The sequence below is a fragment of the Aulonocara sp. 'chitande type north' Nkhata Bay genome, linkage group LG12 (assembly GCF_057382095.1).
Source record: "Aulonocara sp. 'chitande type north' Nkhata Bay isolate Kocher_YH1m ecotype deep benthic linkage group LG12, A_spYH_male_GT1.1, whole genome shotgun sequence".
Classification (NCBI taxonomy): domain Eukaryota; kingdom Metazoa; phylum Chordata; class Actinopteri; order Cichliformes; family Cichlidae; genus Aulonocara; species Aulonocara sp. 'chitande type north' Nkhata Bay.
Window position 1 is genome coordinate 6,009,520 of NC_141355.1, and position 72,089 is coordinate 6,081,608.

General features: G+C 43.2%; 2 protein-coding genes, 2 long non-coding RNA genes and 1 pseudogene across 5 annotated transcripts; 3 read left to right on the plus strand and 2 right to left on the minus strand.

The window, feature by feature from the left end:
* Positions 1-13,411: 13,411 nt before the first annotated feature.
* On the plus strand, positions 13,412-15,937 carry LOC147316807 (uncharacterized). 2 transcript variants are annotated; one of them, XR_015131651.1, is made up of 4 exons: positions 13,412-13,578; positions 14,947-15,066; positions 15,351-15,409; positions 15,589-15,937. It is a non-coding gene; the product is annotated as an uncharacterized LOC147316807 (long non-coding RNA). The 2 variants fall into 2 exon arrangements; XR_015131650.1 differs by lacking the exon at positions 13,412-13,578 and adding an exon at positions 14,472-14,547.
* A 6,934-nt stretch (positions 15,938-22,871) lies between these two features.
* On the plus strand, positions 22,872-25,236 carry LOC147316808 (uncharacterized). The gene is made up of 2 exons (XR_015131739.1): positions 22,872-23,538; positions 24,911-25,236. It is a non-coding gene; the product is annotated as an uncharacterized LOC147316808 (long non-coding RNA).
* A 1,025-nt stretch (positions 25,237-26,261) lies between these two features.
* LOC147316809 (fatty acid synthase-like) lies at positions 26,262-28,910 on the minus strand. Its single transcript, XM_086313357.1, has 4 exons — positions 28,567-28,910; positions 28,337-28,435; positions 27,645-27,896; positions 26,262-27,517 (listed from the first exon to the last, which is right to left on the minus strand). The coding sequence occupies exons 1-4, from the start codon at positions 28,654-28,656 to the stop codon at positions 27,380-27,382; spliced, it is 579 nt and encodes a 192-aa protein (XP_086169483.1). The 5' UTR covers positions 28,657-28,910; the 3' UTR covers positions 26,262-27,379.
* Positions 28,911-39,512: 10,602 nt separating this feature from the next.
* Positions 39,513-42,682, minus strand: LOC147316810 (ribosomal biogenesis protein LAS1L-like). The gene has a single exon (XM_086313348.1). The coding sequence runs from the start codon at positions 42,572-42,574 to the stop codon at positions 40,937-40,939; it is 1,638 nt and encodes a 545-aa protein (XP_086169474.1). The 5' UTR covers positions 42,575-42,682; the 3' UTR covers positions 39,513-40,936.
* Positions 42,683-71,333: 28,651 nt separating this feature from the next.
* The window catches only part of LOC147316811 (ribosomal biogenesis protein LAS1L-like), a 2,235-nt pseudogene continuing 1,479 nt past the window's right edge, over positions 71,334-72,089 (plus strand).

Consider the following 72,089-nt stretch of genomic DNA (forward strand, 5'->3'; position numbering starts at 1 on the left):
CCGTTTTAAGGTTCTTTAATTCTGTTATTATCGATTGCATTAAGTTGTCATTTACGAAAATGAGAGGTGTATGGTCACTAGTGTTGATTAAGTTGTTTTATAATATTAATGCAAAATGTGTTCACTGCCCTGTGCAGGTTGGTCTTTTTGTTGGAGTGTGAAATTGTGCGAGTGAGACCAGTAAATTCACCTGCAGCGAGCCAGGATTCAGGATCCCAGCTGCGATGGAGGAAGGTTTGCAGCCTACTTAGAAGTGACAGACGCGTTACTTCCTGACAGATAAGCTTATGAGATCTCAAAACAATACACTGCCTGGGTAGTACTACTAACATTAACACTATCCACACACACTTCACACACCTGAACAGAAAAGACTGAAAAGAACTCTGAACTGAGTACACAGGCTGACAAACATGGACTATTGGAATTTTCTCATTGTGAATTGTTGAATGACTATTTATGCTTTTGTTTAAATAAATGTTAACTGTTCTTTTAGCTGTGTGTCACGTGCTCCTTAGTCGATTTCTAGAGAACATAAACCCAAGATCCTAACTTCCTCTACGTTCTGTAGTGGTAAAGTATCATGTGTTACAACTAGGTTTTTAGCGTCACGTTGAGACAGGATATTCCTCATTTCAGAGATATTGCACAAATGGAAGAAAGCAGTCCTACATATTTGTTTAATATGTGCATTGAAGGACATATCCTGGTCAAAAATTACTCCAAAATTACTTTCCTGCAACCAGGAAAGAAATTACTAGCCAGGGAGACGTGGCTAGTCGTTGCTCCATTATTTATTCCAATTCAAGCTCATGCAGTCTTTTGTTACTTTATAGTAGTACAACTGTGTATTTACTTTTTCCAAAAATAGCTCACATTATGATGATGATGATGAAGCTTTATTTGTCACTTGCAGTTGCCTGCAGCAAAATTGGACCCCTTCTGACCATACATACATTACACAAACATCACATTGGGGAGACAGGTCAGAACAGGGAGCTTACAGAAAAACAGTGAAATGTACAACACAATAGGGGAGTGGAGGAGGAAAAAAGAGAACTCTACTCAGACTGAGCTCCTGGTAGGGGATCAGTATGAGAACAGAAAACAAAAATTCCTCAGCACAAAAAGCACATGAATCTTCACACTGTAACACCATGAAAACACATGACAAGCAACAGGGATGGGTAAATGGGGTGAGAGGTTGCCAGTGTAGACAGCAGCATGATTCCACGCTGGCCCGGTCAATCGCCGTCTGCATCGGGTGGGTGCAACCATTGGAGGCGTTTGGAGGGGGGAGAGGGGTGAGTGTACATCTGCGTCAGTGTACGTGTGTGTGTCCTGTTCAACTTGAGAGAGAGTGTCCTTTTACCTGGTTAAGCAAAGTCAACAGTCCTGATCCGACGCAGGTGTCCTTGAAGGATACGATCAGAGAGAATTTCTTGTTCAGGAGCCAAATGAGTGAAGGAGATGATTGTTTGGGTTAATGTGAACAACTGCATGCAATTTCACAGTTGGTCTAATGTCCATCACTGGTCACTTGATCTGTCAATTTCCCATTGCAGAGCCGTGAGCTTCTCTAAGATCTTATCCATATTGCGTTCAATAAACACAGTGTGAGTACTCAGAGATTGCCCATCGTCAATCACGTCGGCCAGCCTTGTGGGACCGCTTTCTTTGTTTTCGATAAGCCAGGTTCAAGCCAGCTCCGATCAGCCAGAACTCTGTTATCATGGTTCCAAATGGGTAGATCTCGTTCAACGTCCTCTATTGAGAGTGTCGCCAGACACACGACGCAACCGACCATCAAGTATCCGGCAGCAAGGGGCTCTGCAGGACAATCAGGCTCTCCCGAGCCCAGGCTTCTCATCAAAAATAGGGTGTCAATTTCGTTAAGGGACCAGTTGATCAAATTCATAATTCTTTAGGTCTTAGAGAACAAGACTGAGAGACTCTCTGAGGGTTAGAAAGTTACACGAGAATACACAAGGACATGAGAAGCCAAGCAGGAAAGATAAGGGAAGGGAGAGGGAAAAGATGCAACTGCTTCCGTCAAGAGCGAGATAGGATTTCACATATTCTCAATACGTGTTCCGTTATCAGATAGACAAAGAGAATGAACATATTCCACTGTCATAGACAAAGCCGATTTTCTTATGAAACTCGCTTCAAAATGAATGCTAAAAAGATAATCCATGAATTTCGAAAGATTCCGAAAGAATGGTGTAATCACTACCATCTTGATATGTGCACTGAATTTAAGTAAATACTTTATGGCAGAAAACAAACAACTAAAACAACACACTATAAAGGTGGAGCCGATCAGTAACATTACAGAACGTTGAATTTACTAGACTAAACAATGTTTCTGTGCTTTCAGTTTCTGACCTTAATAACTAATCTATGCAATATATCGGGTGTGACTGCTTTTATTTTCTATTTCTGGTACAATACTAGCCTGCAAGCAGGAAAGAAATGATAAGGCAGGGAGTACATGTAACATTATGAGAAAACAGTGCTGAGCATGCTTCCGACTACTAACAACAGGCCAAACCATGGTCTCACACTGCCACCTACTGGTACAAAAATGGAGCATCAGCTACAAATATCCCAGACTAGTTACCAGGTCTATAGTTAAAACTAGTTAATTTAGAGGATTTTCAAAAGAAAATATCACTTACATTTAAAGTAAAATAGCTGAAATATAAGTTAATTCACATAAATGTGATTAGACGTTAGTGGCTATCACACACACACACGTTCATACTGTTGCTCTTTGATTAGATAACTCTATGGCTGCTGTCAATATACAGGCGAAGCTTACGGGTTATGCAGCCAACTTTGTAAGTTGGATCATTAAGTCTATGAATCACCCTGTTAAGCACAAAAAGGTGCTTACACAACTGAAAAAATCTGCTATGTCTTTTCCACAGGGGACTCACCTTTGTATAGCAGACCGATATAGATTGAAGACTGGTTGGGTTGGCCAACTAGTCCATTCCAACTTTAACTCTAAGACAGAGGGGTGGCCATCCTTATGGGTAAAAACGTCCCATTTCCTGTATCAACCATTTTATCTGATCCTATGGGTCCTTATTATGGGTCCGTATTACTGTGGTTGGCCAACATTATGGACTTTATGGACAACTTTATGAACTGATTTAAGCCAACATTTACGCCCCCAAATGGGATGATGAAACCTTAATTGTCTATTAATTCTCGTGAATTCTGGATATGACAACACACAATCTCATTTTAGCTGGAGGTACAAGCTGTGTGATCTCTAACCTAGAAAGAAGCTCTAATAAGGATACTCATCCAGGATATGCTCCGACTATATTCCTGTCCACAAAATGTTCTATTGGATAAATTCATTTGTCACTGATAAATGTCCTCTTCCACTTATTGAAACTTGCAATTATCAATCTATTGTTATTTCAGATCATACCCCCCTATTGATGAGATGGGGGTTGGATGCCTCACTGCCCTCCGCCTCTGGCAGTGGCCCTTTCTACTAAGGAGGCAAGAGTTCTGCATGTCCTGGTGACCCTCCACCTGTTTCACAGGTGGGTGCAGCCTGATCTATCTAGTGAAAGTCTAGACAGACCAGACCAGCTCAACCACACAGACACTTCCTACCCGATTTGAGGACAAAAGCAGAGTATGCAATATGTGGGACAAACAAACACACACACACACAAATGGCAAATGTGAGATCATGGGAATCTAAGCAGCTTGAACCGAAAGTGACTAAAAATTGTCAAGGCTGAGCAGGACTCAAGCGCAGACTACGAATCACAATAAACATTTTTTTTATTTACATGACACAGAGTGCACTATATACAAGTGGGGAGAAGGGGTCCAGCGAATCCAGAGGTCCATGGAGGGTGGGGGGCTCCAAAGGCTCACTGCAACTGCCACACTCACGAACAGGGTCTCAAGGCGGGGCACGGAAAATCTATATACAAGGACAAAATGTTAAATGCCAAGCAAAGCACAAAGAGAAATCAAAATATTTCCAAAGCTAGAATTGCACTAACGAATGTTACACAGTAGTCCAGCGACAAAGGGCTCCAAGCAACTGCCTTCAGAAGTGGCTGGTAAACAGGATGATGAACCTCAGGTGAGAAATTGCTTGCAGGTGTGAGGACAGCAACCGGGAGCCCATGATTAGGTCCACCCAGGCATCGCGTTGTGAGCAGGGAAGCAAGAAAGAAAGTGAGAGAAACAAAAACAAATACATATACATGTAGCGTAACTGGACCATGACAGTAATATTTCAGTTTGATCAACCATCTCAACAAGTTCAATTACTTTCTTTTCAAGCTGCTTACACTACATTGACTTTTGTTTTTACACAATCTCAGAAGAGGAGAGCCACTGAGGGAACGCCTTCCGCCCTCCAACGCCTCCACCGTGACCTCCACTTCTGAGAGGAATTGCCCACAGATCAAGCATGGAGTGTGCCTGAATGGACATACAGAACTCCAAGGTTCGGCCCAGTGTTGAGGGTTTTCCCAAAGGAGAGGGCCCGGCGGGCGGTGCCTCACAGCCCTCTGCCTCTGGGAGTGGCCCCTTTCTACTAAGGAGGCAAGAGGTGGCCAGGAGTCTGTCAGCGAGTTCTGCATGTCCTGGTGACCCTCCACCTGTTTCACAGGTAGGTGCAGCCTGATCTATCTAGTGAAATCTAGACAGACCAGACCAGCTCAACCACACAGACACTTCCTACCTGATTTGAAGACAAAAGCAGAGTATGCAATATGTGGGACACACACACACACACACACACACACTCACAGATCAGTTGAAAGGGACAGAAGAAATGGCAAAAGTGAGAATATCTCACACACACACAACAGAGGGGGAAGAGATAGAGAAATTGGCAAATGTGAGATCATGCTAAGCAGCTTGAACTGAAAGTGACTGGAAATGTTTACGTTAGATCAGCCACCCATCCATTCTCTGCTGCATTTCTTTTCCAGTGTCACAGGGCAGCTCGAGCCTATCCCAGCTATCTTAGGGCGAGAAGCAGGGTGCACCCTCGACAGGTCACCAGTCTGTTACAGGGCTAACACATAGACGCAGAAAACCATTCGCACCTATCGCCAATTTACACTCTTCGATTACCTGTTGCCACTAACTGCAGGTCGTTGGACTGTGGCAGGAAGCCGAAGTACTAGGAAAGAACCCACGCAAAAACAGGAAGAACATGCAAACTCCACACAGAGCGACGGTAGAGCTGAACTCAAGACCTTCTTCCTGTGCGGTAACGGTGCTAACCACTGTGCCGCCGGCGTGTGAGCAACCGTCTCCCAGAAATTTAAAAAAGTTCAGTTACTTTCTTTCAAGCTGCTTACACTACATTAACTTTTGTTTTTACACAATCTCAGAAGAGGAGAGCCACTGAGGGAACGCCTTCCGCCCTCCGACGCCTCCACCGTGACCTCCACTTCTGAGAGGAATTGCCCACAGATCAAGCATGGAGTGTGCCTGAATGGACATACAGAACTCCAAGGTTCGGCCCAGTGTTGAGGGTTTTCCCAAAGGAGAGGGCCCGGCGGGCGGTGCCTCACAGCCCTCTGCCTCTGGGAGTGGCCCCTTTCTACTAAGGAGGCAAGAGGTGGCCAGGAGTCTGTCAGCAAGTTCTGCATGTCCTGGTGACCCTCCACCTGTTTCACAGGTGGGTGCAGCCTGATCTATCTAGTGAAAGTCTAGACAGACCAGACCAGCTCAACCACACAGACACTTCCTACCTGATTTGAGGACAAAAGCAGAGTATGCAATATGTGGGACACACACACAAACACACACACACACACACACACACACACACACACACACACACACACACACACACACACACACAGATCAGTTGAAAGGGACAGAAGAAATGGCAAAAGTGAGAATATCTCACACACACACAACAGAGGGGGAAGAGATAGAGAAATTGGCAAATGTGAGATCATGCTAAGCAGCTTGAACTGAAAGTGACTGGAAATGTTTACGTTTGATCAGCCACCCATCCATTCTCTGCTGTGTTTCTTTTCCAGTGTCACAGGGCAGCTCGAGCCTATCCCAGCTATCTTAGGGCGAGAAGCAGGGTACACCCTCGACAGGTCACCAGTCTGTTACAGGGCTAACACATAGACGCAGAAAACCATTCGCACCTATCGCCAATTTACACTCTTCGATTACCTATTGCCACTAACTGCAGGTCGTTGGACTGTGGCAGGAAGCAGGAAGCCGGAGTACAAGGAAAGAACCCACGCAAAAACAGGAAGAACATGCAAACTCCACACAGAGCGACGGTAGAGCTGAACTCAAGACCTTCTTCCTGTGCGGTAACGGTGCTAACCACTGTGCCGCCCGCGTGTGAGCAACCGTCTCCCAGAAATTTAAAAAAGTTCAGTTACTTTCTTTCAAGCTGCTTACACTACATTGACTTTTGTTTTTACACAATCTCAGAAGAGGAGAGCCACTGAGGGAACGCCTTCCGCCCTCCGACGCCTCCACCGTGACCTCCACTTCTGAGAGGAATTGCCCACAGATCAAGCATGGAGTGTGCCTGAATGGACATACAGAACTCCAAGGTTCGGCCCAGTGTTGAGGGTTTTCCCAAAGGAGAGGGCCCGGCGGGCGGTGCCTCACAGCCCTCTGCCTCTGGGAGTGGCCCCTTTCTACTAAGGAGGCAAGAGGTGGCCAGGAGTCTGTCAGCGAGTTCTGCATGTCCTGGTGACCCTCCACCTGTTTCACAGGTGGGTGCAGCCTGATCTATCTAGTGAAAGTCTAGACAGACCAGACCAGCTCAACCACACAGACACTTCCTACATGATTTGAGGACAAAAGCAGAGTATGCAATATGTGGGACAAACACACACACACACACACACACACACACACACTCACAAATCAGTTGAAAGGGACAGAAGAAATGGCAAAAGTGAGAATATCTCACACACACACAACAGAGGGGGAAGAGATAGAGAAATTGGCAAATGTGAGATCATGCTAAGCAGCTTGAACTGAAAGTGACTGGAAATGTTTACGTTAGATCAGCCACCCATCCATTCTCTGCTGCGTTTCTTTTCCAGTGTCACAGGGCAGCTCGAGCCTATCCCAGCTATCTTAGGGCGAGAAGCAGGGTGCACCCTCGACAGGTCACCAGTCTGTTACAGTGCTAACACATAGACGCAGAAAACCATTCGCACCTATCGCCAATTTACACTCTTCGATTACCTATTGCCACTAACTGCAGGTCGTTGGACTGTGGCAGGAAGCCGAAGTACTAGGAAAGAACCCACGCAAAAACAGGAAGAACATGCAAACTCCACACAGAGCGACGGTAGAGCTGAACTCAAGACCTTCTTCCTGTGCGGTAACGGTGCTAACCACTGTGCCGCCCGCGTGTGAGCAACCGTCTCCCAGAAATTTAAAAAAGTTCAGTTACTTTCTTTCAAGCTGCTTACACTACATTGACTTTTGTTTTTACAGAATCTCAGAAGAGGAGAGCCACTGAGGGAACGCCTTCCGCCCTCCGACGCCTCCACCGTGACCTCCACTTCTGAGAGGAATTGCCCACAGATCAAGCATGGAGTGTGCCTGAATGGACATACAGAACTCCAAGGTTCGGCCCAGTGTTGAGGGTTTTCCCAAATGAGAGGGCCCGGCGGGCGGTGCCTCACAGCCCTCTGCCTCTGGGAGTGGCCCCTTTCTACTAAGGAGGCAAGAGGTGGCCAGGAGTCTGTCAGCGAGTTCTGCATGTCCTGGTGACCCTCCACCTGTTTCACAGGTGGGTGCAGCCTGATCTATCTAGTGAAAGTCTAGACAGACCAGACCAGCTCAACCACACAGACACTTCCTACCTGATTTGAGGACAAAAGCAGAGTATGCAATATGTGGGACACACACACACACACACACACACACACACACACACACACACACACACACACACACACACACACACACACACACACACACACACACACACACACACACACACACACACACACACACAGACCAGTTGAAAGGGACAGAAGAAATGGCAAAAGTGAGAATATCTCACACACACACAACAGAGGGGGAAGAGATAGAGAAATTGGCAAATGTGAGATCATGCTAAGCAGCTTGAACTGAAAGTGACTGGAAATGTTTACGTTTGATCAGCCACCCATCCATTCTCTGCTGTGTTTCTTTTCCAGTGTCACAGGGCAGCTCGAGCCTATCCCAGCTATCTTAGGGCGAGAAGCAGGGTACACCCTCGACAGGTCACCAGTCTGTTACAGGGCTAACACATAGACACAGAAAACCATTCGCACCTATCGCCAATTTATACTCTTCAATTACCTATTGCCACTAACTGCAGGTCGTTGGACTGTGGCAGGAAGCCGAAGTACTAGGAAAGAACCCACGCAAACACAGGAAGAACATGCAAACTCCACACAGAGCGACGGTAGAGCTGAACTCAAGACCTTCTTCCTGTGCGGTAACGGTGCTAACCACTGTGCCGCCCGCGTGTGAGCAACCGTCTCCCAGAAATTTAAACAAGTTCAGTTACTTTCTTTCAAGCTGCTTACACTACATTGACTTTTGTTTTTACATAATCTCAGAAGAGGAGAGCCACTGAGGGAACGCCTTCCGCCCTCCGACGCCTCCACCGTGACCTCCACTTCTGAGAGGAATTGCCCACAGATCAAGCATGGAGTGTGCCTGAATGGACATACAGAACTCCAAGGTTCGGCCCAGTGTTGAGGGTTTTCCCAAAGGAGAGGGCCCGGCGGGCGGTGCCTCACAGCCCTCTGCCTCTGGGAGTGGCCCCTTTCTACTAAGGAGGCAAGAGGTGGCCAGGAGTCTGTCAGCAAGTTCTGCATGTCCTGGTGACCCTCCACCTGTTTCACAGGTGGGTGCAGCCTGATCTATCTAGTGAAAGTCTAGACAGACCAGACCAGCTCAACCACACAGACACTTCCTACCTGATTTGAGGACAAAAGCAGAGTATGCAATATGTGGGACACACACACACACACACACACACACACACACACACACACACACACACACACACACACACACAGATCAGTTGAAAGGGACAGAAGAAATGGCAAAAGTGAGAATATCTCACACACACACAACAGAGGGGGAAGAGATAGAGAAATTGGCAAATGTGAGATCATGCTAAGCAGCTTGAACTGAAAGTGACTGGAAATGTTTACGTTAGATCAGCCACCCATCCATTCTCTGCTGTGTTTCTTTTCCAGTGTCACAGGGCAGCTCGAGCCTATCCCAGCTATCTTAGGGCGAGAAGCAGGGTGCACCCTCGACAGGTCACCAGTCTGTTACAGGGCTAACACATAGAAGCAGAAAACCATTCGCACCTATCGCCAATTTACACTCTTCGATTACCTATTGCCACTAACTGCAGGTCGTTGGACTGTGGCAGGAAGCAGGAAGCCGCACTACAAGGAAAGAACCCACGCAAAAACAGGAAGAACATGCAAACTCCACACAGAGCGACGGTAGAGCTGAACTCAAGACCTTCTTCCTGTGCGGTAACGGTGCTAACCACTGTGCCGCCCGCGTGTGAGCAACCGTCTCCCAGAAATTTAAAAAAGTTCAGTTACTTTCTTTCAAGCTGCTTACACTACATTGACTTTTGTTTTTACACAATCTCAGAAGAGGAGAGCCACTGAGGGAACGCCTTCCGCCCTCGGACGCCTCCACCGTGACCTCCACTTCTGAGAGGAATTGCCCACAGATCAAGCATGGAGTGTGCCTGAATGGACATACAGAACTCCAAGGTTCGGCCCAGTGTTGAGGGTTTTCCCAAAGGAGAGGGCCCGGCGGGCGGTTCCTCACAGCCCTCTGCCTCTGGGAGTGGCCCCTTTCTACTAAGGAGGCAAGAGGTGGCCAGGAGTCTGTCAGCAAGTTCTGCATGTCCTGGTGACCCTCCACCTGTTTCACAGGTGGGTGCAGCCTGATCTATCTAGTGAAAGTCTAGACAGACCAGACCAGCTCAACCACACAGACACTTCCTACCTGATTTGAGGACAAAAGCAGAGTATGCAATATGTGGGACACACACACACACACACACACACACACACACACACACACACACACACACACACACACACATCAGTTGAAAGGGACAGAAGAAATGGCAAAAGTGAGAATATCTCACACACACACAACAGAGGGGGAAGAGATAGAGAAATTGGCAAATGTGAGATCATGCTAAGCAGCTTGAACTTAAAGTGACTGGAAATGTTTACGTTTGATCAGCCACCCATCCATTCTCTGCTGTGTTTCTTTTCCAGTGTCACAGGGCAGCTCGAGCCTATCCCAGCTATCTTAGGGCGAGAAGCAGGGTACACCCTCGACAGGTCACCAGTCTGTTACAGGGCTAACACAGATACAGACAACCCTAGACACTTAAGAGCATTTCAGAGTTTCTCCACAAACTAGGATTTTGGAAAGAGGCCAGAGTACGTGGAGTGAACCCCCACAAACACTTTGAGAACATGAGAAGTCCATACAGAAAGACCTCAGCCTGATAGTGGAGTTGAACTCAGGACCTTCTTGCTGTGCGGGCAACTATATTAACCACTGTGCCACCGTGTTGCCCTTGTTTGTTCACCCGTCAATGAATTCATTTACTTCATTACTAAGCTTCTTACCTTTACACATGCACCCACACACAGGGGAAAGAGCTAGAGGAAATGGCAAATGTTAGATGATAATCTCTCTCTCACTCACACACACAAGACAAGGGGAGAGAGAAAGAAGAAATGACAAATGTGAGATCATCGCACGCACACACACACACACACACACACAAGCACACAAACAGACACACACAGGGGATAGAGATAGAGGAAACGGCAAATGTGAGATCAAGCTAAGCAGGTTGAATCAAAAGTGACTGGACATATTTACGTTTGATCAACGGTCTCCAAAATGTGAGTGAAGTTGGCCCCCCCACCTTCTTCAAATCCAACAAAAGTGGTATCAAACGTTTGTGCTACGTTTGTGCTGCAAAAATTTTCGTTTGTGCTGCTATCATTTTAAAGATATTAATAAAAATTTCTAGAGGTCATCAGAGGTCAACCAGCCCCCTCATATTAATGGAATCAAACAAAATTGGTGTCAATCAGTTGTGCTATGTTTGTGCTGGTTTGTGCTCCTAAAATTGTTGTTTGTGCCGCTATCATTTTAAAAATATTAATAAAACAACGTCTTGATGCGTGCTTAATCATCCGGGTAAGTAAATTCCAAAAGGTTGATTCTGTTCATCCGGACACTTTCAGTGGGAGAAACGTTTCGTCACTCATCCAAGTGACTTCTTCAGTCTCAGCTGACTGCAGTTTTCCCCAATCTTATAAACAGTACATTTGACCTTTACATTTTCATTAATGTCTTTGAAAACAGAAGCAGCACAAACGACAACTTTAGCAGCACAAACCAGCACAAACATAGCACAACTGATTGACACCAATTTTGTTTGATTCCATTAATATGAGGGGGCTGGTTGACCTCTGATGACCTCTAGAAATTTTTATTAATATCTTTAAAATGATAGCAGCACAAACGAAAATTTTTGCAGCACAAACGCAGCACAAACGTTTGATACCACTTTTGTTGGATTTGAAGAGTGAGTGAAGTTGGCCCCCCCGCTCACGTCTCCAAGACATTTAAATGGATGTGCTGCAGGGATTGTCATAACATAACCTGATTAACATGTTATCTGCTGACTGTTAGGGGTCGACAAGCAAAACGAGCTCCTGGTACAAAATGCCTTACTGTTTCCCATTACCACAAATGATGCAAAGGTTGCTCTCCACAAATGTGGGCATAGTGTGCTATGAGTGCGACATAAAACTGTAGAGATAGAGCTTATGTGAGATGTTTGTGTGATGCTATAACAGAGCCGCAACAAATTTTTTGAAGTGATCAGCAATAGCTGTGAAGCTATTCATTACTGAGTTCATGTTTGGAACTTTGATTTCTGTTTATTTTTCTGTTTGTTTTCAATAAATTGGATGCTCAAAAAATGCTTTTGTCCAATTTCTGCTTGTTGCATGTTGAAGCTCTACTTGGAACCTTGTTAAGATCCAACCATGCAAAATATGACTTTTTTATTTTTTTGTTGCAATTTTTCAAGAGGTCTTAAACTTTTGATCGGGACTGTATCTCTATTCAGACCAGCTTGATTGTGACATCACAGAACAGAACCTCCCTGCAGTCTGTTGTTTTTATTGTGTGTGTTTTTTTTTTAAATCTGCCATTGCTTTAGATATTTCAACCTTTTTGAAAATTATTTTCTTTTGCAGTTAGGATCCTTATTTGCTTTAAATCCATCACAGTACAGCAAACGAACCTTTTTAAACACAACCGAGTATTTTCCTGCAGCCTTTAAGTAACACAGTCTACCTAAGTTTGATTTGTAGCACGTTTCACACTATGTAAAAAACATAATGTTACCTGTACAGACCCAGTATGTGATTTAAAAACACGAGGACTTACACGTGATCTTTAAATGAGGAGTCCTTACCTTTAAATGTAACGTCTCTTCTTCCTCTCCTGTCTTGTCTTTCTAAACCTTCTTCTTGTCTCAGCTTGATTTCTTGTTTCTTCGTGTCAAACACCGCAGCCGGCGATTTGGCTACCAACGCACTGTGCTACACACTACACACAGTTTGTGTGTGCTGACATTTGTTGAGCTGATAGAAACGCTGCATTTGAAATTATCTGCCAATTAAAAAAAAAAAAAAGTCACTCCCTTTATGCGTCTTCCTCTTCGGATAGGTAGATCCCAACGTACCGAAGCCGCAACTTAGGGACACATGCCGTTTTTCCGGTCTTGTGGCAAAAAGAAAAAGAAAAAAAGAAGAAAAAACCCCAAGTGTCCCACTCTTAACTCCTGACCTTTTCAAATGTCCACAAAGTCCGCATTGACTCTACAACTTCCTTTATCTTCGTTCCCATGGTAACGAAGGGATACACATATTTATAAAGGAGAATGCGCTTCTATCTGATTCTATCTGAAAAACCGTTGAGAAGTGCTGTGGTTTTTAGCCCCACTTATTTGCGCTCTTCCTCTCCTTCATCGGGTGCAGCTTCACCTAGGGATGGATGGACACACACACACACACCCACTGCTCCACCCCTCCCCTGATGCTGCTCAGCCACAAACCACACCCCGCCACAGGCACGTGCAGAGGGGGGGCTAGAGGGGCTTGAGCACCCGCCCCTTTCCTGATGGGTGCCCAAAGTGCCCTTTTGTTGAGGCAACTTTTTAAAAAAAAATTATTATTTTTTTATGTGTGTGTGTGTGCGTGCGGAGTCTTGTCTGTGCCCATCAACAATAATATTTAACTATTAATCACAGTTTTGCTAAATAAAAGGATCTGGCTTGCATCAGTCACATGATCACATTTAACCAATGATCGCCCTTGACGGCAGAACGCGCTGGTTACGAGCCGGGAACGAGCTCACAAAGAGCACGCGCATTTGTTGCGGTCCGGAGCTGTAGGAGAAACACAAGTTAACTCAGAGACACAGACTGATGCGACAAACCCAGTAAGTAGGTGCACAGCGTGCACTGTAGTGTATAGCACCCAGGAGTATTAGCTTATTACGTACACGTTGGTAAGTTGTCTTGTGGCAACTGACGAACTGAAACAAACGAGCGTGCTGTGTGTGCAACAGCGCGACAAACATTACCTGTCCTTTTATTAACTGCACAAGCAGTGCTGGTCACAGCTGCTGGCTACCTGTGTAAGGCTGTCATGGATCTGTAGCTCTGTCACCGTTTTAGGGAACATATTTAGTTTTAAAGTAAGTTTCCGGGCTTTTCCTGCCTTTCTGGAGGGATTATATTTCACTAAAAAACGATCTAATATGCATGTCCACATAATAATTATTATAATTATAATAAAAATGCCTGAATAGCACAAGTGATTAATGCCATCAAGCTAATGCTAAAGAAGCAGCAGACAATGACAGGTCAACATAAAATAACTAAATCTTAAGGAATGAGTAATAACATAATGTATGATTAACTATATTTCACATTTATGAATGAATTACATTTTTCAGGTTTATTATCATTATGATTCAGACATAATGCAGCTGTAAAGATCACATTTAGTAGCAAATTTCTCATCAATAGAACCCAACACTAATTATATTTGATTTGGAGAGAATTAGAGAGATAGAGAATTATAAAAAGGGAATTAAAAAACACAGCATGGTACATTATTACAAATAAGGCACTCCCACATCAAAAGTAAAACTTGGAAGCTTTGTGTCTCTGTCATTATTTCTTCTGCCATACAGCTACACCGCTGGAGCATGGTACACAGAAGTCGCTTTAAAAAAATACATTTAGTATAGCTCTTCAGGCATAGAAAACATAACTTTACCTTACATCGAGGACAAACAACAAATTTACAATTCCACTTGCTGTACTCAACCAGGAGGTGAGACAGGGACGGATAGAAGGACATCCGTGGACTTCCTCCAATGAACCAAAGGTTATCTGGGCAGGTTTGTAGTGTTTTTAGTGATTTTCACAGCAGTCTTTCCAAGGCCGTGGACTCTCCCATTCCCTCAAACACTGCAAGCAGAATTCAAACGGCTGTCCATTTACTGCTGTGCACACTTTACAGAGGACATTCAAATCTGATCCATTCTCTCTTATCACAATGGATCTGCATTCGGGACACTACAGGGAGACCTCCCTTATGGGGATGCTGCTGACATATTATAAATTGTTATATCTATATTTAGCCTAATGGTAAGGAGAAATATTACTTTTTTCCACCGTCGAGATCCTTTGAGATCAAAGTGGATCAACAGCTTCACCAAATGAAGCACTATAAAAACTGCACAGGAAAAATATCCCTAACTTCACCTGTGATCACACGGTAGTTTTCTGTTGCAAAGGGAACAAAGAGAAAGACTTCACTGAGTGAAAAAGGATGAAGATACAAGCTGGTGATGATCCAGTGCACCTGGTCTCAGGACGTGAAGAAAAAGCCTGATCACCTTCTCCACAAAAACAAGGTGAGCTTAATGTTATGATTGATTTTAGCTTTTCAAGTTATGTATGTTACTTTCATAATAGTCACAGATTATATTGCAAACGCAGTGATTGCTGTTATGTGTATGATGACCAAAACTCTCTAAAAAACTGTTATTTCTTGCTGGCTTTCAATGGAAGATTATACCCATCCATTCAATTGAATTTGTTTTGAAGTCTTTTTCTGCTTTGATTGAGCTTGAAAGTCAAAAACACCACCAACAAAAAACTTTTAAAACTGCTTTTTGTTTCCTTTTTTCCTTTGAAGAAATCCTGAGCAGGAGGAACCAAACAGCTAAGAGCATCTTGACCACAGTGGGGGAAAAGGTGTGCACTGAGGATGATTTTGAAATATTAACTTTGTTGTCACTGCTAAGGAGTTTTGGACACAGGAGTGTGTTTAAAATGTGTGCATCTTCAGTGGTGTTCAGGGAACCTGACATAATAGTTTTTGACATGTTTAAATATTTTGTGAGGTTCATCTCTGTCCTCTGTTGTGTGTGTAGGATATCTTATGGCTGAAGTCCGGCTGACTGTCGCTGGGAAGCTATTGGTGAACGACTCTGCATCTCTATCTGAATATGGGCTCAAGCCCTCGTGCGTGGTGCAGATGGTGGTGAAGGTCCACAGAGGCTGACAGAGACCAGCAATATGATACATCCAAAGGACAAAATGCATCATCTTTGCTAACTGGCACTGAACTGTGTCGTCTTTGATCTTTGGTTTTCTTCTACACTTAAACATACAGCTCAATGAAGCATTAAATGTAAGCGACTGTATAACTTACTTGTTATAATAGTCTTACAGAGTAGGCCTTGAGATGGAGAGGATAGATGCAGCTTCAGTAAAAGACATTTTCAGGGAAAGAACATTTTCCAATTCCTCTTTGGAAATTTGAATATTGTGAAAAATGACTTGAAAAAACATGTTTTTAATAAGGCTTGGAGCTAAATGTGGAAAAATGTTGCTACTAATTCCAGCATCATTCAGTTTACAAACGGCGTCCCATTGAATAACTGGAATCCCCCCTCCCCCATTTTCACATAATGTGAAGCCATCCAGTGGGATGGTTCACATTTTTGAAACTCCTGATATTGCATGAAATCCCTTTATGCACACTTTGACTACAAGGGGTAGCCGACAAGCATTAAAAAAGGATAATGTTTTTAAAAATGGGAAGAGCAACCAAATTATAACATAACATTAAAGTGAGCATGTGCTACACACCTCCTGCATGAATCAATAAATTCAGATATATTTAATCAGTGATGCAAAATCTTACAAAACATACTTTGGTTTTGTCGAGTGGACTCTTGCTGCCTTTAGCAGAGAGTGCTAATTCTGGGACTGGTGGATGCTTACAGCACACAGTATATGAAGAAAACTATAAAGATGTTTACATACAGCCTATAAACATGGAGTGATGGTACTACAACCACAAATTTGTTTCACAGCTGAAATTAATCAGATAAAAATAAAAACTGCATTATTTTTTAATGCTGTGCCACTGGTATTCTATTTGTACTTGTCTAGATTTATACTCCTCTACACCTCTTTAGATGCTGTATTGCTTTAAAACATTGATGTGAAGATACCAGTGCCCATTCTGCTGGTTAAAAAAATAAGAAGGTAATCTTTAAATACACCAAATGTTCAGGTACATCCTGAAGGGTGCAATATTCCACACAGGCAGGAGGGGTCACTGTTTGAAAACAGTTGCAGGTCAGCTAAAGTACATACAATGGCATAACACTGCAAACCAGGGATACTGGTTAAATGACCATAGGGAGATTTTAAATGGAAAAAACTAACAAAAGATCAAAATACATATGTACATATTACTCACAAATCATATCAAGTTTGAACTCTTTTTTTTTTAGGGAACAGAAGTCAAATTAACCATGGGTTCAATCTGGTTACAAAAAGCTTTCTTCACATTAATAAATACATTACTCATACGTCACCTGCATGTGGGTAAATCCTAGAGTCATACAGGAAGCAGCGGAGCCAGCTTCCTAGGCCTATACTGATATGTGTGTGAGCACATGGCTCCTGACAGTTATTTTGTATCCGTAATCATAATGCAACAATCAAAAAGAGAGGTGTTTGGATAAACTGTTATTTATTTTCAGGCTGTTTTTTCAAGATCCAGTGCATTTAACAGTGCATTGAAACATTTGATGCTGTGACGCAAAATTACCTAAACACCAATGAAAGGGTAATCAGAAACTTACAAAGTAGCCAGTAATCCTGGTGATGACTCGTGTGAACTTAAATCTTCTAGAAAAATATATGTGACCCTATGACTTGTCATAGGATGCCAATTTAGCCTGCAGCCTGAAAATAGAGCATAAAATGTAAATCATGGATGGAAGGTTACATCGGACACCAAAAAGCATGTATTCATGCACCGCAGACGAGCTTTTCTACACTTCACCCAGACAAGCTGTATTTAAAACCACTAATGTCAGAACCAGTCATAACGTACTGCATGTAATGTGCCTAACACAGATCATCTCCTGTCTTTTGCCATGTGTGTGAAAGGGCCACAATGTCTAGCGTTCATGACAGAAAATGGCATCACACCAATCTTATATTTACCAAATTACATTCAATCTATAATTTTGAGAAGGTTCATGACATGTAGGTAAAATATTTTCCTCTACAAAACTCTAAATGTCCTTTGGCATCTTTGCTTTTTTTAAAAAATTAGCATACATCTTTAAATTAAATCAAAAGTAAGAAATATATGAAACTGATGTTAACGAGGCAGCTAGTGACTAGCTGAATAAAAAAAGTGCTGATGAGTCTTTGCGGTCACATGAGGCTCAGCTGAAGGAGATGGTGAGGAAAAGGTAACGGAAGGAGAGATGATGCAGAAAGGCACAGAGTAGGTTTCCTCCATTGTGTCTTCACTCCTGCAGTTTGAACTGGAAAGAACTGGTGCTCCATTTGGTTGTGTCACAGTCAAGCATGGTGCGCTCTGTGAAGATCACATTCCCTTCTGCATCTATCAGGATAATTGTATTGGTTCTGAATGGATAACAATACAGAGAAGAAAACAATTGTAAATTTAATATCTAATAAGTATGACAGTGGTTATGAAAAGTCACTTTTCAGACACTGTTTGCCGCTGCCCTGCTAAATGATGTTTTGATAGCTTTGGAAAGGACTAACCCTCTGACCTTTTGGCTACAAGAGAGTGTCTGTACCCAATAATCCAGTGTTTCATTGCTGTGGAGGATTGATTACACTGGGGATTTTTTGTGTGTGCCAAGAGTTCACTGTTCTGTGATATTGCTGTCTAGCACAGTAGTGTAGGTGGAGTTTGGGTGCCCCCTCGAATCCAAGAAATATATTATTATTTGAGGTCTGTCAATTCAAAGCTGCTTTTTACCTGTCCATTTGGAGACAGTAAAAACTAATATTCTTAAAATTCTATTCCTAAAATTAAAATCACAATTCAATTTCAAGTTAATAATATACAATCTTTTGATTTGACTAAAGCAGAACAATATTTAAAGAAATTTAAAAGGCCTTCTGGGTTTTGTTTGTTTGTTTGTTTGTTTTTTTGCTGTATTATGCTTTTAAAAACATCAAAATCCACAGTCAGATTACAACAAAAACAAACAAGAAGCACTCTGAGAGCGCAAATTGTATTCAATTCAATTCAATTTTATTTATATAGCGCCAAATCTGCTGCGACCGGTTGGGCTGAGAGAAGGAAGACAGGATAAAAGATTGTATTTTATCTCTATTAATATTCATTGCAGATGCAGATATGGAAAGCTGGAGTCTGTGTCGGGATCGCCAAGTAGCTGTTCCTGGTTCTTGGTTCTCCGGCTGTTGTACCTGTGTAGTTGGTGCACTGTCCCACAACATCACTCATGCTCAAGATTTACACAGGGCCAGATACCTACATTCAAGCTACCTTCTCGTAACAGCACAGTGATACAGAATTTTAGGATTTGTTTTAATAATGCACAAAAGTATTACAACTTAACTCTTAAAAATGTTAATCAAGAAACTGGGTTTTATGACGTGCAGCATGTCATAGCACGTAAAGCACGTGCAGTGCTTTAATTTGCTTCTCTTGCTATCTATGCATTTTTTCTGATACCTTCACAGGTGTTGAATAAACAAATGTTTGACCCTCACACAGAGCAGCTGTGCACGTCAAATAATGAGAAGTGCCACAACTTTCAATGTGTTAATGCATCAACTTCACTTGCAGCACAGGTGGTGGACTTTAAAGAAGGGTAACAAGATTGAATTGTGCAACAATGCTGATGAAGTGAAGAAGCTTCTCGGATGAGAGGTGAAACGTCTTCAAGCAACTTAAAGAAGTCCAGATGCTTTTCTTTACAAGCTCCTTTGACTACGATGACCTGAATGACTGAGAACCTTCACAGACAACAATGCTGATTCTGTAGTTTATTGTATGACACCGTTATGTTTCCTTTACATGAACTGTGGGCAGTAGTAGCACTGATGTTGGTCGCTATGGTATTTGTAACTGTGGGTGTTCCTGTAGGGCTACGCGTGAGAATTCACAAATGTGCTGTTGCAACTTCCTCAAAAGCTGCAGTTGCTGCAGCCTCTGAGAAATGCTCACAGATTGATAGGTATGTTATGGAGCCTCGCAAGGCACATTGAAGAAAAAAAATTTGAACATGTATTTTGCGAGATGAAGATAGTGCTCAGTGGAAGGGGAAACACTTGTGGCTAGGTGTACTTTGATCTGGTGGTCTTTGTTGCATTCATTAACAACCAGCTGCAGTACTCTGTACAGCTTTACAGGTATTGATGGAAGCATGATAAATGCAAAGAAAAAAACTCTCAAGATCTTGCAAAACATTTGTGGGATCTTGCAAAAGTAAGTTTTGACAGAATTTGTTCTGTTTAGTGTGGTGCACAATAGCAATTTTCTAAGATCACACTTTAGCAATAAATTGACTTTGTGAAGTCCTTTATCATTCTTATTGTCATGGGCATATCCTATTATCTTTTTTCTATACATTAGATTTTATTTGTTGTCCCGTATACCAATTTGTCATTCTTTGTGAAATGCAGATGCATAAAACAGTTCTATGCAAAACATGCATGCTACTTTCATGCTGCACATTCTACAACAAACACTTATTTTGTGTGCATTTGTCTCTTTCAAACAGGTGCCGGTCCTCACCTCTGCAGTGCTGCCGTCTCCTGTAGCGCTGCATGGTTCTAAGCTAAGTTTCCTTTCCTTTTTCTGTTCTCTTAGATTTGTCCTCAGGTTTGAAGTGTCTGTGTTGTGCAGCTGGTCTGGTCTGTCTCTAGACAGTTCAGGCTGCACCCACTAGTTAAATGGTGGAGGCTCACAGCGACATACTCAACACACAAGTTTCTGAACTCTGCATGAGGGTTTCTCCGACGAAGTGAGGGCCGTGAGGCACAGCTCCCCGTCCCCCGGTGACCCTGCTAGGTCCACCTTCTTAGGGAAACCCTCTGCAGAGGAGCTGACAGAGCCAGGAACTTGTGAGTTGTGTGTGTCCACTCAGGCATCATTCATGCTTGTTCTGTAGGCAGTTCCTGTCAGAAGGAGGAGGCGCAGCAGGAGCATCGGGGGGCGGAAGACGGTGCCTCAGTGCCTCTCTCCTTCTGACATTGTTAAAGAAAACACAACAAATTTATAATTATTTATAACATAAACGAGGGAGCGCTGTTTACAGATACTGAGAAGTATAAAATCTGAATCCTTTCTCTCGTTTGCTCTGAGGCGCGGGGGGGAAATATCGACAAGTCGATCAACATCATCTACAGATACATTCGACATCTCGAAAAATGTAAATTGCCACTTGATTCGTCCATTTGGTTGAAAAACCCGACCGTGAACAAGGAGCGAATATCACACCGGAAACTAAGCGCTATGCGCCGGAAGTAGCATATGCTAAGGCGCACACAGGTCTAAGTTGTAGGTCTAAGTTCCCCATAATGCACTGGGTGTTTCTTCTTCACTCAACATGTGTTAGTAGACCTCTCTGCATTCAGCCCGTCTGCCCCTCATCTATCGATGGATGTTTGTTAGAGGCTTTGGTTCCCACTGTCGCTCACAGACGGTCACCTAATGTTTCCCTGTGTAACTGCAGGGTCTTTGCCTTATAACATAGAAGTAGCTTGAGGTAACTGTTGTTATGATTTGATGCTGTGTGTGTGTAATAAAGCTCCCTTACTGACAGTGGGTCACCACAGCTTGTAGCTCCATGTATTTGATGTGGCACGTTTGCCCTCGCTGACACAACCCTAAAGGGATTTGTGTGTATGAATAAAGTTTATTGTTCATACAGTTCATTGCCGTATGTCTATGAAAGGCTGAATGAGGGTTGTAGCTCCCTCAGCAGCTGTGGAGCGATGGCTCGTGGTCACCTGATTCAGCCCTGGAGATGTGGTTGGTTAGACACGCTGCTTTAGTTGGACACTACAAACCACACTCACCTGTTTACACAAACACATACACACCTTTTGTGTTACAACCACCTTGTTACACTCAAACACCAGATGATGCATCTGAGCCAACTAAGGATTCACTGAGACTGAAGCTCGAGATCATAAGAATTTGAGGCTCAGCTGATACAGTATCATAGGACAATCCAACCATTGTATGTCAAGAGACTATAGGCAGTAAAAGCTCCATCTGGAGGAGGAACGACGTGGTTCAGAGCGTTGCCTCCTGCAGCTGGTGACATGTTCAGATTTCAGCTCTGTCGGTTAGAAAGTCTGTTTTTGTTTTTCATCTGTGTGTTGCTCTTTCATCCTTTTGTTCTTCCTCTTTCTTGCATCAAGCTGGCTGACTTCACCACTGATGAGGTAACCATGAGCAGTAAGCCTCGTGTCGCTCACAGTTACATTTAACATAGTGCGATAAACACACTCAGTCTTTATAAGGTACATCCTCTAAAGGTTCACATAACAGACAAACAGGATAATAAAAATAATCTGGTTCTCTGCAGCGTCCTCAGATGAACAACACACAACATTATTAGACGTCTCAGTATTTGTTACACTGAACACAAATATAAACACAACACTTTTGTTTCCATGAGCTGAACCGGATCCTGACTGGTTTTGCGACATGTGTCATTGTGCTACACATGTACGGCATATTTCAGAGTGGCCTTTTATTGTGGGCAGTCTCAGACACACCTGTGCAATATTCATGCTGTCTAATCAGCACCTTGACATGCCACACCTCACAGGTGTGGCATGTTAGACTACTTTTAATTAACTGCTTCAGCCCACTTACAATGAAAATGTAACAAAAAATCTTGTTCCTGACCTGTGCAGTATGTTAACACTATTGGAAGTAAAAATAACTCTAATTTTGAAAACACAACTTTCTTTCTTTCTTTTTTTTTTAATAAAGCTCTGACTTGTATTATGAGTCTGTGGTCTGGGAGAGAGTCTGTAACTCTGTCTGCAAAATACAGGATATAATGACCAATGTTGGGCAATTAATTATATAGTTACTTCTTCAAAAAAGTAACCGAGTTATGCAAACAAAGTTTTTTGCAGCTGTTTACCTAAAAATGTAGCCAAGGCGTTTTTTAATTAAACATTTCAAACTATTTACAGAACAATCAGCTGTTCTGCATCAAATCTGATGCCACACAAATTATTTGTGCCACTCCAAAAAATAATTTGTGTCCACTATGAGATGAAGGAGAACAACAGCCTGATACCTGCAGGACAACAGCAGATGTATCACTGCTGTAACACCTGTAACATTCAGCAGTCGCCTCATTGTTCTGACACACACAACAAAACTGCTGACTACGCTACACACTCACTACATAAGATTTGCGCTAAACGTCGCAAATCTCTCACATCTCCAAGCACCGCCGTCACTCCTAAAACTTCCTCCCGTTTCTAACCCTTGCCATATAATTTTTGATTGGTCCACATGGTACATTTTTCCACCAATAGGAAAGGGTGGTGGGGTGTTGTTTTTGCTCACAGGCTTTCGAGCGTTTTCCTTATAAAACGGCGTTTTCACCGTTTCTTCCCGCAGTAAATATAAACAACGACAGTATTCAGGAAGAAAACCAAACATTGCAGATATTTTTATCATAACTCTGGTTGTACGCGGCCGATCAACACAATTTAAAAACTGGTATAAAGTCCACACTTTTCCCGTCAGTTGTTCCGTCGGTCCTGCTCACATCTCCAATGGTTGTACACGTTGTCATTAACGTGGCTTCACTCCACATCAGCCGCTTTGCTAAAACACCGGTGTCGGCGCATAAGGACGCGTCAGAGCCTGACAGCGACGTTGATTAGCTGCGTATATACGAATGTGAATCGCGTGATTGGCTGGACTACGGGATAAGGTGGCCTCGTTCTAATCCTATACGGGAGCAGCCAGTCACTGACTAACACTGCAAAACAGGATTGTTAAAGTTTTCATTTTAATTTCAATTCAGGTGAATTTTTTTTTATTTATTTATTTATTTTTGTGCGCGCAACGCAGATTTTCTGTGCAGAGACCGTGCCAGCAGTGCGCAATTGTGTACGCGCGCAGCTTAGAGGGAACATTGCTTGCGAGTGTCGGGTCTTTTGTGTTTGTAGAAAATGTTTCATATCTCTGAGTTCAGCTCATGGAAAACAGGAGCAAAAGCAAAAGTGTTGCGTTTATATTTTTGTTCAGTGTAAATGATAAAACATCAGGTTTGACCCAGAATACAGTTTGGTCCACATGGTGGCGCTGTGAAAAGTGCGCACTGTACTGGTGGCACCAGTGTCCCCAGCCCACAGACCAGTGCTGCCACTAATCGAGTTTCATTAGCAGCATCTAAATGCTGTTTAAAGGTGGACTTCATCTGTCACACAGGAGCAGTTTGGCTTCGCTTTGCTTAAATAATGACCTGGTGTATTTCTGTATACACACCTGCTAAGGATCAGGTGACTTTTATAATAAAAGGTTAATACGTGAAACCTTAAAAATAAAAAGAGCTGTTTTTAGCAGTATTTAGGCTGCAGTCTGTGTATTATGTCCATGATATTCTACATTACAGTAAAAACAGTAATTATATAAAGAACAGATGGATCAGGATCCTGTCTGTGTCTTTACTATGATCTCAGCTGATAATGAGGCTTGAAAGAGACATGTTTGAACTTTTGCATTGATCAGACAAATAAGCCTGCATGTTTGCATGAGCTTTACCTTTAACTGTAAAACATGAAGCCTTTATTATTAAAAAAACAAAACCCTTTTGGTGTCATACAGGTAAGAAAGCAGCGAAGCGTTTTTCTCTCTAACAGACCTTTCATCTGTTTTCTCTGCCGTTGCTCTGATGGGACCTGCAGGGTGTTTTTGGTGACGTGGAGGTTTGCACAGTTGCTGCCTGTGGTGTGTGTAGAAATGTTCATGTTCTAGTCCCACTGTGAAGCACATAGACGTGTCCTGACTTCCTGTCTGTCCCACACTCTGTTGTCTCTGTTTGTTGCTGCCAACAGTACAAGTCATCTTTGCAGATTTTACTGAATTAACAAAAACATTTTTACTGAAAGACTTATTCAGTAAACACGTTTGTTACACTGAGACTGAAAAAGAGATCCCTGTTTACGCTCATAGAAAACGAGCCTCTGTTTTACTTTATTGAAATCATTTCTAATCACAGACAGGATCAGCAGCGTGCAGCTGCAGTGAGGTGTTAGTAGAGGAGCTGTGTTTGTGAGCTGTAGTCTGGATCAGGTCTCTGTGGGAGACTCGGGTTACAGTACTTCTGAATATCACACAGCACATTTCTTCAGAATCGGTTGCTGTTTGCTAACATTTGACCTTTGCCCTTTTAGGCTGCCCTTCTGGCGCCCGTCGATGAGGACTTGGGATCTGACAAGAAGCAAACTGGGGGAAGCAGCAGAGTACCAGACTTCCCTCCTCCAGCAGGCCGGGAGATCTTGTTGCGCACCTGTGTGCCGCGACCAGCAGCGTACTCCAAGGCGCTGCCTCAGCGGCTCTTCTGTGTCCTGATGAGGGAGGAGTTTAGGTTGGCCGGAGCCTTTTCCACAGACACGTCCTTCTTTTAAGTCCTGTGAACAATTCACACCTGGGATAAAGATAAGTGAAGGACACAGGATGGAGACTTTCACATAAAACAATAAAGCTGAATTGAACTAAAGTGAATAATTTGAAAATGACTCAGTGTTTTATCAGCGACACGTTACCGCAGCCTTTTAAGATCACTGAACCTGTTACTTCAAAAAACAACATGTAATGTTGAAGGGGACAAAGAGTTAGTTCATGTTTGACACTGATGTTAATCAAAACTTCCAAGATCCAGGTTGAATAAAACAGCATTAGGTGTGTGATTTCACTCTGCTCCACACACCTGCGTGCTCCAATCAGAGACACCAGAGGAACAGGTGATGAATGTGATGGGGAAGCATACGCAGGTGTGACATACAGAGCCGTGGGAATTACAGGACATTATTACTGTTGATATATTCTCAGCGATCAGCTGTTAGTGAAGAGCATGAAAACCTTACTGCACGTCGGTCAGCTCAACTTAGCTCGCTGGATAATTTACTTGTCAGCTTGAAAACATTTAACTTTAACAAAATGTTCACCAACACGGGTCAGTGTAGGTCACTGAGTCATCCTGCACACTAGCCCTGCCCCGCCCACCTGTGTTTATACACCTCTGCAGCCCCTCCTCCTTCAGCCGGGACATTTGTTCTAGCCTTCATTCATAAACTCGGCTTTCTAACATGCAGCTAAAGTTCAGTCTGCATGCTCGACCCACATACTCCTGGTAGCTGAAGTGAAATACTGCTGTGCGTAAGGGTCGGGCGGGTGACCACGTCACCTGGTCATGGGGTAAATGCTGCGGCCAGGTTCAACTCTGACCTGAGGCCCTTTATTTCTCCCTCCCTGCTTTGCTGTCTGGTCTTCATTGTGCTATTAAATACAGACAAAAAAGTTTGTTCTCCTCCTTCCATCACCACCTTTGTTGCATGTAGAAAAGTGTCATATAGAACCAGTCGTTACTTTAATGGTCTGAACTAAACGGTCGGGTGGCGCCAACAGCGACTAAGAATTTTCTGGGCCAACAGGATTTGTGTTTCAGTCCCTGATAAACTGACCCATCCTCTAAAAAACAAAACCCAAATACTATATTTACAAGATAAATGATCAGAAATAGTAACGACAACAAAAGCACAGGAATCATAGATCCAACGGGACAGGCTCGTTACAATGAAGGAAAACACTGAGCGACTGTTGAGGCCCTTATTAGTCCTACAAAACATAACAGAAATGTTACAATAAAACACAGAGGCCTTTATTGTCACGTCCATCGTACTGTGACTCCTCAGCACATTCATCTCCAATCAGCAGCTTCCTTCACTGACCCAATCACAGGTCTCAGGCCAGCTGTTGTACTCAGGTTTGGATTATTTGCTGAGGTTTTAGATCTCTGGACCAAAGCCTTTAAAAGGAAACAGTTTCTCAGAGGTTACATCAGTAAATATGATCTCACTGTTACAGTGATCATTCACATCTCTGATTAACCTCTGAAGAGACACATTTGGTCCTTAGCGACGCCTCTGTCACAGGCGTCTGTCAGAACAACAGCGTGTGTTTGACACAGTCCATCATGAAGAGAAGCAGTTTTTCTTCTGAATTAGTGAAATAACTGGTCTGTAAATTACAGTAACACGAGTGTCATTGTTAAAACACAGTTTATGAAACACTTAATTTGTTGTTAACTTATTGACAACGTAAACATTTGCTGGTTGCCACTGTAACTGATGACTGTGTGGTCACATGACTGAAAAGTAAACAAATATCACAAAATAAAGAAATGCCTCCAACTTGTGTTACGAGTAGTTAGTGTGCAGAAACACGGCTGCAGGGTCAGCCCTCCCTCCACAGTCGCTCATCAGGCTGGTCGCAGCGCGTTTGCCTGTCTACTGATGTCTGCATGAGCAGAAACACCAATTTGAGTGATGTTATGTAATTCAGGATTCAATCAATGTGTCAGTGTTTGTTACTTTGTTACATTAATTTTTTAACCACGTTATTTTGTTGTGGGATGAACTTCTGCAAACAACAACATATGGCAACAAAAAACAAAACTTGCAGTTGGAATCGATGGAGCTGTGAGATGATGGGATGTCGACTGGTTCACTAACCATTAACATTTGGGATATTAGGATAACAGTAGCGTGTAAACATAAGCAGTGCAAACACTTCCTATAACGACACATTTACAGTCTAGTTTGGGGAAAGCTGAGGAATTAGGGTGAAGAGACGGTGGATGTTTAACCCTCCCTTGGTTTGACAGCTCGCTCAGCCAGCGAGTTATGAATGATGTTCTTGATAGACTCCGCCCCCGCGCCTTCTAGGAAAGTGTGGTGATCTCCCTTGATGACGTGGACCGACACCTCGCCATCACAGACCTGAAGAAAGACGCAGTACACAGTTTGAACATTGGAAGGCTCAGACAGAGTTTATAGAAACACACACAAGCGCACACACGCACAGTGAAGATAAGTACTACAGACTGATGTAAATGTGCATCGGTACCTCGCTGAGCTTATAGTCAGCTCCCAGGTTTTGCTCATATTCGCTGCTGGTTTCGGCGCGCAGCAGCTTCACGCTGCCGTGGTATTTTGCAGTAGGTACATATGCATCAGCAGCCTTTAGCTTGTAGTAGAAGGCGGAGGCTGCAAAGTGCAGTGAGTCTCGGTCGATGTCCTTGTGAGCGGAGGTGATTAGGTCCACGGCCACACTGACGCGTGCATTCAGGTCTGACAGCGGGAGCAGAGTCTCCAAAAGCTGTAGGATGTAACCATGGAGACGACTGTAAGTTCATAGCAAACGTTACCGCGTGCTCGCGGAGATATTGTTGTTTTCAGAAAAGTAAGTGACACATAATTAATGAACATCACAGATCTTATGTATATGAAAATGCAAAATGAAGATGTTTTGATATTCAGGAGTTACAAATGTCAGCTTTCAGTGAGAAACTGTACGAAGGTTTGATTTAACCGCATGTTTTACTTTAGTCTCCATAACAGCTCCAAACATCACATCATTGTTGAGTCAAACCTGCACCACACACAGACTGTGCTGGAACAGCAGCTCCAGACTGTGTTACAGTCACCATCTTTACCTTACAGGCGCCGTGAGGCAAAAGCTCAGGTTGTGTGGCCTTTAACGCTGATGCCACATAAAGGAATACTTGTGTGTGAACCTGTGGGTCAGAGACAGTATACCTTGTTGTATTCAATGCCAGTGAACTGCTGGATGAAGGCACACAAGGCTTCAGTCTCAGCCTCAGACTCGTTGCCGGGTGTTAGCTTGGCTCTGTAGCTCTGCAAATCCAAAAACACAGTTAAACCTGTTCACATGCAGATCATGTGACCAGAGCTCATCCTTCAAAACCAACATCACACACGCTATACAGCATATACATGAAATAAAGATGCGCGAGTGTTTCTCTGACCTGTGTGTACGCTGCCACATATGAATGTGAGCCATCAAAGAGAAACAGGAACTCCACAGGCTGATTCTGGGTCTGCAGCTGAGAGCACATTTCAAATGCTACACAGGCACCAGAAGAATATCCAGCGACTCTGTACGGGCCGTCCGGCTGCACCTGCCTGACGCAGCTCACGTAGTAGGCAGCCAGGGACTCAATGCTATCCAGAGGAGCAGCTGCAAAGGAAACACATGAGGGGAGTTAGTTTGGCTGCACAGTGACATAAACAGCTGATGCACAACATGTGAGTGACAAAGGTCTGAGAACAGAACCACAAACTTTTAAACTGTGAAACAAAGAAAACATGAAATCACATCAGGTCTTTGGTTTTCCTCAGGCCATTATGGAGGGAGCTGTATATGTACAAGTGTTTGTAGTTTCACCTTTGAACAGTCAGACTTTCAGCTTTAACACATTTTGCTGTTTAACAGTTACACACGTTTTGATACACATGATTGTGACACCTGGTGAGGACGCACACTCATCATTTGATGACAAGTAAGGACACGTAGTTTCCACGATGGTTCAAAGTGTTGATTTTGTGTTTTAAAGTTTTTCTCTGTGACTGTAAAGTCATTTTAATATGAGCCCCATTATGCTGACAAACCCACGCAGACGATGCACACAGCTCAGCAACACCAACAAGCCTGAAACTCAAATGACATGAAAAGTTATCCATGAGGCGCCAAAACACAACAACAGCTGCAGCAAAGGCTCTTTGTACTGTAAGATGAAGATCCTACAAAAGTAGAAGCCTCACAAACCACATGTAGACTGGTTGTGCAAACTCCCACAGACCCTGCAGTCGAGAGGATAACAAGCTGCTCCAGTGATCATGACCAGGACACAAACTGCTTCCTCCTGAATCAGAGGCCTGACTGACAGACACACCCTGGCATAGAGGAGGCTGAGGAGTGTGACAGTTGGAGCACACGCTCAGGTCTAGGTCTTTAAACAGGGGAACCACCACCCCAGTGTGCCAGTCCAGAGGCAGCATCCCAGAGCTTCACGCAGCGCCGTGTCAGCCAGGACGGCCCTGCAACACCCAGATCCTTCTCATCAGCCTCAGGTCTGTCCTAAATCCTAGCAGGAGCTACCACGACGCGTACCACAAAATGCATCGCACTGGTTCTTCCCAGTAGTTGGAACTGGTTGTCTGCTTGCCAATGAATCCTGCTTATTGGTTCCACTTGTGCTACAATCAGGACGAATTGTAGTGGGTTAGGGTTAGCTGGATATGTGCTGGATATGTGGTGGAGGGTAACTGCAGGAGAAGAAGCTAGTGGGGGAGTAGAGCAGGGGAGGATGTGGGTCCCCGGGGCCTGCTGGAGGGCAAGGGCCATGCCCGATGTGAGTAGCAGCAGGGCCAGTGCGCCCAGGAGCACATCTTTTTCGACCGTAAGGGAGACAGGAGGCCGACTCACTGCCTCGGCTAAATGGAGAGGGAATTTCAGAAGGGCCAGGGCACAAGCATGGACCTTTTTCAGCTGTAAGGGAGACAAGAGCAAGGTGTGACGTAGGTCCCCGGGGCCTGCTGGAGGTCCAGGTCCACGCTCGATTTGAGTAGCAGCAATGGCCAGTGCACCAGGAGCACATCTTTTTCGACTATAAAGGAGACAGGAGGCCGAACAGGTCTCTGACCCTTCAGCATAGACAGGTGGCTGAATGGGCCCCTTGGGCCCTCCAGCCGAGACAGACAGCTCAAACGGGTTCCTCTGACCCTTCAGCGGAGACAGACACCGAACCAGCATGTGTGGAGACCTCTGGCAGTGTGGACACTGGCTGGAGCTTAGTGGCACTTTGGCTTGGCTCAGGCAGTGGTATGCAGTCCTCAGAGGGCTGAAAGTGTTCTCCAACACATCCAGCAGAGGACAGAGGACTCTACTAAAAAATCCGACTCTACTAACCTATCAGAGGCTGCTTAAGATCAGAATGCAATCATCTGCAGTTTTCTTCTTAATTAACAATAAACTTAGTGTATATGTACTCCTAAATTTGATGAAAGTGATAAATAATAGACAGCTCTCTCTCTCTATATATTCTGACATTTAACTAATTCAAAAGATATTTCAATATTTATTTATCTAAAACAAAACAAGTTAGAATAGCCTTTATTGTCATTGTACAGAGTACAACGAAATTGGAGTGCCACTCCCTTGGTGCAAGTTTCAATAATAAATATAAATGTAAAATATAAAAAGTACAAAAAAACAATCGTAAGTACTCAAACAATAGTTTGTACAATATATACAGGATAGCAGCATTAATATAATGACAGTATGAATAGCAGCATAATATAATGACAGTGACGGTATGGAATAGGTTCAATTGTTTTTGTTCTTATTTACTACGGTGATAGCTCTGGGAAAGAAGCTATCCCTGAATCTGTTTGTCCTGGTTTTATGTGACCTGTACCGTCGGCCTGACGGTAATAGTTCAAACAGTTGGTTGCTGGGGTGAGAGTAGTCCTTGATGATATTGCCAGCTCTGCTGAGGTACCGAGAGTTTGCAGTGACCTCCATGCTGGGCAGAGAGCAGCCAGTGATCTTCTAGTTGCAAGTTCACTCTAAATTGATGTTTAACAGAAAAAAAAAATGTTTTTATGTTTTTTCCCTAAAGTGTATGTAAATATCTGGTTTCAGCTGTGAATATACTGCTGTGTATTGAAATTCCTCTTGTTTTGCATAGAAATATACTGAACAACATACAAAGCATAATATATCAAATAAAATCTACCTGAGTTTTTTCTTTGAAAGAAGCCACTTATGTCAATTGTTGTGTTCATCAGTACATAACTGAAACCGATTACAGTGCTTTGTTTAGCCGTGGAGGGAAACAACTGAAAATATGAAATAAACACACATGTAAGCTAAGACTCTCTAAAAAAACATCATTGTTGTTGTTCGGATTTTCATTTCCCCATTTGTTGATTCACTCCAAGAGCAAGTAACGTAATATGGGTCAAGTGATCAGTTTGATATCAATCTTTTGTGATACACCGTCATATTTACATTATTTGTACAGTATGAATGATTTGCTTTGGTACCTGGTCAAACTTAAGCTCTCCTCTGTCTGCCTGTCTACGCTTCTCCTGCAGCAGTTTCTCCCCCCTCGCTCACATGCGTAAGTGCTATGCTCAGTCACCCAGTGCCTGAGCTCAGATCATACCAAAATTAGGGTGAATTTACGACTGTGCGCTATGTGCTTCGAATATTGTGTGTAGTTTTTTGTTTTATACAGTTGGCAGTCAGGCATCAGTAACAAAATCACCAGGCTCACAGTAGACAGATTCACAAGAAATTCATTTGGGCTTAGAAGGAATAAAACAAACAGAATCCTTAATTAAGCTTGCGTTAGATTGCAAAATGGTCCCAGATGAAACAGTCTTAACAACACGAAATGCACAGTTCTTTTGTAAAGGTTCTTTTTATTTGGAAGGAAAAATAAGCACAGACAGAGTCCCCAGAAGTGTCCAAAAAGTGATTTATTAAACACACACAGTTATACAGTGTGGGAAGCCGGTCTTCGATCTTCTCTGCTCGTTACAGAAAGCTTTATAGCCTAATATGACGTCAGAACATTTCCTAGAACTCAGCTTCTCAGAAACCTAACACTTTCTCAGGCTTTATGTTCCCAGATATGGATGAGGGAAAACATCTGGTCTAAACAATTGTGTGTCCGAGTGTGCAGTTTGTGAGATTGTCTGTCCAGGCCAACAAAAGGTCGCTGTCCTCATCTGACTTTACTTTGGGCCGCCTGGAGCCACAGAGATGCTGGTGGTTTTTGCATAATAGAATATTACAGAGGAATGTGTCTTATTCTGCGTGCTCTGGAATACAAGATTAAGCAGATTTACTAAATGATAAATGATACATGATAATGGTGATGATCAACTGATACTAAGTGATGCAGACTAATGAAATAATAATGAAATAATGGCAGTGAAATTACATGTTTTTCTTGACAACTCCTCCTCTTGGGCTCGCTTGCGAGCCCAACTTACACCAGGATTTGTCTCACTCCTCTGTCCAGCCTACAATCTCCCTCAAAGGCATCATGGACTCCGGCGCAGCTGAACCTGCTGAGCCTGAGCTCAGGGCTCTCTCCAGCATCTTTACTAAAAGCCGCCGGACCAGAGGGATGAGACAACATCCAATCATCAATATGACAAGAAAAACAACAAAAGAAAACATGGCAGACATAACAACACTCTTCCATTGCCCAAAGACAGACGTGAACCAGTCTCCCGGTCCAGTGTTCACACCTGATTGCTCATGCATGGTTTTAGATAACATTTTCAGACTCTCAAGCGCCCTAGTAACCGTACCGTCTGGTGCAGTATTGTTGGGTATGAACGTGCAACACATGTCCCCAAACATGGCACAGACACCACCTTTCTCAGCCAACAACATGTCCAGGGCCATTCGATTCTGGATTCCCATTAACGACGTCGGGCCTAATTGTTCCGCAAGGCCTTCTACCGCGTCCCTAGGGAGATTAGAGAGTCTCAACACATTATAATGGACATAGTTAATGCGATGGACATTTTTATTCGGAGTTATCCATAGAAACACACTTTCAAAGCCGGCCGCTATCTGATTAACTAACTTATACTCATCTGGAACTCCCCTGGGAACTCCTATTGAGTCAATCCAGGTTGGCGAGTCCCATCTTGGGTCATATTTGTGCATACTGTTGCGAAATCGATCAACTTCAGACCAGACAAAAAACAACGGAGGCTCCGGAAAAGTGCAATCAAACGATGAGTTTTATTATCACAGGAGAACAACCAACCGTCAGCATACAGAATGGGTTGCTCTGACAAAAATACACTGGGTTCTGGTTTTATAGGATAACATATCACACCTACGTCAATACAGTTCAAAAATACAGGGTGACAGATGGACAAAAGTTCAATTCGTGCAAACAAGGGTACATCACATATACTTTTAATAACTATAAACTGACATATAACTTCTCCTTTCTTCATTACTTGCCTTTTAAGGTAATAACTTCAGGTCTTAGCATTTCTGAGAGCTAATAATTGGACCCTCGTCATTAATCACTAAGTAAAGTACTTTAGCAGCCAGTCTCAGACTGGAGTAGAAGACGCTTAGGCCTTCACTCAAACCTGACTATGTGTATTGTAAGCATGCATGCAATTAACCTGCTATGTTCTCATCTCCCCTCAACATGTATCATCTGGACACTCTCACCAGTGAAGCTTAAAACCTTCTAGACTGGAACATCAACTCTTAACCAAGCACATTTATGCATTGTGTATAAAATGAACTCAACCTATAAAATAGAAAGGTCAATGTGATGACAGACATATTCAATGCAATATAAACCCTGTAAGAAATATTACTGATAAGTGATACTGTGAAACATGTTATTAATACATTCTTCATAAGGCAAATTATATGGTAGTAATAAAAGAATCTCTGAATCCCAACATTCCCTCTTTTGACATTCCCACAGGAATGTCACCATACTTCATGTTGTATCACTCCCTGCCCCACTCTATGGGTTCCAGGTTCATCTGGTAGATGCCCTCAACCCAGCCAGGGTTCGTAACCCTCGCCACTATCTTTACCAACAATCCTCTGACACAAGGAATGATACAACAACCAGCGATGACCAATATTCCCAAAAATACAGCCAATGAGCACATCACTGATATAGCCACACCATTGTCCAAACACAGATGTCATCCAGGATGCCAGCGGGTTTTCAATACCTGGGCCCTGTGCTTCGTACGTCGCTTACTACATCCAAGATCAAATGAAACATCCAAGACCAAATCATCGCGCTAACTCTGAGCTCGCTATTCCGGTTCCCCGAACACACCTGTTGTTGACGATTAGTATAGCTGGATGAAGTAATGTGAGATCACTGGGTGGCCCAACAGGGGCTACGCATCGATAGTAGAAACATTGATCGGCAACCCTTTGATTGGTCGGCGAAAATGTCGAAGGAGCGCGCTCGGTATTTTTCGGCAGCAGAGCAAGAACTCTTGAGTGAGGGATTTCAGGAGTTTCAGAGTTTAATTAAAACGCAAGGGAACACTGCAAAGGCTGCAAAAGCAAGGAGAGAGGGCTGGCAGAAAGTTGCTGACAAATCAAACTCGTAAGTAATTCAATAATAACAATAATAATGGAGTGGATTTATATAGCGCTTTTCAAGGCACCCAAAGCGCTTTACAATGCCACTATTCATTCACTCTCACATTCACACACTGGTGGAGGCAGCTACGGTTGTAGCCACAGCTGCCCTGGGGCAGACTGACAGAAGCCAGGCTGCCATATTGCGCCATCGGCCCCTCTGGCCAACACCAGTAGGCGGTAGGGTAGATTTATCATATCACACCATATTATCCAATATTATATTACATTATATTATATTATAATATGTTATATTATATCCCCTTTCACATTAGAGCCACAACAGGACCCACTAGAACATGGGAACAAGTAAAAGTGAAATATAAGAATATTCTACAGAATGGTAATATTTATCACTTATATTGCTTGTCGTCTCTTGGAAAGAGACCCTGGAATACTCTGTTTGTTTGTTCATAACAGCAACCAAGAAAAGGGCAGAGCAAAAAAAGACAGGTGGTGGTCCTGCACCCCCTCGTCAACAAGTTGGTTAAGTAAATAATACCCTCACGGGAAAATCGATATCTCTCTATGAGCACACTGTCGCGCTGAGCTAAAGGATCCTGTCTGTCCCGCAATATACGCTGAATTCTGAACACTCTCCTTATCAATCTTGCACCTTCCGCAATGGGTTGCTCGCGTAAACGGACAGGATATGACTGCGACAGACTTCCCAAATCCACCTTCGCTTTTATAGCCGTGGTCTCTCATCTTGATTACACGAAGTAATTTACAATTACTACTCTGAAATATGAATTACATCTGTAATAATCACATACATGTAATAGAATGTTAATAGTACATTTCCCTTTTTTAGGGAATGACCTGTATGTATCTGTGTGAAATCAATAAAAGGATCAAGTGCTGCATTATCTTTAGTTACATTGATGTTATTTATTTATGGTGAAACAGTGGTGGAATATCGCTGTTGCTTTCGTATGAATGACGCGGACATACCTGCGTGGCCGCGATCTAATCCTGTTTACATAAAGTAAACCTGCTCCCCAGCAGGTTTACGCTTACGGCTCTGTTGCTATGACAGCAAGTCCCGGATGGGCTTCGGGGAACCGAACGATCCAGGATCACGCGAAATCGTCAACAATCTCATCCAGCTAACTCACTTAGCGCGGTACGAAGAACAGGCCCCTGAGTGCTCATGCATGGTTTTAGACAAAGTTTTCAGGCCCTGCAGAGCTCGGGTTACTGAGCCACCTGGGGCAGTATTATTGGGGATATACGTGCAGCACATATCTCCAAACATCGAGCACACACCTCCCCTCTCTGCCAATAACATGTCAAGCGCCATCCTATTTTGAACTCCCATCAGAGAACTTGGACCCAATTGTTCTGCGAACCCCATCATGGCGTCCCTGGTTAGGTTAGAAAGTCTCAGCAGATTGTAATGAACATAGTTAATGCGGTCAACATTCTTATTAGGTGTTACCCAAAGGAATATACTCTCAAATCCTGCAGCTATCGGATTCACCAGCTTATATTCGTCTGGAACTCCCCTAGGCGAGTTCAGGCGAGGATCATAAGCATGTGTACCTTGGGTCCCTCTTTTGACCAAAACATGTCTCAGACGTCTGGCGGCTAGAGTACGTGTGTTGCGTTGTGGAATAGCCTTTACCTGATTCCCAATCAGCATGAGTGGAGCTCCTAATCGCACCATCGCACATGTCCCTACGCTTCCTATAGGAACATGAACCAACAGAGTATTTTCCCCACAATAATAATAGAGCCCACTTCCTGCCCAGGTTCCAATTACCGTGCTAGGGCCGCTTACATTGTTGGTGGTTCGTCCCTGAAGTGTGACGGCACACCAAGTTGGATCGATCTCTCCCACCTTGTACTTTTCATTATCAGTAGAGAACTTAAAACATGCATAGTTATCTTGTTTTGGCATAAATGGTCCCACTGTTGTCTGACACTTTCCATCTACTACTGGCTCCTGTACATTTAATGACGTCACACAAATCTAACATGAATGAGCTGGTAGACCCTTTAACATAGTTCAACTCTATGCCATTATTTCTGCTGAGACATTCATCACCTTTACCTGACCCCTCGCGCTTTTGTCTTTCTAGCGATCCTGTTTTAGGACCTACAGTCTCAGGAACTGCTGGGCTGGACTGGCCTCCGTGTTCAGACAAGGGGTCCGGAGTGCCTTGCAAAATACAGACAAAAGACAACAGAGCCATGGTTACTATTATCGCATATAATACACATGTAGTTGTAAGGAACATTTTAATACGTTTCTTCCCATTACGTGTCTCTGATTCGGTTGTTTGCATCATGTTATATAAACTTTGTATTCTAGACTTGTTATATAGATTTTAGATTCTGGACTGAAACTCCCCTCTTTGTGGAGCCTTTAACTTATCACTGCCCCTTTCTGATGGCGTGACGACCTTCTCCGCTGCTGCTCTTCTTTCTTCAGCCTTCCAGGTGGACTACTGAATGGCCTGTTGCACAGGTGAGAGGGTTTATTCTGCCTCTGTTTGTTGACACCTGTGTTGGTTGAAGCCTCTTCCTCAACCAAGAGTAGTTGTCAAACAGCTAACAGATCATCTGCAGAGGAATGGTTTATTTGAAGAGTTTCAGTCAGGTTTCAGAGCTCAGCACAGCACAGAAACAGCTTTAGTGAAGGTTACAAATGATCTTCTTATGGCCTCTGACAGTGGACTCATCTCTGTGCTTGTCCTGCTAGACCTCAGTGCAGCGTTCGATACTGTTGATCATAATATCCTATTAGAGCGATTAGAACATGCTGTAGGTATTACAAGTACTGCGCTGCAGTGGTTTGTATCATATCTATCTAATAGACTCCAATTCGTGCATGTAAATGGAGAGTCCTCTTCACACACTGAGGTTAATTATGGAGTTCCACAGGGTTCAGTGCTAGGACCAATTCTGTTTACATTATACATGCTTCCCTTAGGCAGTATCATTAGAAGACATAGCATACATTTTCACTGCTATGCAGATGACACCCAGCTCTATCTGTCCATGAAGCCAGATAACACACACCAATTAGTTAAACTGCAGGAATGTCTTAAAGACATAAAGACCTGGATGGCCGCTAACTTTCTGCTTCTTAATTCAGATAAAACTGAGGTTATTGTACTCGGCCCTGAAAATCTTAGAAATATGGTATCTAACCAGATTCTTACTCTGGATGGCATTACCCTGGCCTCCAGTAACACCGTGAGGAACCTTGGAGTCATTTTTGACCAGGACATGTCCTTCAACGCACATATTAAACAAATATGTAAGACTGCTTTCTTCCATTTGCGCAACATCTCTAAAATTAGAAATATCCTGTCTCAGAGTGACGCTGAAAAACTAGTTCATGCATTTATTACTTCCAGGCTGGACTACTGTAATTCATTATTATCAGGATGTCCAAAAAACTCACTGAAAAGCCTTCAGCTAATCCAAAATGCTGCAGCAAGAGTCCTGACAGGGACTAGAAAGAGAGAGCATATTTCTCCTGTTTTGGCTTCCCTTCATTGGCTTCCTGTTAAATCCAGAATTGAATTCAAAATCCTGCTCCTCACATACAAGGTCTTAAATAATCAGGCCCCATCTTATCTTAATGACCTTGTAGTACCATATCACCCTATTAGAGCGCTCCGCTCTCGCTCTGCAGGCCTACTTGTTGTTCCTAGAGTATTTAAAAGTAGAATGGGAGGGAGAGCCTTCAGTTTTCAGGCCCCTCTTCTGTGGAACCAGCTTCCAGTTTGGATTCGGGAGACAGACACTATCTCTACTTTTAAGATTAGACTTAAAACTTTCCTTTTTTCTAAAGCATATAGTTAGGGCTGGACCAGGTGACCCTGAATCCTCCCTTTGTTATGCTGCAATAGATGTAGGCTGCCGGGGGATTCCCATGATGCATTGAGTTTTTCCTTTCCAGTCACCTTTCTCACTCACTATGTATTAATAGACCTCTCTGCATTGAATCATATCTGTTATTAACCTCTGTCTCTCTTCCACAGCATGTCTTTATCCTGTCTTCCTTCTCTCACCCCAACCGGTCGCAGCAGATGGCCGCCCCTCCCTGAGCCTGGTTCTGCCGGAGGTTTCTTCCTGTTAAAAGGGAGTTTTTCCTTCCCACTGTCGCCAAAGTGCTTGCTCATAGGGGGTCATATGATTGTTGGGTTTTTCTCTGTATCTATGAAGCGCCTTGAGGCGACTTTTGTTGTGATTTGGCGCTATATAAATAAAATTGAATTGAATTGAACCAAGCTCTCATGTGCTGGTGCACACTGCGACCAGTGATACCAGGTGTCGCCCTTCCCTTTCAGTTGGACTGCTGTAGTTGTCCTGGCAACGACCTCGTATGGACCAGTCCAGCGTGGCTCCTTCCACTTGCGTTTGAGCACCTTCAGCCACACCACCTTTGCCTCCGGGGTCGCCCTGTCCACAGCGTGTAATCCAGATGTGACCTGTTTGCGAAACTGGAGATTCTTGCCACCCCTGTGGTCGCTGTGTTACTGGAATGTTCTCCTGTAAAGGATAGAAAACAAAAAGCCTCTCTCTGGTACACCTCACTAATCTACTGTGTTCATCTAATGTTCCCTTAATTATTCAAAGTTGGTTCAAGATATCATGTTCTGGGCTCTATCCTTTATATTAACTTTACTTAATCTAAATGCTCTTTATGTGTGTAAAGAGTTTATCTTCGAACCAGGATTCAGTTCATTTTAATCCTTCAACTTAAACATGAAAATAACAATGTCTGCCTCAGTTTTACCATATCTAAATCATCAAACACCCCAAAAGTCCTAAAATGATCCTAAACCCATTTCAACTTAAACCTTAAATCCCCCCTTTATTTTGACACATTTCATGTGTCAAAATAATGTACAAAACTAAAAATGCTCAGTTTTCCCCACTCATGATCCAATCTATGTCATGAAAATGAACTTAAAACAGAACAGTCATCAGTCATGTGCTTAGCCTTAGTCCAGTCTTTACCTCAGTGTCCAGTTGGTCCAACCTTAGTTCAGTTCGTCCGTCCAGTCACCGTCCATTCATACGTATTCACACCAGGTATTTCCTCTTTCTTGCCGAGACAACAAGAAACTGTTCCTCTTTCACAGTTGCGAGTAAACATAACTAACCTCTCACCTATAAATGATTCTCTCTAACTAAGTGTGTGTGTGTATATGTCGTCCTCAAATGCTCTCTCATCTCACCCGTTGCACTTCTGACCTTCCACCAGACCAGAGGCTCATCAAATAGCCTCGTCTAACCTGCTCCTCAGAATAACTTAGACTCTGCTTTCATTAATGCAAACTTTCTGCAACTTAGTCTTTCTGAAAGACACACACTGTTTAAACCTCTGAATGCAATATCAATGCTGCAGATTATATTATTAATGCAATGGTGACGATGACGATTATTTAACAATAGCAGTAAAATAATTTCCCTGCTCCACACTCCCTCTCTCGACCTCTGGTACACCAGAGGTCGCAATACATTGTGTCCTCGCTCTGACCCTCTCTTGTGGTCCATCCGGCCTCGGGCCTCCAGGATCCTCACCCCCTGTGGTCGCCGAGATCTTCTGCAAAGGAAACAAAACACCTTTTCCTGCATCTCCCTAACTTATCATAGTTGGGACTCTTTAATCAAAAGCCTTATCCTAATTATGTTCTTGACTTATAGACTTGTATTTATATATATTCTTCAACGTTACTCATCATTTTACCACTCTCTTAAAACGCTGACACTAACTTCATTTTAAAACCTCACATTTCCTATGTTATAACCTGTTTTTGATATAGCCTTTTTATTTCATTTTGCTCCTTTTAATGTAACAATACCTTATAATTCTAGTTTATCAGACTTAATCAAAACCTATGCTTTCCTTCCTTTGGTCCTTCTTTAAATCAGAACATTTTGTCTTCTGAAAGTTTTATTTCTGCTTCTGCCAACATGTTTAGTTAACGAGCTCGACTGGACAGAAACAATCACAACTGCTGAACCTGCACTGTGCTCATGGTTAAAATTCCACAACATTTTGTCTTCTGAATATTGTATTTTTGCTTCAAAACTGCTTCTAGCACAACAAGAGTCAGCGGAGGCTGGAATGACAACAACAACAACAATCTTGTGCTTAACATAAAACAAAAAATAACACAAGTAACAAAAATAACACAAGTAACTTAAAAAAGCTTCAGTCCACATTTCAGTTTGTTGAGCTCGCTGTTGCTCCAGAGGAGGCCCTCAGCTGGCCGGGCTGGAGCCGAGGCCCCGGGGATGCTGCTACGTGTCGCGCTGCTCTCCAGCTCCACTGGCTGGTCAAACACAGTCATTATCGAATAATTGTCCACCATGAGGCACGACGGGTCGTCCGACTGTCCAGGAACTTTACCAAGGTCATAGTTCTTCCATGTGACATTATCAGTGCACACCTGCCACGGAGAACCTCTGAGGGCAAGTGCTCTTTCAGCCTGCACGTCTGCCCATTTGCGCTCCTCACTTCTCTCCGAGTCCATCGGTGAGGAGTGTTGCATCTGGTCCAGCAGCATACTCACAGTATATATGGGCTGCTGCTGCTGCAGAGGTGTGCTGGCCTCTGAGCGCTCTGTCTGTGTGTAGATGGAGCAGAGCTGGAACAGCTTCTCTCTGGTTTCCTGAGGGGGGGGATGCTCCATGTCATCCAGGACTAGCTGGATCAGGTGAGGTGTGCTGATGCAGGGGGCATCCAGACATGCAGAGAGAAGCTGCTGCCACCTCAGCTTGATGCGGTCGATGAAAATCCTGTCCTTCATTCTGGCTTTCTTCTGCAACCTTGTCTCAAAATGATATTCAAATTTGTTGTTGTTGCAGAGGAAGACTTCTGAAATCCATGCAGAAATATAGAAACACCTGTGACCGTTGGGCTCTTTGCTGAGCAGCTTCAGTTCCACAAAGAGCTTCTCCAGGAAGAGGTGAATGAAAGACGAAGAGTTAAGCATCTTTAGCAGGGGCAGCCAAAAGCGCAGGAAGGTTTGTGGGACTCTGGGCTCAGTGGGACTGGCACTGTCAGATGTTGCACAGCCTAATGCTTCCAGCTGCTCCATGGTAGGAACAAGAAAACCGTCTTCCAGCAGCACATCAATCAACAGCTCCCTGGACCCCAGTGCAAACTGCTTGATCTCACCCAGCAAACAACTCATGTCTGCTAAGGGGGCCTGCCACAAGCTCTTCCCCTTGTCTTCAGGAGACCCATCATCAAAAGCTTGGTACTGGTCCTTCTGAAAAGAGATCAGCAGCTCCCGAGCGTTTCTGCAGGCATCCACTTCTTTCTGCCTGGCAACGAGCTGCTCATCGGGGCCTCCTCCCAGCTGTCTGGACCAAAACTCCTGCTGGAGCCACTCCAGGGCCACCTTACATCCCTTTCGGCACCATTTCAAAGAAGGAAGAGTCCCATGCATGATTTCGTGCCTCAGATCCACCACCCACTCGGGGATGTTCAAGTTTCCAGCCAGTTGCCTCAGCGGCCGGGCCTTTCTCCCCTGCTGGCGATCCGTGATAAGATTAACAAATCTTACCAGGGTCGTCCCGTACATCAGGGTCAAGTCATCTCCGGTAAGCTGTCCGGACCGGTCCCGCACCTGGCAGCGCACGAGGTCTGCTGTGCAGTCCACGGCCACGGGAAAACTATTAGCGCACCTGGCCCTCCAAGCCGATATCCTCTCTAACGCAAACCTCTGCAGAGAGGAGTCCATCGAGTAAAGGTAGTCCCGAACCTGATCCCACTCCGCTTTGTTAAGCCAGGCTACCACATGGCGTGTTTTCTCAGAGCCCTTTTTATTCATTGTGCGCGCTCCGGACCTCACGCTCAATCTCTCACTCACCGGGAAAAGCCGCTCGCCTCACGCAGAGACCACTCGCAGATTTATATGACAGAGGACCGCGTTCAGAGCTTCGAGATTTACAGTTGCTTGTCGCACAGCAACCAGGAAATGACGCTAACGTTTTCTTCGGCTTCGTTTGTGGCTGACGTTCACCCTGCGGGCACGCTGACGCCACCTGCTGGATTGGAGGATGGAGCGATGGTTCTACAGAGCGCTTATTTACATGATGCTGGTCATAAACGAGCTTTCTTTGGCTATGGTCAATGGCGTGTCCAGCGGGGTGGCCTGGGGGGGCACAGGCCACCCCCCCCAACCAGACTGGCCACCCCAGGTGCCACCCCAAAGGCAAAACAATAAAATTCAATCAAATATCAAATGTCCGATTATGTTTTCACGGTGACGCTCAGATATCCGAGTGTAAGTGAATGCAGCATCGGCTTCTGCGCTATGTGCATCACGTTAGCAAAGGTAGGAGAGCCAAGCACGAAAGACGTCACTGCAGGAAACAATTTTTCGGTGAAAGAAAATGAGGACAGAATAAATGTCCCGGTAAGTAATATTAAGTTTGTTGAGTTTAGTAAACTTCGGCGAAATTAGAATACCAAGGAAAAAATAACACTTAAAGAATTATTGCAGCCGTGGAATATTTCAGACAGTATGCTACAGAGGGGAGCTAACATAAGAGTTATGAGTTATAAGATGTAATCTAAGTCGTAACATTGCTGTATGGAGCTGCAGATTTGGTTGCAGGTTAACATAGCTGGACTGGCCATCGGGCTTATTTGACTTATTTTTTATTTTTTTTGTAACGGCATGAACAATGAGAGGTGGTGGATTGGCCAGATGCAGGTCGATGTGTAGAAATAACTCCGTTGTTTGGTGGTGGCTATGGCGGGGCTTCCACAGAGGCAGCAGGTGGATGAGGGGAGGGGAGGCAGGAGGAGAGCCCCGAGGCAGCCGCCAGTCCGAGTGTCAGGTGAACTGAACTTCAGGTAAGAAGTTATGACCTGCAGTCTATCTGGGTCAGATATGAACTAAGTTTAGGTGGAGTTTATTTTCGTTGTGCTGACTTTTTACTGTCAGTTGCAATAACTCATACTGCGTTCTAGCCAGCTTGGAGTTTTTATACAGCTGTTCGGTTGCTATGATGTTACTGATAGTGAACTTTATTTTATTCATAAGGTTAGTTAGTAGAGTTGCCAACGGCTCCTTAAAAAAATGGAATGGTCCCTCAATCAGAGAAAATATTACACGTTTCGTATTGAGCTGAGAAGAGACGCAGTTTGTCCCGAACTTCAGCTAGAATGGAAAAAGACACAAAGCTGGATTTATTCTGTCTTTACGCTGCACAGCTGCCTCTTCTCTCATCCTCCCTCTCCTGTTGCTACTTCAATCATGAAACTGATCGATGATCAGCTGATCGGCTTTTCTCTCTTGTTTGTTTATCGCCCACTTTGCGCCAGAAAGACGAAACCAGCAGATGTCGCGCTAAACAACAGCAGCACGTTTAAGCTTGATCGGCTGTTGTTAGAATTTATTTAATATTAATTTCTAGTATCAGCTGATGTTTGCTGGAGCCACAGCTGTAAAGCTGCTGGTCATGATGTCGGTTTGGATATCTGGTGAGAGGGAAACGTGAAGACCACCCACCAGGATCCTTTTTTATGTAGCTGACAGCTGGTAACTGTGCAGGGGCGGGTCTAGCAAAGTTTTGCCAGGGGGCCAGGTAGGGCATTAACAGGGAAAGGGGGCACAAAGAAATACTTTTCTTTCCTATTCTCATTTAAAATATCTAGCTTTTATTAAATAATTATCTAAATCTTACAACCAAAGTTTTTATCTGACGTAAAATGTATAGAAATCATACATATACCAAAAAGACTGTACATCACTGTCACAACAGGGTTTGTTTTCATTCAAAGGCTTTATGGCTTTAATACCTGGTGGGTCGGTCTGTAGTCAAAATGCCCGATTTTCTGTCCCAGTCCAGCCCTGCAGGTTATACTGGCAGTGTCACCATGCCAGCTGAATGTATTTCATCATCAGCCAGTGTTGTTCTTTATCAATATTACCAAAGTTTACCATAAGGCAGCATAGAAAGTATTTACTTGCTTTCAGGTTTTATTCAAATATTAGTCTTTTCAGTTGTTTCTCCACTTTTTTCCTGTTTCAAAATCAAACACCAGTTTGTGAGAAGATTATCTTCTTTTTTTAACAGGCAGAGAAAGTTTTGCATTGGAATGGCTAATTTGTCAATTGTTTGCTACAAATGTTCGTATTTTAATATTCAAAAATGTTTTTGCCCAAAACATATGTGCAGTATATGTCAGTAAAAATACTATGCAAATATTGCTGTCCTTGAATGCTGAGTAAACACTGACAAAGCACTGATTGTATCTCTTGTACTTTATCAACGCAGTATCTAAAAACTTTGCACCGTAGTGGTTAAAATCTCATTCTAATAAGAGTTAAAAGTGCATTTGGTTATTAGGTTTATAGGATTATTGAATTATGGTTAAGGGTTGGTAGAATTTTTTTTTAAAACATTATCTGCCAATTAAATCTGCCACCCTTCTCCAAATCTGTGCCCCTACCTGGCCCCCCCAACAAAAATTTTCTAGACACGCCACTGTACCTGTGTAGTTGGTGCACTGTCCCACAACATCACTCATGCTCAAGATTTACACAGGGCCAGATACCTACATTCAAGCTACCTTCTCGTAACAGCACAGTGATACAGAATTTTAGGATTTGTTTTAATAATGCACAAAAGTATTACAACTTAACTCTTAAAAATGTTAATCAAGAAACTGGGTTTTATGACGTGCAGCATGTCATAGCACGTAAAGCACGTGCAGTGCTTTAATTTGCTTCTCTTGCTATCTATGCATTTTTTCTCAGTAGCCGATTTCTGATACCTTCACAGGTGTTGAATAAACAAATGTTTGACCCTCACACAGAGCGGCTGTGCACGTCAAATAATGAGAAGTGCCACAACTTCCAATGTGTTAATAATGGACTGGATTTATATAGCGCTTTTCAAGGCACCCAAAGCGCTTTACAATGCCACTATTCAGTCACTGGTGAAGGCAACTACGGTTGTAGCCACAGCTGCCCTGGGGCAGACTGACAGAAGCGAGGCTGCCATATCGCGCCATTACCAGTAGGCGGTAGGGTAAAGTGTCTTGCCCAAGGACACAACGACCAGGACAGAGAGCCCAGGGATCGAACCGGCAACCTTCCGGTTACAGATGTGCTTCCCAACTCCCTGAGCCACAGTTGCCCTCAACTTCACTTGCAGCACAGGTGGTGGACTTTAAAGAAGGGTAACAAGATTGAATACACGGTTGTGCAACAATGCTGATGAAGTGAAGAAGCTTCTCGGATGAGAGGTGAAACGTCTTCAAGCAACTTAAAGAAGTCCAGACGCTTTTCTTTACAAGCTCCTTTGACTACGATGACCTGAATGACTGAGAACCTTCACAGACAACAATGCTGATTCTGTAGTTTATTGTATGACACCGTTATGTTTCCTTTACATGAACTGTGGGCAGTAGTAGCACTGATGTTGGTCGCTATGGTATTTGTAACTGTGGGTGTTCCTGTAGGGCTACGCGTGAGAATTCACAAATGTGCTGTTGCAACTTCCTCAAAAGCTGCAGTTGCTGCAGCCTCTGAGAAATGCTCACAGATTGATAGGTATGTTATGGAGCCTCGCAAGGCACATTGAAGAAAAAAAATTTGAACATGTATTTTGCGAGATGAAGATAGTGCTCAGTGGAAGGGGAAACACTCGTGGCTAGGTGTACTTTGATCTGGTGGTCTTTGTTGCATTCATTAACAACCAGCTGCAGTACTCTGTACAGCTTTACAGGTATTGATGGAAGCATGATAAATGCAAAGAAAAAAACTCTCAAGATCTTGCGAAACATTTGTGGGATCTTGCAAAAGTAAGTTTTGACAGAATTTGTTCTGTTTAGTGTGGTGCACAATAGCAATTTTCTAAGATCACACTTTAGCAATAAATTGACTTTGTGAAGTCCTTTATCATTCTTATTGTCATGGGCATATCCTATTATCTTTTTTCTATACATTAGATTTTATTTGTTGTCCCGTATACCAATTTGTCATTCTTTGTGAAATGCAGATGCATAAAACAGTTCTATACAAAACATGCATGCTACTTTCATGCTGCACATTCTACAACAAACACTTATTTTGTGTGCATTTGTCTCTTTCAAACAGGTGCCGGTCCTCACCTCTGCAGTGCTGCCGTCTCCTGTAGCGCTGCATGGTTCTAAGCTAAGTTTCCTTTCCTTTTTCTGTTCTCTTAGATTTGTCCTCAGGTTGGAAGTGTCTGTGTTGTGCAGCTGGTCTGATCTGTCTCTAGACAGTTCAGGCTGCACCCACTAGTTAAATGGTGGAGGCTCACAGCGACATACTCAACACAGAAGTTTCTGAACTCTGCATGAGGGTTTCTCCGACGAAGTGAGGGCCGTGAGGCACAGCTCCCCGTCTCCCGGTGACCCTGCTAGGTCCACCTTCTTAGGGAAACCCTCTGCAGAGGAGCTGACAGAGCCAGGAACTTGTGAGTTGTGTGTGTCCACTCAGGCATCATTCATGCTTGTTCTTTAGGCAAGTATGAAGTTTTAATGCAGAGTTGTTAAGGTCAGCATTGTCTTGCTCGGCCTCACTTTTCCTCCGGGCTTAATGGGCGTCTCATCACAGCTCTGTCAGCTGAAGCTGTCTAGAAATCTCCCCCGTGTAGTGAAACGGGCCGACAAAGCAGCCTGTAATCAAGCATAAAGAGAAAAAACAAAACAAACACAAAACAAAAACGAGCGAACAGGAAAATGATGTTATTTTGGCTGCATTATTCAGAGAGGGGAGAAACAACGGGACCAGGCCCTGTGTCAGCCTTCTCTCCCCCCTTTTTTTGTTTTTTCTCTCCATATAATCCACTCATGACCCGCCAAGCTGACAGGACAACACAGGTACATGTTAAAATTCTTAAGATCATGTTTAAAAGCCCAAAAATGGACATTTCTTTCACTCAGTAATCACTTGTATTAATCAATCAGCAGAAAACATGTCACAATTTGAATCTTTTAACCACTAAATTTGTTGTGTCTTCACTGGTTGGTCAGACCAGTGTCTTTTTGAAGTTAAGTTGTTGTCCTGCAACCCAGAGAGTTTATTTGTTAGTAGTGGATAAACTTTATTATTTAACAGCAGGTGTATGTTAAGTTTCGCTACTTTAAACTTGCTGGAAAATCTTCACGTGTTCATGAATGTAAGCTGTTTCTTCATTGCGTGTGTGTGCGTTTGTAGGTGGGTGAATTGAACTTTTTTTTCTCAAACGAGGAATTCCTCTAGCACGTGCCTCTCTCTCATATTACTCTGCTTGTGTGTGTTTTTGTTTCACCTTTTTGTTGTGATGCTCCGGACGCCTTCCCAACTTCCACAAGTCTGGTGGCCTCAATTTTATGAGTTAAAAACTTCTCTTAATTTCTCCTCTAATTCTTTCCTAGCTGCTGTCTTTTCCACAGCTGCTGATTCTTGCTGAGTGTGGTTTCCATTACTATAATTTTGCTTCGGCCGCTGTGCTTGTGGGGGCAGTTGGCCCAGGCCCGTAGCCACCTGTATCAACACACTAAGAGATTTATTTAATATCATTTTCATCACTATGTTACTCTGCCGACTGAAGTGCCAGTCTAAATCATGCACGATTTGTCTCTTCTATATCAAAACCCAGCCAAACATCAAACATTCAGCGTAGTCATTCAAAACCTTATTTGTAATATTATAATCAGCAAAATCAGCGTTTTAATTACAGGCATGTATCATTGTTTGCAAATCATAATTATAAAACTCAAAAACACGCTAAACAGCAAGCAAAAATCCTCTGTGCGCTTCACAGCAGCCACCTCATTTGCATGTTCACACACCGTCTAAAAATAGCTCGCAGCGCTGCAGCTGCACGTCACACACAGGGTCACACAAACCTCTGTTATTTTATATTACAAAGACGTCTTATATTTACAATCACTGCAAGGCCTGACAGATTTAGCACCTAACAAATTTCGACAAATTTTACCATAACGGGTCCAACCGAAGAAAGATAACTTTTTTGCAGCCAATCCCAGTATCTGTTACTTCTGGAACAGCCTCTGGCCTAATTTCTAAAATATACCTAGCCAATTCCCTACCAAACTACTTGAGCCTTTAACTCAATTCCTTGGGACTTGTTAGATTATAATATTATTTTATGCCATGTTATACCCCTAATGAAAGAAAATTCCATTTTTGTGCTTTAAACATGATCTTAAGAATTTTAACATGTACCTGTGTTGTCCTGTCAGCTTGGCGGGTCATGAGTGGATTATATGGAGAGAAAAAACAAAAAAAGGGGGAGAGAAGGCTGACACAGGGCCTGGTCCCGTTGTTTCTCCCCCTCTGAATAACACAGCCAATACAACATCATTTTCCTGTTCGTTTGTTTTTGTTTTGTTTTGTTTTTTCTCTTTATGCTTGATTACAGGCTGCTTTGTCGGCCCGGGAAGCCGAAGCTGACCCTGGACTCCTGCTCTCCCCTCTACCATCTTTGCTCTCTCCTCCACCATCTTTGATGTGACCCTGACCAAATGCTAAAGCAGCTGGACCCACAACAACAACTTGAAAATGTCAACAGTGCTGCAGGAAAATGATCTCATGCAGCAGAGACGGAGAGCGGTAATCCAAGGCCCGTTTCACTACACGGGGAGATTTCTGTCAGCGTCTTTTCTTTCTGAGAAGACTGAGAAAGGCCCGGCTCCCACCACCGATTCTGACCACCTTCTATAGAGGAACTATCGAGAGCATCCTGAGCAGCTATATCACTGTCTGGTTCGGGAACAGCACCATGCCGGACAGACAAGCTCTACAGAGGGTTGTGCAATCAGCTGAGCGCACCATTCGCTCCGAGCTCCCTGACCTGCACTCAATCTACAGAAGGCGGTGCTGGACCAAGACCAGGAAGATCGTGAAAGACCTCAGCCATCCCAACAACAGACTGTTCTCTCTGTTGCTGTGTACGTGACAAATAAACATCTGGATTTGGAAAACGAGGCACTCGCAAAGCCACCAGCATTGTGCCTGATCGGACACACCCCTCTCACACACTCTTCACACTCTTGCCATATGGAAAAAGACAGCGTCAGCTGACAGAGCTGTGACGAGACGCCCATTAAGCCCAGATGAAAAGAGAGGCCGAGCAAAACCATGCTGACCTTAACCACTCTGCATTAAAACTGTGCAGGACAGTGACGGACCAACAATGACCATCGGGCAGCAAGAAGGGCGTGCTAGAGACAGGAGGAGTAACTGAGGTCAGGAGGCACCTCAGAATGGACAAAACACCAGGAGAAAATAAGCTGAAGGCACAGGTGTCGGGGCTCGGCCAGGAGCTGACCTCTGAGAAGAGCCGAACAGCAGAGCCGTAGAAGGCCGTGGAGCAAGGCAAGGGAAACATCAATGGACTTCAATCTGATGTGTACGGAAAAGACTGAGGTTTATGTTCTCAGTGAGAGCTCAAGACATCAGAGCAGAAACTGAGCATGGCTCAAGAGGAGCTGGCTGATAATGGAACCCATCAGACTTGCAGTCCCAGACGCTGGACGTGAAGTCAGGCCGGAGCTTGCCGGGGCCAGATGAGCATCCCAGAAACGTCCTTGAGGCCTTTGTTAAGCTAACAGAACAAACACTGAGGTCTTCCACTGGTGAAGTTGCTGCTGCAGACTCTCATTTACACCCTCTGGATGTCAGCCGTTTCTGCCTGCAACAAATGGACAGCAGCTGCAATTGTACAGGCATAGAAACGGACTCCTCATACATGTGATATCTGCGACTGAGGGGCGAGTGTCGTGGAGGTATTGACACGGTGAGGAGGAAGAGGATACGGTGTCTGGACTGGCAGATCCCAGCAGCTCAGACCCCCAGACTTCAGGAGGGATGGAGCACTGGGAGCTTCTGCAGGCTCAGGACCTCAGCAAGGAGATGAGAACAAAGCAGAACGAGCAGCAGTGACAGCAGCTGAACTTTGACCTGAACAAAATCTTGACTTGGCTGGGAGAAACAGAGGAAGAGCTGGAGCAGCAGCGTAGACTGGAGCTTGACACTGACATCCAGACGATTGAGCTGCGTATCAAAACCCTGAAGGAGCTACAGAAGCAAAAGGGTCAAGCTAAGGAGGAGTGGAATAAGGAGAAGATGCAGGACACTGGAGAAAAGCACTGCCTCAATTGGGGCCAGAACCAGTATGGACAGAACTTTAATCAGCATCACCAATGGACGCAAACAGACTGAAATGGAGGAGGGCAGGACCCAGGGCATGCTTCAGGCCGCGGTTTACTCAGAACACCAGAACAGGAAAGTGATGAACACAAACACACACACACACATACACATCTACATGCACTGACTCAGAATGAAGAGAAACATATACGAACATATGCACTCGTTGATTGAGTGAGAAATGACACACACACGTGCAAAAAATCAAAATGCTGATTCAATTCACTGAGAAGTGATCCACACACACGCTGATGCAATGAAGAATGCTTTACTAACAAATGCTGCACACAAACATCCGAATATGGAGTCGGTTACAACAATAAGAAGCCATTGATTGTTTATGGGTTAAATGCATTTCATGCCACACAGAGGGCATCTGTGTAGATTTAGGGGACAAGGTTTAAAGTAGTTTGGTTGTGAAAACAATGTCTGTGCGTGATGTCGGTTTATGGCTTGAGGCCTCCACTGAATTGTGTACTGTGCTTCACACAGCCTGATAAGGAGCAGTGGTACAGAGTGAAAATGATGAGTGAATGATGTGAGTTTTATTTCGGAGAGAATATCAAAAGGTTGTGTTGATTTGACTCAGTTGTTTAAGTTTCCGCCAAAGCAAAGCGTTTGTGTGTAACCAGTGTCTACTATTGAGTCAAGTAAATCCAACGTGTTTTTGTTGGTGCAAAAAAAAAAAAAGGAGTTATGGTAACTGTATGCCTACACAATATAGTGTGTGAAGTTCTGGTTGATTTTTGGGTTTTGTTTGACACTAGGTTGATTCTATCAGTGAGGTTTGGATTGTTCTCTTTCTCTAAGAGAGAGAAAGATGGTTTGAACTTTGGACATGTTTGCAATGGGCCCCAGTATCTGTTATTATATGAGTGTTTTATTGTTTACGTTTGTTTTTGCTTTTGTTACTGTGCACTGAGATAAGAACATCTGAGAGGTGTGACCCACCGGTGGTGATATTTTGGTATTTTGTGAGTTCCTGATTTAACAAATCAGCTCTTTAATCCAGGCCTGAGAGATTGAACTTTAAAGCGCTATAAAATATTCTTACTGAAAACAGTCGCAAAGTATTTTTTTTCTCCATGATTATAATGAGCTTGGGAGAAAAATTCACTTATATGGGACACTGATCCTGAAGCCTAAAAGGATTGCACCGAGTCAATCCAGTCCAAAGAAGGAAAAACAAACAAGGAGCTGTTTCCTTTAAAATGATGACGTCATCTTGCTGGTGATGGAGCCTCGAATAGGTTGCGCGTGAGACTCCATTATCAGCAACTTCTGGTACGAATGTGTGTGAATGTATGCATGTGACTGGACTGTGACGGACTGACGACTAAAAGTTTTAACTGACTTGGTACTGAGACAAAAACGGTGCCGACTTTAGGATTATTAAATGTCCACAGACAATTCACCCAGCCTGTAAAAGAAGGGTGGATGTTTTCTTTTGCTTTGTTTTGTCTGCAAGAACAGAAGAATGACAGAGACTAAAGAGCTGTAGCTTCACAGGAGTGTGAACTGCAGGCTGAACCCCTTGGTTGCTAATTTTGAGTTACTGATGTTTGCATTAAGAAAATTGTGTTTTAGTAGCTGTGTTTTAATTAATGTATCACATTATATTGTTGGGAATGTTAAATGCTAAAGTGAAGAAAAGGTTTGATCCCACTCATGACTGAGCATGTTATTATTAACCATAGTGGGTCAATGTAGAGAGTGAATTAATTTTAGAGAAATAAAGAAAAAACAAACAAAAAACCCTCCACCGAGGTCTATGAATAAGAGGGGAATGATAGACAGCCACACTCAAAATGGAGATATGTAATGATAAACACTGGTCCCCGTCTTTTGGGCGCTCTCTTGAAGTAGTCAACATTTTAAAAGTAAGATAAAATAACAGGGGCATGTGCTGAGGGGTGGTGCTGCACAAGAACAAGAGTAAAATAAAGAAAATATTGTTTTTAGTTTTGAGAAGTGGAAATTAAAATGTACCATTACACTCAGAGGATCAATATGAAGCTTGATATTTGTTAATTTTGAATGAAGTACATGACTGGTGACTGCTCTGTCCTGACCTTTTGTTTTTACAGCACCCGCTTGATCACACCAATGGTTCTCGCCACCGAGGAGGGGTACTTGCAAAGAATAAAGAACGGGGAGGAATATCATCAAAACTGGAAAAAGGTAATCCCCAAAGGGGGTGATAACGCCATAACTTTCACTATGGTCAAATTCTCGAAATTTGACCCTCAAAAATTCTTCAAACATTTAGACACAAAGTGGAGATTTAGATAAATATAACGTTGTAAACCACATAAGGATGAAGTATTTGATTCAATAAGATGGTGAAATAACAAGCAGCAAAAGGTTGATCATGTTAATGATGTTTATTCAAGGGTGCAGAGGAGATTATTATTATTAAAGACAACAAATGAAATAACGAAAACTAGAAGTGGGAAAAAATTTTGCGTTAACGGTAATAAAATCAAAACAAAAAGAAATACTAACTAAAACTGTACTGAATGTTCACAAAACTAACTGAAATTAACTAGATTTATAGCAAAACGTGTTTGGTTGCATTGATGTGTGCGTGCCCTGCTATAGTGAAATTAAGGTAGTACGTTAGTCGAGTCGTCTGTGTTGCTGCTTCGTCCACGCGCAGAATCAGGTCAGGAAAAGTCGGGAAACAGCGCCAGAATAGAATTGAGGATGATTTTAATATGACTGTTTTGTAGACATAACAAGAGTCTTGTAGTGGAGAGGGACATAATGTCCTCCTGAGACCCAGAGAAGAAAAAACAGGGAGAAATGTTTTCGTTTTTTCTTTTTTTTCTTTTTTCTTTTAAATAAATCAAGTGTTATTAAAATAACAATCTCATAAGATGAAGATCAGGGACCAACCCAGAAGTCACTGACACTTCACTAGCTGTAAACTATTGGTTCAGGAATAAGTGATGGCACTGAACTTTCTACTTCACAAAAGTCAATTTATTTAGGAAATCTGAGGAAGTACTGATTTTATTTGGAGACACAAAGGAACATTTGGCACTTCCCTCATCTCACATCTGTTTCATTGTTGCACCCAATCATTCTACAACTGAAATGCCTTGGACTGCTAACCATTTCAGGCAAGTGGAGTGAACTATATTTTGCTAGACTCTCATCAGATTGGGGCTTCCCTTTATTGATCTTTGGAGAGAAGTCTTCATTACTGGTATTATTCAGGTCTTGTTCACATGTTTGTCCCAGGTTTCTCAGCCAAGAGGAGCTTAAACTCCAGACACTGTGAGTTCCTTTCACACATTGAGATCACTGATAACTTTCAGCAACGACGTGATCTTGTAGAAACAATTAGGTGTTATGGATTCAACTATAATTGCGACTCTTATTTTTTACTTTACTGGAAAACATTTCTGCATTTTACCCATATTTTATTTTTAACTCAAAATCAAAATTCCAGATTCTACTACATGTTGGTTTTGCACCAGATAGGACGACAGATTTCAGGTGGCCCTGTGTCTTTCTCTATTACATCTGCCACTGCATCTCGATAATCTTTGTGTGGCTTTTAGTGGGTCCTGACCCTCTCATATTTTGAAAAATCTATGTTTGAATCTCCCTTAATAATTGTGTTAAGAATTCTCTTCGCCTTTGTCAAAAGTTGTGTATTAGGAAAAAGTGAAATAAATATAAAGTCCCAATGTGTAGAGCACACATTAATAAATTAGTCATGTTCCCTGTGAAAGTAAATGAGCCTAATTCTTAAAGACCCCTGAAATTATTTACTAGATGTTTATTTTTTGAATAAAATAAAAATCTGAGTTTAACAAAACATTTTAATTGTAAATATCAAGCTTACCTTTCTTTCTTCCATAAAATGTGCTGGTGGGCACGCCAGCCATTTTGAAAAGGTGGGAAAAACAATTGGCAAGGCCACACCCCCACACATGTGACATAATTTTAAAGGTACTGTTGCCCTCTCTAAGAAACATCAGGACTTAGAGGAGTGGCAAGTAGAGTATGCGAGCTACAAGCAAAAACTAAATGTGTACTACAGTGCGCAAAAAATGAATTACTGGGTCATCAGGGGGTCTTGAGGGACATTTATAAAACAAAAAAATCCCACAAACCTTAAAGTGCACTTGAAAAGCTCACACAAGAAGGTTAACCTAGCTTACCTAGAAGACCTCATCAGGGGGAGCACACTCCCCCTCTTTTTAGAGCTCACCCACTTAACTCGCATCCCAAGAAAACCGCTAACCCCAGATAAGGCAGCGTGATGCATCCCGAGACAACAGGACTGGGACATCTAAATAAAGGTGTGAAACAATCGCCTTCAAAAGGTTATCAATTAACTTTAACCAAAATTAGGACCACTCGGTGCGGCAAGAGTTAATAGTTATTAGTCTCAACACCCAAGGATAATTAGAAGAGCATGACTGATATGATGGAACTGAGATTTTGTTACACTTAATTTTTTGCAAAACACAAATAAGACTAAATTGAAACTAAGGATTTTCAGAAAATAAAAACTAAACTAAACTAGCAAAGAATTGGTAAAAACTAATTACAACTGGCAAAAAATTGAAAATCTGGAGTCGAAACTAAATAAAAGATAAAACCTAATGAAAATGGCGAAACGTTTAAAACCCTGGTGCAGAGATTGGCAAATCTGACCAGGAACGTTATAAAATGGATTGTCAGAACAGTCAGCGTTAAAGCCACATTTGACAGTCCATACTAGGATGGCATTGGACATCTTCGGGGAGGAGGAGGGTTGGTGTGACCAAGGTGTGGTTTGGCTTGTTGTATGTGTATTTGAGATCATATGGCTCTGGATGGACCAGTTACCAGGGCATGGAAGGAGGACAGACTCATTAAAGGAGGAGAAGGCATTTCCTGGGATTGGAGATCCTCTGGGTGAGTGGTTGATTAAAAGCATGCATAAAATAGAAGTTATCTGTTGTTATTGATTGGTAATAGATTGATAATTGGCCACATTTACAGCTGTATTGACTTGTTGTGGACGTAGTCGACTTCAGGTTTAAACACTCTAATTAACAGGTTGAAAATAGTGACATTAAAGGAAGAGTATGCAGCGCCACCCTGTCAGACGCCAGTGATGGTGGAGCTCACTGATGAATCAGGTGAGCTGGATTCATGGCTGATTCAAAACTAAGATCCCCCTGCTGTGGTCAGTAAGGGGAGAAAAGGGGGAAATAAAATCAAGAATAAAAGAGGCATTTATAAACGTTTAGGTGTCAAGTGAAACGGGACAAAAGGGGGTGTTATACTGTTATTTTAATGTCAGCATTATTATTGTATGAGAATCATGCAACAAGCATTGCATCGATGATCATTTATTGAAGCTTTTGACCTTATACTAACATCTGTGTTCCTGTGATTGTTATAACTTCTGATGAATCTTCTATTTACAGGTGTTAGGATAATGATATAATTTTTATTGCAGGTGTAACCATGATCATTTTTATACATATTGCAACTTGTTGCTCATTGTAGAGTTGTGCTCAAGTTAATAAGGGTTAAAAGCTACAGTCAGCGCGAATGTCTGACTGATCTATTGAGGGAAAAGGCTTCGAGCATGGAGGGCCGCACGCGCTTACAAAACACTGATATCATGTTATTCTTTGTGATCTTTTCTTAAATTATGTCTTTAAAGTTAGTTTAAATAGTGGCAGTTAATTAAACGAGATTTATTAAAATATTAAATACCTGAGTCAGAACGTTACACGCGGATCACCTTAAGAGTCTGGGAAACTTTGTAGCTGCCTAACTTTTTTGAATGTTCTAGCTCCGTTGATTTGACACATTGGAATGTGTCAAAAAAGGGGGGGAAGGTTGAGCTTTAACATCAAACCAGGATTATTTGAACATTTTATAACTTCATTTGTGTCTTTAATACCTTAGGAATGGTAAAGCTTAAGCTAATAGCGGTCCGAGAAGACGGACCTTTTAGAGAATCAGTGAAAAAGCATAAACTATCACTTTCATGTTTAATCATTACTCATTGAAATGAACTGAATAGCGCTTAGAAGATTTGTTAATTTCTTTGTCTTTTGTTAAAAAGAGGGGTTTCAATAATTTTCAGACACACCTTGCAAATGTGCTTATAACGAGTTGGCACTCGGCCTTTTGTAGGTCAGAAGCTTCGTTCGGCGTGACTGTCCGGACTGATAAAGTGTAGGAAACGCCTTGAGTGCAGAGGGCTAAATGCAAACACGCTTACACACACATAAGATATGATTAGAATAAGTCCCTGGGACATTCTGAATGTTTTAGACCAATTCTGAATCACTAGAAGGTCAGTAGATAACAACATTAGATTATTAGGGTTAGGAAGAGAGGTGTTTTGGTTTTCTGTCTCTTACAGGGAAAGGAACAGACACCAGACGAGGTCACAGATATACGAGGATCCTCCGTAGCAGAGTCAGACACAGTGACTGCCGAGACATCAACTGGGTCCAAGGGTCATGGCGTTTGGGCTCCAGCTAGTCACCACAAAAGGATGGATCCCATAAACACAGCAATAACCATGAAGGGGTTGGCGGAAATCCGGGAACACCAGACCAACGAAGTTCGAGAGGCTTTTGGGCAAAAAGGGGACACCTTCCTGTTCCTTTTTCTGGAGAATACACAGATCGTTGTTTGAAATCGGGGCAGAATAATCCCCTGATCTGTGTCACGACTGAAGGGTTGTCTAACCCCTAAGGTTGAAGAATGAAGAGCAGAGGATCACCCAACTGGACGACACTGGTAGCTGCAGCAATAGAATAAAGGCTGAAAGCAGTGGGAGACAAGGAGAGTGTCATCTGTACCTGCTACTGTTGGAATCATAGTTTTTCTTGCATCTGAATTGCGCAAACACAGAGGTCATCCCACATATGGTTCGCCCCTCAGGGGGACAAAGGACCTCAGGAGTGAGAAGAGATGAACCCAGCCACACTGGATTGAAGGGTGTTTGTGAGGTCATTATTCTAATGACCTCATCAGGGGGAATTGTTAGATTATAATATTATTTTATGCCATGTTATACCCCTAATTAAAGATTGTGAATTATTATGTAGTTTTAGTTTGCATTATTCTCCTGAATTAGAAGAAGCTGATAACTATTACATTAGTTAAACTGATTTGCATTACATTAAACTGCTGACTTGTTGTGAATGAATGATATTGTTTTATGATGCATTATACTGCTGAGTTATAAGAAATCTAATTTGTCTGAGTAGAAGAGAACAGAGTGTGCTGGAGTTTTCTGCCCCATTTCAGCAGGAGCAGATAAACAGGGAGCCAAGGTCGTAGCTCAGGCGCTGTGTGAGAGAAAGCATGTGAATGTTTAGGCTTTGTATGATAAGGTGGAGGCACCAGAGGCTATAAAAGTTTGAGCAATGCTCCACCATTTTGAGATTTGAGGCTGTCTGCATCAGTGTCCATCTCCCACGCGTGTGATCATTAAAATCATCGTTTGACTCAACCCGGCCGGACCAGTGTTGTTATTGTGGTTTTTTCTCTTGTCTCCATCCCCAATATTTTGAACCTTAACAGACTCTAACCCAGCATTTCTTTTTCAACTTCATTAAATACTCTTAACCGGCTTTAACTGCATTAGACACACGCGGATCCTCATCAAAATCAAAACAGGCCCTCTACCAGTAATTTCAGTGAGTAGACTTTTAATTTAATCATGTCCAATTTGGCACACTTTGGAAATAATTCAACAGGTAGTGCCTTACCTTTGGATAAGCCGGCTTATGCCCACTCACGTCAGACCACTGGCTTGTGCCTGTCCGTTCGACAACCTCGGACCGTCCAAACCTCTAACTTCCACCCCAATACCACAGGACGAGCCCCCAAGCTGTTACGAGTTCAAAATTGGGGATGGAGACAAGAGAAAAAAACACAATAACAACACTGGTCCGGCCGGGTTAAGTCAAACAATGATTTTAATAGTCACGCGCGTGGGAGATGGACACTGTATGCAGACAGCCTCAGATCTCAAAATGGTGGAGCATTGATCAAACTCTTATAGCCTCTGGTGCCCCCACTTTATCATAAAAGCCTAAACATTCACATGCTTTTCTCTCACACGGTGCCTAAGCTACGACCTTGGCTCCCCGTTTATCTGCTCCTGCTGAGATGGGGCAGAAAACTCCAGCATGTTCCGTTCTCTTCTAATCAGACAAATAAGGCGATGACTTTCTGCAAACAGTATTTCTTATAACATCATAAAACAATATCATTCATCCACAATAAATCAGCAGTCTAATGTAGGGAAAATCTGTTTAACTAATGCAATAGTTATCAGCTTCTTCTAATTCAGGAGAATAATGCCAACTAAGACTACATAATAATTCACAATCTTTAATTAGGGGTATAACATGGCATAAAATAATATTATAATTTAACAGCCCAGTGTCCTCTTTATGGTCACCCTACCACAGCGGTACTCTCTGTGACTACTGTGTGTGTGTGTGACTGCACAGTTATGTTCACTGCAGGCAGTTCACACACACACACACAAAACATCCTGAACAGTAAAACTAGCAGACATGTAGCAACTCGAGGGCACACTGACGCTAATGTGTGTATAAAAATTTCTTTTATTTATGTATTATTCATATTATGTTATTGTATAATGCCTTGGTGCCACTGGATTGTAGCATGTCTCACACTCATGCAGTTAGACAGATGGTGGGAGTCTGGTAAGGAAGTTGGGGGGAAGCAGAACTCCACAGGAAGAATCTTTTGTCTCTTCGAGGACTCTGGGAGGCAGCAAGGGAGTGTGAACCTTAAGGTGTGAAACAGCTGTGCACTGCCTTTTGTTCCTGAAGAAGGTTTTTAACAGAGAGCCATGCTAGGCTCAGGGAGACTCTGCTGACCGTCTGCCCCGCGATCATGCATGCTCTCCACCAAGCTTGGTTTTCTGTTCTTTGTTTTGATTAAAGAATGTTAGCTACCGCTCGTCTGCAGGCTTTATTTAATGGAAAACTTCCACAACATGTGGCTAATGCTGAAGGCTAACGGGTGGCTGTAGCTCATTAGCAGGTCATCTACTGATCAGAAGGTCGTGGTTCAATCCCTGGTTCCTCCAGTCTGCAGGCCAAGTATCCTTGGTAAATGGTAAATGGCCTGTATTTGTATAGTGCTTTACTAGTCCCTAAGGACCCCAAAGCGCTTTACACAACCAGTCATCCACCCATTCACACACACATTCACACACTGGTGATGGCAGCTACATTGTAACCACAGCCACCCTGGGGCGCACTGACAGAGGCGAGGCTGCCGGACACTGGCGCCACCGGGCCCTCTGACCACCACCAGTAGGCAACGGGTGAAGTGTCTTGCCCAAGGACACAACGACCGAGACTGTCCAAGCCGGAGCTCAAACCGGCAACCTTCCGATTACAAGGCGAACTCCCAACTCTTGAGCCACAATCGCCCCCATAGCCAAGATACTAACCCCAAGCTGCTCTCCGATGTGTCCGTCTAAGTGTGGATGTTAGACAGGAAGCACTAAGAAACTTAGGAGACAGCTGACCCAGAGTGTGTCCGACTCACTTTGAAGGACTCCATGTCAGATAGCAGACAGGCACTCTGCATCCGAGCACGCAGGTGGGTACCTTCAGCTGATGTGCCCAGTTTGGTCAATACCTCTGACTGCTCTGCTAACAGGTCCTCTGTCATTGGAGCAGGTTCCTGAAAATGAAACATGATGCACAGATATCAGACTCAGTCAGCTTCAGCTGAGGTTAATGACATTTCTGTGAACCACTTATATGAGATCTGCTTTCATGGTTTTGTCACACAAAGGTCGCCTCTGTACTGTTACAACCGCTTTCTTTTAGTTCTAATTATTAACTGCACGTCTTTGAACATGGAGCGAGTGGGGTTGGGTTAACTCTGACTCTAAACTGCCCACAGGTGTGAATGAGAGCATAAATCAGAGGTGTCCAACTCCAGGCCTCGAGGGCCGGTGTCCTGCAGGTTTTAGATGAGTCCGTGATCCAACACAGCTGATTTAATGTTATGTATTTTAGTGTGTTAATTTTAATTTAATTTTAATGTGAGTTATTTTGTGCCTTGGTTTTTCCACGCGCTTCTTCCGACCCTGTTGACTATTTTGAATGAAACGCTTGATTGTTCGATGATCACGCTTCAGAAGCTTTGCAATTTTGAGACTGCTGCATCCCTCTGCAAGATATCTCACTATTTTTGACTATTTATGGCACCAAAACCAATGCCACTTTCAGCCTGTCAAGTCCTTCTTTTGACCCATTTTGCCAAAGGAAAGGACGTTGCCTAATAATTATGCACACCTGATATAGGGTGTTGATGTCATTAGACCACACCCCTTCTCATTACAGAGATGCACATCACCTAATATGCTTAATTGGTAGTAGGCTTTCGAGCCTATACAGCTTGGAGTAAGACAACATGCATGAAGAGGATGATGTGGACAAAATACTCATTTGCCTAATAATTCTGCACTCCCTGTACTTTTGATTGTCACAGTGTTATTTGGGCAGCTGCCTGCCTAATATAACATAACATCACCACAATATTTTACATTAAATGAGGAAATGTATCTTTGTTTCCTCAGCTAAGACTGCTTGGCTGCTGTAGCTTGTGTTTATGTTGAGAGTGACATCTGATTTAAAAGCAAGAAGCAAAAGCCACTGAGCACCATCAGGCAGCACAGAGGCAATGCTACAAATTTAAGGAACGAAGGTCAATTCTTTGTGTGTGTACATGCACAGAGCACATGTGCACACGGTTGTGCAGATTAACTCACAGATGTATATGACAACTCACGTTTGTGGCATTGACATTGTTTTCCAATCTTAAATGTAATACATACATTTCCGTCATTGGCCATAATTCTTGCAAGGAAGGGACTCAAAGGTCACAAGTTATTAAATCAAATTAATTAAACACACCATTAAAAGAAGTTCACTATTCACTCCTTAACACATTGAAAATAGTGACATCAAGGGAAAAACATGCAGTGCAGCACTATCAGAGTGTCAGGCGCCACCTCTCTGGGGACATCTCAGGCCCTCCAAGGTTTGGAGGCCTATCTCCCCCTACCACCACTTCCCCTGCCAGTGGCGGACTCCCTCAGACATCGGTGCGTTGGTGGTTCTTTGTGTCCGGGGATGGGCGTCCAGGTACACACCGGCTCACTCCTTGGCGGCCGCTTATCGGGGCCTGGAGCCTGGGGTCACTACACCACTTCGGAGGTGGGGTGCCCCCGGCCTCTCGGCCTGGGGCTCGGTCACTCAGGCACGGCTGGCTGCCGGCGGAGCTCACGGGCGCGTCACTGCAACTCCCCCTGGCTTCTGCTCCGCAGCTGCTGAGTGAGCCCTCATCTGGGACTCTCCTCAGCTCTTTCTGGGACAGTGGCGCGGCTGCCCCTCTGTTGGTCTTCCTTGGTCTCTTGTGTTCTGGGGGCCTCTGGATGTCTGGAGTTTTGATCTCCTCCATACCTGCTTCATGCCCTGGAGGACGGGGCTGTGGCCCCCCCACACCCTCTAGCAGATCATTACATGAAGGAACCTTTTTAAAAAAAACAAGCGCATCCATGCTCACAGGTGTACACATGGGTGATCACACCCACAAACTACACCCTTTTTGGCTCCTACCTCAAAGCACACTGTGTTCTGTTGATCTTATGTGCTGCACAATAATGTTTAATATTTAGTATTTACTGTCATATTCCCATATATCATTGTGATGCTGTTTATTCTATTACTCTTGTTCTCTTCTGCTTGTTTTCTTTTTTCTTTCTCAGCAGGTGATCCAGGTGATCGATATATGCATTTTTTATTTTTATTTTTTTCTGCTCATTCTGTTGGTTTTTGTTTTTTGCCCTTCTCCCCCGTCCCTCTTCTCAGCTGTTTCTCTTTCCCTCTTTCTTTCTCCCCTTCTTTCCCCCAGTCAAGTCTGTCCCGTATTCAGCAAGTGAAAATAAAATAAACAATAAAAGGTGAATCAAATGGACCATTACGGCAAGGCTGGGATGGTCAATTTGGTAAAGTAAATCCGTTGGGCATCTTTCTTTGCCTTTAGACAACAATTCTGATGGCAAAAGAGCCAAACGGGACAGGCAAAAAAAAAAAGAAAAAAAGAAAAAAAAAGAAGTGGCTTTAGATCTGACTCTTACAGACAGGCATGCATGTCTCAGGGTGATTACACACTAACACATTGTGATTAATCACACACATTTGTATACATTTTATTAACAAGATTAAAAAAAAACACTATACAAAATGTGTTTTTGTGACAGGCCGCTAGTAACAAAGTGCTTAAAGATTTCAAATTGGTTCTTTCCCAAGTTTTCTGTTATGTGTACACATATTCCTTGAATTAGGTGCTTTTTAATTCTCCAATAATGGTCAGTGCAAAGTGTTTACACAAACAAACAAACAAACAAACAAGTGTTTACACAAACAAACAAACAAACAACATTACTCAGAAAATGGTCAGGTACAAGAACTGGATTAAAAAGGATTGGAAAAAACAGATAATGTCCAATGAAATACTTCAGCGTGTGGCTCATGACTTTTGCACAGTACTGTAAATGTTATTAATAATGAAAGATATAAAGATGTAGCTTTCCCATTTTTAAAAAATTCCCATACACATTATTCTTTTCTTCTAGTGAAGGTGCCTCCTCCTTCAGACCTTAGGATAACTAATTTCTCAGACAGTGACATCACGGTGCGCTGGGAAGCTGCAGATGATGATGATGTTTCTTACCTCATTAAGTGGATCTCCCTAAGTGGAGGCGACCTGAGGCAGGTGGGGAAGAACTATTGAGTTGTTGGAGTACATATTATGAAATAAAAAATACAATATCTCAATAAACTGTTGTCCTGTGTCTTAAGGAGTATCAGATATCACTGTCTGCACTCTATGGAGATGGAGCTCAGAGTGAAGCTGTGGCCGTACGCTATAGCACCTGTGAGTCACACATTTTAACTATATCAGCTGCTGGTGGGAGCAGGCTCTCATGGATCTTTCTGGATATTTGCAGCGGGGACATGCTGGGGTCATTTTGGAGCAGGTTAATTTGTGTGCGCCACGTGTCATAATCAGTTTTGTTGTTAGGTCTGGGAACCTTACCGGAGAAGGTACGGAGTCTAACCTGGGACTGGATGTGTTTGACATCTTGCCTTCGTACGATATGCTCTACCACGACCTTCTGAATGTCAGGTGGATTCAAATCACTTACTGAAAGGGACGCACAGGCTTAAGCAGACAAAGAAGGAAATCGGGTAAACCCTCCAGCACTCATTTCTGTGTCCATTCTGGGCTAAAAACAAAAACACCTCATAACTACCTGTGGATGCTGGCTGAGCCTCTGAAGGTTGAGTGATATGTCATTAAGCAGGTAGTCAGAGTTCTCATTGATCAGTTCCTTGAGGGAAGTGTATCCACAGGCCTTACTGATGTCCTACATGGAGCTCAGCGCCGCCTGGCTCACCAGCAGTGTCTCCTCACCAGCTTTCTCCAGCACAGGATACAGCGAGGCCATCAACAAGGCACAGAAATTGCGGCCCACTGGCTGAGCACAGCAGGCGATTCCCCCGAGTTGGATGCACAGCTGACAGATGTTGCTGTTGAGCTAATGGATCATGGATGCAGATGTTGATGATGAAGGAATCACTTGGAGAGAGCTTGTATTTGAGTTGCTGGCATCACTGTTGTATATCGAGGGGAGTCTGGATGGACCGAGCAGCTACGCAAAGAGACAAAACCTGTGTTAAAGCACTGCTTTCTAACCACTTTTACACATGCACTGCAGCTCTGAAGTTTTCAAGATATTGTCCATGCACGTGAGAACGCAAATGTCTGACACAGTTAGATCAAACATTAAACAGCCTTTAGCCTTCCTGCTCCTGAGTGAAAGCCTGTATTATATCTGACTGTGCTCATGTGGGGATAAGACAGATTAGCCTTTTCTCAAAGTGAAGAGTGGGGGCCAATTTAGGATCTTCACTCAAATTTAAAATACAAGGGAAACTGATGTATTTCCTTAAATAAACAAAAACCACACAAGCGCTTATAAAATGCTCATCCTACCCAGTCATATGCAAAGTGTTAGAATCAACGTGTGATCCACCTGCCACTAAGAGATATTATTTCTCTTTGGTAGATGGAAAAAATGGAATCAAACTCACTGTCAGTAGCTACAACAGCACATTTGTTATAATATGATGAATCAAGCATTTAGATATTAAATAGTATTGAGGGAGACAGGATCAAATACAGTGGGGCAAAAAAGTATTTAGTCAGCCACCAATTGTGCAAGTTCTCCCACTTAAAAATATGAGAGAGGCCTGTCATTTTCATCATAGGTATACCTCTAACTTGTCCGAGTTTTAAAGAACTGATTTGCAAATTATGGTGGAAAAGAAGTATTTGGTCACCTCATTTTTTGCCCCACTGCGTAATATACAAAGATATTTGTGGCAACTCGATGTGCTTTGTCCACTTTTATTATCGGATTGCTCTGTTAACCAAAGGGAATACCTCAGTTTATTGTATGTTTGACTATAATTTACAAAAAGACTAAAGCATCATTTCTTATCTTTTCTACAATAACTATCAAATGAACAAATGGAGAGTGCTCGCTCAAGTCATGGATCAAGTGACTTAAAGGGCCGTTTTCAAAGAAAACTAAAAGTGTATAAGCAACCAAGGAAGTGAGTCCTACCTGGCCACTGGACAACATTCAGTGACAGTGCACTTGCTGGCATCTCCGGTGGGCAGAGCCCTGATTCAGTAGGGTGAATAAGGGATCTTGTCTCCTCCGTACTTAATGAGAGTGGTGTATCTGTCAGTCATGTCCAATGGCGTGTCCAGCGGGGTGGCCTGGGGGGGCACAGGCCACCCCCCCAACCAGACTGGCCACCCCAGGTGCCACCCCAAAGGCAAAACAATAAAATTCAATCAAATATCAAATGTCCGATTATGTTTTCACGGTGACGCTCAGATATCCGAGTGTAAGTGAATGCAGCATCGGCTTCTGCGCTATGTGCATCACGTTAGCAAAGGTAGGAGAGCCAAGCACGAAAGACGTCACTGCAGGAAACAATTTTTCGGTGAAAGAAAATGAGGACAGAATAAATGTCCCGGTAAGTAATATTAAGTTTGTTGAGTTTAGTAAACTTCGGCGAAATTAGAATACCAAGGAAAAAATAACACTTAAAGAATTATTGCAGCCGTGGAATATTTCAGACAGTATGCTACAGAGGGGAGCTAACATAAGAGTTATGAGTTATAAGATGTAATCTAAGTCGTAACATTGCTGTATGGAGCTGCAGATTTGGTTGCAGGTTAACATAGCTGGACTGGCCATCGGGCTTATTTGACTTATTTTTTATTTTTTTTGTAACGGCATGAACAATGAGAGGTGGTGGATTGGCCAGATGCAGGTCGATGTGTAGAAATAACTCCGTTGTTTGGTGGTGGCTATGGCGGGGCTTCCACAGAGGCAGCAGGTGGATGAGGGAAGGGGAGGCAGGAGGAGAGCCCCGAGGCAGCCGCCAGTCCGAGTGTCAGGTGAACTGAACTTCAGGTAAGAAGTTATGACCTGCAGTCTATCTGGGTCAGATATGAACTAAGTTTAGGTGGAGTTTATTTTCGTTGTGCTGACTTTTTACTGTCAGTTGCAATAACTCATACTGCGTTCTAGCCAGCTTGGAGTTTTTATACAGCTGTTCGGTTGCTATGATGTTACTGATAGTGAACTTTATTTTATTCATAAGGTTAGTTAGTAGAGTTGCCAACGGCTCCTTAAAAAAATGGAATGGTCCCTCAATCAGAGAAAATATTACACGTTTCGTATTGAGCTGAGAAGAGACGCAGTTTGTCCCGAACTTCAGCTAGAATGGAAAAAGACACAAAGCTGGATTTATTCTGTCTTTACGCTGCACAGCTGCCTCTTCTCTCATCCTCCCTCTCCTGTTGCTACTTCAATCATGAAACTGATCGATGATCAGCTGATCGGCTTTTCTCTCTTGTTTGTTTATCGCCCACTTTGCGCCAGAAAGACGAAACCAGCAGATGTCGCGCTAAACAACAGCAGCACGTTTAAGCTTGATCGGCTGTTGTTAGAATTTATTTAATATTAATTTCTAGTATCAGCTGATGTTTGCTGGAGCCACAGCTGTAAAGCTGCTGGTCATGATGTCGGTTTGGATATCTGGTGAGAGGGAAACGTGAAGACCACCCACCAGGATCCTTTTTTATGTAGCTGACAGCTGGTAACTGTGCAGGGGCGGGTCTAGCAAAGTTTTGCCAGGGGGCCAGGTAGGGCATTAACAGGGAAAGGGGGCACAAAGAAATACTTTTCTTTCCTATTCTCATTTAAAATATCTAGCTTTTATTAAATAATTATCTAAATCTTACAACCAAAGTTTTTATCTGGCGTAAAATGTATAGAAATCATACATATACCAAAAAGACTGTACATCACTGTCACAACAGGGTTTGTTTTCATTCAAAGGCTTTATGGCTTTAATACCTGGTGGGTCGGTCTGTAGTCAAAATGCCCGATTTTCTGTCCCAGTCCAGCCCTGCAGGTTATACTGGCAGTGTCACCATGTCAGCTGAATGTATTTCATCATCAGCCAGTGTTGTTCTTTATCAATATTACCAAAGTTTACCATAAGGCAGCATAGAAAGTATTTACTTGCTTTCAGGTTTTATTCAAATATTAGTCTTTTCAGTTGTTTCTCCACTTTTTTCCTGTTTCAAAATCAAACACCAGTTTGTGAGAAGATTATCTTCTTTTTTTAACAGGCAGAGAAAGTTTTGCATTGGAATGGCTAATTTGTCAATTGTTTGCTACAAATGTTTGTATTTTAATATTCAAAAATGTTTTTGCCCAAAACATATGTGCAGTATATGTCAGTAAAAATACTATGCAAATATTGCTGTCCTTGAATGCTGAGTAAACACTGACAAAGCACTGATTGTATCTCTTGTACTTTATCAACGCAGTATCTAAAAACTTTGCACCGTAGTGGTTAAAATCTCATTCTAATAAGAGTTAAAAGTGCATTCGGTTATTAGGTTTATAGGATTATTGAATTATGGTTAAGGGTTGGTAGAATTTTTTTTTAAAAACATTATCTGCCAATTAAATCTGCCACCCTTCTCCAAATCTGTGCCCCTACCTGGCCCCCCCAACAAAAATTTTCTAGACACGCCACTGCACCACCTGTGCTGCAAGTGAAGTTGAGGGCAACTGTGGCTCAGGGAGTTGGGAAGCACATCTGTAACCGGAAGGTTGCCGGTTCGATCCCTGGGCTCTCTGTCCTGGTCGTTGTGTCCTTGGGCAAGACACTTTACCCTACCGCCTACTGGTGATGGCGCGATATGGCAGCCTCGCTTCTGTCAGTCTGCCCCAGGGCAGCTGTGGCTACAACCGTAGTTGCCTTCACCAGTGACTGAATAGTGGCATTGTAAAGCGCTTTGGGTGCCTTGAAAAGCGCTATATAAATCCAGTCCATTATTAACACATTGGAAGTTGTGGCACTTCTCATTATTTGACGTGCACAGCCGCTCTGTGTGAGGGTCAAACATTTGTTTATTCAACACCTGTGAAGGTATCAGAAATCGGCTACTGAGAAAAAATGCATAGATAGCAAGAGAAGCAAATTAAAGCACTGCACGTGCTTTACGTGCTATGACATGCTGCACGTCATAAAACCCAGTTTCTTGATTAACATTTTTAAGAGTTAAGTTGTAATACTTTTGTGCATTATTAAAACAAATCCTAAAATTCTGTATCACTGTGCTGTTACGAGAAGGTAGCTTGAATGTAGGTATCTGGCCCTGTGTAAATCTTGAGCATGAGTGATGTTGTGGGACAGTGCACCAACTACACAGGTACAGTGGCGTGTCTAGAAAATTTTTGTTGGGGGGGCCAGGTAGGGGCACAGATTTGGAGAAGGGTGGCAGATTTAATTGGCAGATAATGTTTTTAAAAAAAAATTCTACCAACCCTTAACCATAATTCAATAATCCTATAAACCTAATAACCGAATGCACTTTTAACTCTTATTAGAATGAGATTTTAACCACTACGGTGCAAAGTTTTTAGATACTGCGTTGATAAAGTACAAGAGATACAATCAGTGCTTTGTCAGTGTTTACTCAGCATTCAAGGACAGCAATATTTGCATAGTATTTTTACTGACATATACTGCACATATGTTTTGGGCAAAAACATTTTTGAATATTAAAATACGAACATTTGTAGCAAACAATTGACAAATTAGCCATTCCAATGCAAAACTTTCTCTGCCTGTTAAAAAAAGAAGATAATCTTCTCACAAACTGGTGTTTGATTTTGAAACAGGAAAAAAGTGGAGAAACAACTGAAAAGACTAATATTTGAATAAAACCTGAAAGCAAGTAAATACTTTCTATGCTGCCTTATGGTAAACTTTGGTAATATTGATAAAGAACAACACTGGCTGATGATGAAATACATTCAGCTGGCATGGTGACACTGCCAGTATAACCTGCAGGGCTGGACTGGGACAGAAAATCGGGCATTTTGACTACAGACCGACCCACCAGGTATTAAAGCCATAAAGCCTTTGAATGAAAACAAACCCTGTTGTGACAGTGATGTACAGTCTTTTTGGTATATGTATGATTTCTATACATTTTACGTCAGATAAAAACTTTGGTTGTAAGATTTAGATAATTATTTAATAAAAGCTAGATATTTTAAATGAGAATAGGAAAGAAAAGTATTTCTTTGTGCCCCCTTTCCCTGTTAATGCCCTACCTGGCCCCCTGGCAAAACTTTGCTAGACCCGCCCCTGCACAGTTACCAGCTGTCAGCTACATAAAAAAGGATCCTGGTGGGTGGTCTTCACGTTTCCCTCTCACCAGATATCCAAACCGACATCATGACCAGCAGCTTTACAGCTGTGGCTCCAGCAAACATCAGCTGATACTAGAAATTAATATTAAATAAATTCTAACAACAGCCGATCAAGCTTAAACGTGCTGCTGTTGTTTAGCGCGACATCTGCTGGTTTCGTCTTTCTGGCGCAAAGTGGGCGATAAACAAACAAGAGAGAAAAGCCGATCAGCTGATCATCGATCAGTTTCATGATTGAAGTAGCAACAGGAGAGGGAGGATGAGAGAAGAGGCAGCTGTGCAGCGTAAAGACAGAATAAATCCAGCTTTGTGTCTTTTTCCATTCTAGCTGAAGTTCGGGACAAACTGCGTCTCTTCTCAGCTCAATACGAAACGTGTAATATTTTCTCTGATTGAGGGACCATTCCATTTTTTTAAGGAGCCGTTGGCAACTCTACTAACTAACCTTATGAATAAAATAAAGTTCACTATCAGTAACATCATAGCAACCGAACAGCTGTATAAAAACTCCAAGCTGGCTAGAACGCAGTATGAGTTATTGCAACTGACAGTAAAAAGTCAGCACAACGAAAATAAACTCCACCTAAACTTAGTTCATATCTGACCCAGATAGACTGCAGGTCATAACTTCTTACCTGAAGTTCAGTTCACCTGACACTCGGACTGGCGGCTGCCTCGGGGCTCTCCTCCTGCCTCCCCTTCCCTCATCCACCTGCTGCCTCTGTGGAAGCCCCGCCATAGCCACCACCAAACAACGGAGTTATTTCTACACATCGACCTGCATCTGGCCAATCCACCACCTCTCATTGTTCATGCCCTTACAAAAATAAATAAAAAATAAGTCAAATAAGCCCGATGGCCAGTCCAGCTATGTTAACCTGCAACCAAATCTGCAGCTCCATACAGCAATGTTACGACTTAGATTACATCTTATAACTCATAACTCTTATGTTAGCTGCCCTCTGTAGCATACTGTCTGAAATATTCCACGGCTGCAATAATTCTTTAAGTGTTATTTTTTCCTTGGTATTCTAATTTCGCCGAAGTTTACTAAACTCAACAAACTTAATATTACTTACCGGGACATTTATTCTGTCCTCATTTTCTTTCACCGAAAAATTGTTTCCTGCAGTGACGTCTTTCGTGCTTGGCTCTCCTACCTTTGCTAACGTGATGCACATAGCGCAGAAGCCGATGCTGCATTCACTTACACTCGGATATCTGAGCGTCACCGTGAAAACATAATCGGACATTTGATATTTGATTGAATTTTATTGTTTTGCCTTTGGGGTGGCACCTGGGGTGGCCAGTCTGGTTGGGGGGGTGGCCTGTGCCCCCCCAGGCCACCCCGCTGGACACGCCATTGACCATAGCCAAAGAAAGCTCGTTTATGACCAGCATCATGTAAATAAGCGCTCTGTAGAACCATCGCTCCATCCTCCAATCCAGCAGGTGGCGTCAGCGTGCCCGCAGGGTGAACGTCAGCCACAAACGAAGCCGAAGAAAACGTTAGCGTCATTTCCTGGTTGCTGTGCGACAAGCAACTGTAAAACTCGAAGCTCTGAACGCGGTCCTCTGTCATATAAATCTGCGAGTGGTCTCTGCGTGAGGCGAGCGGCTTTTCCCGGTGAGTGAGAGATTGAGCGTGAGGTCCGGAGCGCGCACAATGAATAAAAAGGGCTCTGAGAAAACACGCCATGTGGTAGCCTGGCTTAACAAAGCGGAGTGGGATCAGGTTCGGGACTACCTTTACTCGATGGACTCCTCTCTGCAGAGGTTTGCGTTAGAGAGGATATCGGCTTGGAGGGCCAGGTGCGCTGATAGTTTTCCCGTGGCCGTGGACTGCACAGCAGACCTCGTGCGCTGCCAGGTGCGGGACCGGTCCGGACAGCTTACCGGAGATGACTTGACCCTGATGTACGGGACGGCCCTGGTAAGATTTGTTAATCTTATCACGGATCGCCAGCAGGGGAGAAAGGCCCAGCCGCTGAGGCAACTGGCTGGAAACTTGAACATCCCCGAGTGGGTGGTGGATCTGAGGCACGAAATCATGCGTGGGACTCTTCCTTCTTTGAAATGGTGCCGAAAGGGATGTAAGGTGGCCCTGGAGTGGCTCCAGCAGGAGTTTTGGTCCAGACAGCTGGGAGGAGGCCCCGATGAGCAGCTCGTTGCCAGGCAGAAAGAAGTGGATGCCTGCAGAAACGCTCGGGAGCTGCTGAT

Coding starts and splice junctions, on each gene's coding strand:
- LOC147316809 (XM_086313357.1), bottom strand. CDS start 28,656: ATGTGCTCTCAGCTGCAGACCCAGAATCAGCCTGTGGAGTTCCTGTTT. Junction 28,436..28,566: donor ATGTGGCAGCGTACACACAG/GTCAGAGAAACA, acceptor TTGGATTTGCAG/AGCTACAGAGCCAAGCTAAC. Junction 27,897..28,336: donor CTGGCATTGAATACAACAAG/GTATACTGTCTC, acceptor TACATCCTACAG/CTTTTGGAGACTCTGCTCCC.
- LOC147316810 (XM_086313348.1), bottom strand. CDS start 42,574: ATGAATAAAAAGGGCTCTGAGAAAACACGCCATGTGGTAGCCTGGCTT.